The sequence below is a fragment of the Acomys russatus genome, chromosome 4, assembly GCF_903995435.1.
Source record: "Acomys russatus chromosome 4, mAcoRus1.1, whole genome shotgun sequence".
Lineage (NCBI taxonomy): Eukaryota > Metazoa > Chordata > Mammalia > Rodentia > Muridae > Acomys > Acomys russatus.
The window spans coordinates 18386349-18447611 of NC_067140.1; the positions used below are offsets into that span (position 1 = coordinate 18386349).

General features: G+C 48.7%; 2 protein-coding genes across 2 annotated transcripts in view; both read right to left on the bottom strand.

Moving 5' to 3' along the window:
* LOC127188366 (zinc finger protein 64-like) overlaps nt 1-2152 on the bottom strand; it is a 22303-nt gene extending 20151 nt beyond the window's left edge. Inside the window, exon 1 of the mRNA XM_051144848.1 lies at nt 1719-2152. Within this exon, the coding sequence (XP_051000805.1) occupies nt 1719-1824 (106 nt within the window). The 5' untranslated portion in view covers nt 1825-2152. The remainder of the gene's footprint in view (nt 1-1718) is intronic.
* An 11364-nt stretch (nt 2153-13516) lies between these two features.
* On the bottom strand, nt 13517-44233 carry LOC127187743 (zinc finger protein 64-like). The gene is made up of 6 exons (XM_051143867.1): nt 44040-44233; nt 40143-40382; nt 31043-31207; nt 30304-30366; nt 25884-26135; nt 13517-14802 (listed from the first exon to the last, which is right to left on the bottom strand). Exons 1-6 carry the CDS (start codon nt 44089-44091, stop codon nt 13526-13528), a joined length of 2049 nt encoding a protein of 682 aa, XP_050999824.1. The 5' UTR covers nt 44092-44233; the 3' UTR covers nt 13517-13525.
* Between the last annotated feature and the right edge of the window lie 17030 nt (nt 44234-61263).

Genomic DNA, 61263 nt, shown 5'->3' on the forward strand with positions numbered 1-61263 from the left:
GAGGTTGATGGGGGGGGGGGGGTTGGAAAGGGAATTTAAGACCAGGAAAGCAAAGAGTACCCCTACCCCCCCTTACTGGCAAGGTGCACGTGGACAAGGGCCTAAAGTCCATTTAAAAATCCTGCCCCCGCGGCCCCCCCCCCCGCAGCCCACCTCCCACCCCCGCGTGGTGGCCCGACACCTTTAATCCCAGCACTCGGCAGGTAGAGGCAGGTGGATTGCTGTGAGTTCGAGGCCAACCTGGTCTACAAAGTGAGTCTAGGACAGTAGGACAGCCAAGGCTACACAGAGAAACCCTGTCTTGAAAAACGAAAAGGAAAAAAAAGAAAGAAAGAAAAGAAAAAAGAAAAACAAACAAACAAACACCTCTTCCCGTCCTCTAGCTCCAGGAAGCATGGACAGGAGAAATCTACAAAGTCCTAAGCGAAAGAAAATCTAAGGGGAGGCACCTTAGAAATGCCAAGCTCCAACCTTGCCGGGGGCATGTTCCTGAGGGTGACTGAGGAATGGGTAGAGAGATAAAGGCTCTTCAGAAATGCGGGTTCCCCCAGGGAGAAGGGGACACACGACCTAAGGTACTTGGAGGGGAGGTGTCACTTCTTCGCTTCCAGCTTCGCTGCCACTTGGGTTGGGGGGGGGGGCGGAGGTGGGAGAGGGAAGCAGAGTTTCCTAGTTCCAACAGTGCGGTTCCACCCATCCCATCCCCTACGACTCCACACGCGTCCCAGAGGCATCCCAACCTCCTACTGGCTTCTACTTCACAACACTGTTCCCCCAGTCACTCACCCTTCACACATCCTTCAGGTCCCTGGAAGGTCCCCTCTCAGGGAGGTGCCTAACTCACTTGAAACCCACTCCACACCGGCCCTAAGGACTTCTCTTGCTCTCGGTTTGGGTGGAGAAGAGCTGGTTTATCTTGTCTTTGGCTCCTACTTCGTCCCTCCCTGACGTCACTCACAAAGGCGCAAGTGTGTTTCCAGGATGTCCACCTGGCCGACACGCGGGTGAAGCAAGAGCCCAGGTGCGAAACTCGGGGGTTCCGGCACCCCACAGACAGCCTCTGGGCCCTAAGCATCCCTCTGTCGAATGTGGGAGGCGAATTCCCGGCTCTCAGAGCTTTCCTGGAGCGTAGCGGCTGAGTCAGTTTTCCCGCGGAGGGTGAAATTGACACGCACGCGTAATTCACAAAGACCCGCTGACGCTCCCAGGTCTAGGTCCCCGGACTGGAGCTGAAAGCTTTGCACACCACCATACACATACCTCCCACCCAGGTACCAGATCTGACACCTACGGGGGTTCCGGGGACAGAGACATCAGAGGAACTGTCTCCAGGTCCCAGACTTGAGCTGGAAGCTTCGCGCACCGTTCCACGTACCCCTCCCTTCATCTGACACCTACCGGGGCACACGGACGGGGACATTAGAGCAGTTGTCCTCAGATCTTTGGGCCGGGGCAGAAAGCTGCTTACCATTGCACGCACTCCAACCTCCCCCTACCTAGATCTGACATCCATGGGAGGTCCAGGGACCGGGGAGTGTTAGGGGACATCTGAGAGGCAGTCTCCAAGTCCCAGGACTGTTGCTCGAAGCTTCGAGCAGGATTACATGCTCCCCTTCCCCCGTCCAGACCCAACACCTACACAGTTTCCGGGGTGGGGAGTATACTAGAGAAACTGGGGACAGTCGGAGCCACTGTCCCTGGAGTTCCCGGATACTCACCGGGCTCTGCTGTTACGCTGGGGGCTACTCCGCTTGGCTCATTGAGCTCCGGCTGCGGCTGCTGAGAGCGCAGGTGCTGGGGTTTGGCCTGCTTACGCCGCGACATGGCGCGAAGATGAGGCTCCCGACGAGTCCCCAAGAGTGGCCTCCTGAACAGCGCGCGTTTTCCGACTTTGGAGGCACCCCCACTACCCCGCCTCACCGGCCAAATCGCGCATGTCCCGGCCCCGCCGCCCGTCAGCCCAGTAGAACGATTTATCAAGTGTCCTGACAGCCGCTTGGGCGGCAGCCAGGACCTCAGGGGTCCCGGGAACCCCTCTCCCACGCACGAGCTCCGGCTCCACCCCGGCCCCGCCACACCAGAATCTGCATTTTAACAAGCTCCCCAGGTGATGCGCGCGCACGCTCAGGTCGGAGAAACCCTGTCTGCATTTTAACGAGATCCCAGGTGATTCGTTGGCTCATTAAAATTGCAGAAGCGCCAGCCCTCTTCCCACTTTAATGTGTTCCTAGAGTCGCTGGGGAGCTCGTTAAAATGCAGATTCTGACTCGGTGAGTCTGGGGTGGGGCCCGAACGGCTGTATTTCTAACGAGCTCCCACGTGAGGCCGTGGCCACTGCCACGCGGGCTGGAGAGCTTTTATAATCCCTCTTAATTGGTCCGGCCTGGGACCGTGGCACTGGGAGATTTCTCACAAAAACTCGTAGGGATTTTCTCACGCGCAGGCGAAGGTGGAGAAGGACCTGGGCTTGTGGCGCGTCTTCTCACCTGCACATCCGAGTATACAATTTAAGGAGAACGGGGTGTCTCCAGTTTGCAGGGTGCACTCTTTTTCCTGCAGCCAGTAAAAAAAAAGTATGTTTTGGTTGGCCATATAGCTCAGCAGGAGAGAACTCATCCTTGTAAGATGTCCTCTGGCGCGCGCGCGCGCGCGCACACACACACACACACACACACGCAATAACAAAATAAAAAGTAGATTCTGAGAGTCCTGGATTCAGGAGGGGAGGCCTGTAATTTATACTCTTTTTATCCCGCCCTCCGTTCCAGAGGGACGGAAATCTAGGACCACACAGAAGAGGCCTTTGGGGCCAGCCAGGGCGCAGGCCGCACCCACTGTGTGACTGAGGCGCGGTCCCATCCTGGGGGTTTTTTGGTTAATTGACTTTTCGTGCTCAGACTAGCTGGGACCTTGCGGAGACCCGAGAGGGACCTCTCCTTCTGAACGACGTCCAGCAATGATCGAGAAAGCTACCTACGTCCCCCCAAGGTGTTTACCTTTTCACTGGGAAGTTACTTAAAACAGGGCTGTGCCCCAAGCCTGCCCAAACCTGAGAGTCACGTGGTGGCCACAGTTCAGAACGACCCAGCAGTGCTCAGCGGCAAATTCTTGCGGTGGGGACCTGAGACTCTGTGTTTTTAAATCAAGGCAGGTGTGACATTTTAGAGAAAGATGGCTGTCTCTGAGGGCTTAGTAGCGGGGCGGACCAGAGCCAGATCCCTAAAGTGTGTGTGTGTGTGTGTGTGTGTGTGTGTGTGTGTGTGTGTGTGTGTGTGTGTGTGTGTGTGTGTGTGTTGGTCAGAGGAGTCAGTTCTCTCCTTCCACCATGTGAATCGTGGGAACCCAACTCTGGTCGTAGGTCGGTGACTAGTGAATGCTTTTTTTTTTTTAACCTGCCGAGCCATCTCATCTACCTGTCCTGTACACAGACAGATTTGGAAACACACACGTCTGCTTAGTGTCTCCCAGGACCATCTCAGGATCAAGGAGAAGCTGGGAACAGAAATCACCTCTGCGGCTGGGCATGGTGGTCCACGCCTTTAGTCCCAGCAGTTGGGAGGCAGAGACAGGCAGATCTTTGTGAGTTCGAGGCCAGCCTGGTCTACAAAGTAAGTTCCAGGACAGCCAAGGATACACAGAGAAAGGAATCCTGGTTTCATTCTTACTGCGTATTATAAGATTCTTTTTGTTTGTTTGGCTGTTATTTTAAGTTTTTAGAGACAGGATTATTTCTTGGTGTAGCCTAGAACTTTTGCTGTAGACCAGGCTGGCCTCAAACTCAGAGATCCATCTGTCTCTGCCTCTCGAGTGCTGGAACTAAAGGTGTTTACCATCGAGATGGGCTAGATCTCTCAAACTGCTGTTCATCCATTTTGACTGATGTAGGATAATCATGGTGTGAAAAATACCATAATTTGTTCTCTGCTCTCCTGGGCAGCTGTGCTTCTGCTAACCCTGTGCTACTGTGAGCTGGCGTGCCAGCATGCATGACCTTCTCCCCAAGAGTGTCCCCGTTTGTCCCAAGTAAATGCAAGTACCACATTAGGATGCCGGAAGAGAGGATGTGAAAATGAGCACACCATTCTCCCTCCATCCCAGCAAGGGAGAGGAGACTGCAACTTACCAGTATCTCCCACATACAGCGTTACCAACTGTCTTAAGTCTGGGGAACTGTACTGATGAAAATGGTCGCTCATTACCATGGTAATTTGTATTTTCCCTGCATATATGATTCCAACAAAGAATAAAATAAAGATTATATTTTATACCAATGTAAGGGCGAGAACTGATAAATATTCACCTATTGAGACAGGGTCTCACCAACTAGCTCTGGCTGACCTGGAACTTATAGTCTCGATGAGGCGTCCCTTGATTGTACTCCCTGAGATCTGCCTCACAAAATTAACGTTCCCTTTGGTTCCCTAGTAGCCTTTTCACTTAGGCTTGTATAGGTAATGCTGGATGACCAGGGCTGGAGAGACGGCTCAGCAGTTACGAGCACTGGCCGCTCTTCCGGAGGACCTGGGTTTAATACCCCAGTACCGGCTGATGGCTCACAACCACCTGTACCTCCAGTTCCAGGGGATCCAATGACATCTTCTGGCTTCCTTGGGTACCAGGAACGGGTGCACAGACACGTGAGGTTAAACACCCATATACATAAAATAAAAATAATAAATAAAACATTTAAAGGTGTGTGCCATCATAGCCAGTGTTTAGGTTATATTATTTTTCGAAGTACCTATTTAAAGTTCTAGCCAGTCTGTCTGTCTGCCTTCCCTCCCCGCCCCCCCCCCCCTTGGCCCTCTGCTTTCCTCTCCTCTCTTTTCTTTCTGACAGGGTCTCCCTATGTATCCCAGGCTGTCTTGGAACATGCAGCCTCAGTGTTCAGTGCTGGGATTCCAAGCCTGCTTGACACTTGTTCAAAGTTCTGCTCCCACGTTTATTACCAAGTTCATTACCAAGTTTTAATGATTTGGTTTTAAAGATCATTACTGAAAATTGTGGAGAGCAAACCACAGGGCCTGCGCTCGGGAGCCATGGCTGTTACCCTTACCCAGGCTCCACATCACTGTTTGTTTAAATCTAGCTGATGGTTTTTGAGTGTGTCGGTACGGTCTGCACATGTGTGTCCAGAGGCCGGAGGAGGACATCAGGTGTCCTGCTCTGCCACTCTGCCTTATTTACTCAACAGTGAGACTTCACTGGACCTAGAGCTAGGCCAGCAGCCAGCAAGCCCCAGTGATCTACCCCTGTCTCCCCTCTCCCCTCTCCCACAGGCTGCAGTTACAGGGTTGTGCATGGACCGAGCTCATTTTTACACACGTGGTTGCATCTGAACTCAGGTCCTCATGCTTGTGCAGGGAGTGCTCTTCCCCACTGAGCCCAGCTGGAGATGGATACATTTTGAGCCCTCCTGATAATCAGGGGCTTTTGCAAATTCAATGGAAGAAGAAGTCACTTCCAACCCCTGAGGTTTTGGGATGACACCTACACAGTTGAGAGAACTCAGCTGCTGAGTTCCAACACTCATTGGGAGGGGGTGTCCTTATGTACAGGTGACAACTCCCCTTCCCAGATCTGCATTTCTGTGCTCCTGACCATTGCTGGAGTTATTTCCTCATTCCTGACAGACCCACCACCTTTCTCTTCAAAGGCTGCTAGGCACCCCACTTCATTCAGAAAGTCACGCCATTTTCACTGGAACCGTTAGCTGGTCAAAGTGAAATGATGGGAGACTGTGGGTTTTCAAAATCCAAGTATTTTGTCAAGAGATAAACAGCACACCTCTGATTTATGAGAAGACTCTCCTGGTCCCTCTGTGGTGTGTGTGTGTGTTGCACACGTATTAGTGTGTGTGCACATGCCCTCTCAGGAACATGTGCAGCCAGAACAGGATGCCCAGGGTCTTTCTTTCTTTATCACCCATGACATTCTTGGCTTGAGACAGGATCTCTCAATAAAGCAATAACAAACAATAACCAAACAAGCCAATAACAAACAAAAAAACAAACAAGCCCTCTTCATTTGGCCAATCTGTCTCACCCCCAAGGTTGGGGTTACAGGTGCAGACTTCTTTTTGTGGGTGCTGGGGATTCAAACTTGGACCCTCAGGCTTGCAGAACAGGACGCTCCTATCCCTGAGCCATCTCTCCAGTCCCTGGGTGATCTTTCAAAAGTTGCCATTTGTTTCCCACTGTTCATCAATGAAATGACAAGGCTGCCACAGTGAGGGGACTGGAGGAACAAAGCATATATATAGAGCACAGACAACGCCTGCTACTGAGGCAGTGACTGACATGTCACTAATTTTTCTTCTTCTTCTTCTTCTTTTTTTTTTTTACGTTTTTCGAGACAGTGTTTCTCTGTGTAGCTTTGGCTGTCCTGGACTCACTTTGTAGACCAGACTGGCCTCAAACTCACAGAAATCTTCCTGCCTCTGCCTCCTGGAGTGCTGGGATTAAAGGCGTGCACCACTACTGCCCGGCTAACTCAGTCCATCTTAACTAGACAAGACAGTGCTCTCCATGGAAACAGTCTTGAAGCAAGCAAGCATGGGGTGATATTACTTTTCCGAGTTGCAGAATTCCCACGTATGTTCACGCCAGCTTCAACCCATATGCGTCTGTGAGAATACAAAAGCGATCGATTTCTGTGCTCACAGATATGAGAAAAATGCTTCAGGATGTAGCAAGTGGAAGATGCAAAGGATAGAAAACGTGTGCATGACACTGCTGTGCAACTGTACATATGCACGCCAACATACACACAACAGCGCAGGAGGCACAACAGGGGTTTTCACACACATTTAGAGACACTTTGAAATGCAGGAAAGACCTGAAAGGTGGCTTATGACTTGTCCCTGGAGATGAGGACAGGGGAAAAAAAAAAAAGCACAGTGGAACTGTGGTTGAGTGCCTGACATGTTGGTATAAATCTTTTCTTTTTTGAGACAGGGTTTCTCTGTGTAGCCTTGGCTGTCCTAGACTCCCTTTGTAGACCAGGCTGGCCTCGAACTCACAGCGATCCACCTGCCTCTGCCTCCCGAGTGCTGGGATTAAAGGCATGTGCCACTATGCCTGGCATAAATCTTTTCATAATCTTTCAAGTTTTTAAAAATATATTTTTTTAAAAGGTAAAAGTGGCCGAAGAGATGGCTCAGTGGTTAAGAGCATGGGCGTTTTTCTAAAGAACCCGTGTTCAATTCCCAGCAACCCCTGGCTACCCACACCATCTGTGACTCCAGTTGTAAGCGTGTCCTGTCCTCCATGGGCACTGAATGCATGTGGTGCACAAACACACATACAGGCAAAACATACACACACATAAGATATGTAAATTTTTTTTGAAAAATATTTATTTTAACTGTGGGTATATGTCTGCACGTCTGTGTAGGGTGTGTACACACAAATGCAGGTTCCCCTGGAGGCCAGGAGAAGGTGTCAGGCTCCCCTGGGCTGAGGTTACACACGGTAGAGAGAAGCACCACAGATGCCAGGAAATAACTCAGGTCCTCCATAAGTAAGAGCCATCTCTTCAGGCCCTAAATGCTTCAAAATTCAAACAATAGAACCTGGTTTACATGTGAAAATGATAACTGTCATTTCAGGGCAATCCCTACCCCGAAACAAACAGCAAAAACCAAACTGCCTCTGAGATCCCTTCCAGCTTCAGGAGTGGCACATTCTTGCAGTCAACAAATCCAGCTTCTCCCTCCTTGGCCAGCTTCTTCCACTACCTCTGTTTTTATTATTTTTTTTCGTAATAAGCTTTACTTACAAATTTCATACACAAACGATACGCTGCACAGTCTTGCCTCCTTCATTCAGTGTTTTTCCCTTCCCTGGAATCTGACATGTTGCCACAGGCAGCCTGTTTTCACTCCCTCCACAACCCAGTGTGAATTCACCACACTGTGAGCCCTTCCCTGCCTTGCCAAAGGCGCTCTCCAGTTTGGTAATTATGAGCAATGCATGTATGTACTATCCGGCACAGGTTTTCTGGTCTATGTATAAGCTTTTCCATACCCCGAATTTGGACTGGACCAGCTCCCCGAGTTACTCAAGTACGAGGTCACAAGCGGTTTTTTAAACAAGGTCCCCAGAGTGTCATGTTGGCACGTGACGGCTGGTCCTCCGATCCCGCGCAATCTTCCTAGGAAATATGTTACACTCTCTTCTAAAGTGTTTTGTTGTTTTTTTTCAAAAATCAGTTCATATTCTGTTCAACGAAAAAGAAAATAGTTGGGGGCGGGTGTGCGGGTGAGATAGTTAGGGGCTTTGTAAATAAGCTTTTGCCTCCCAAGCCACAGAAAAACTAACGCCACACAAGTGTCCCCTGCTCTCCACATTCATACTGTAGCACGCATGTACCCCACACTCCCACATGTCATAAATAAAATAAGGCCTTTAAAAAGTGGTCACTTGGGCTGGGGGTGTAGCTCACTGGGTAACGCACTTGTCCAGCACACAGAACCCTTGGGTGTCACCCCAGCTGTGCAGGGACTGGTGCTTTCCAGCTGTGACTTCAGCCCTCAGGAAGTGCAGTCCCTGGGGGAATCATGAGTCCCAGGGTTCTAACCGGCTACATAGAGAATTCAAAGCCAACCTGGGCTACCTGAGACCCTGCCTCAAAAGCAAAGAAACGCAAAAATCACCCCTTGCCCCATACGACACCGCCTCCAAGAGACTAGCAAGGAGCTTTCTTAGCTGAGGCATGGGACAAAGTGGGAGCAGGTAGGAGGGGCTTCGAGTGCTTGGCTCAACATCATTAAACTGCCCTCCCACCTCTGTCCCCTGTCCGTGGAGGTCCCAATGTTGGTGGTCCTTCAAACTCAGATGTCATGAGGGTGGGGCCCAACTGGATGGATTCATGTCCTTCTAAAGGAGAGTCCACGAGGTGGGGGTGGGGTGTGGTATGGGGTGGGGATGTTCAAGGCACATTTTAAATGTGCATGGAATTTTCAAGGAATAAATGTCAATTAGAGTTTATAAATAAGAGATAACCAGGTGAGGAGGAAGCTGGGAGATGGTGTCTGTGAGAAGACAATCCTTGCCCAGATGCTGACATCCGCTCCAGCGCTTCAGCCTCCATCCCAGTCGCTAGGATTGTAAGAGATGGTTTTCTGTGGTCTGTAAGCTACCTGGCTTCTGGCACTTTATTACTGCTCAGCCCTAGATGTATCTCGAGGCAGGCCTCTTGCCAGGTTTGGGAAGGTGACCTAATCACTCCTAGAGACGCAACATGACAGATAGCAATGGCAGAAGAACGGTCACAAGGACTAAAGAGTTAACACAGAGGCAGACCGAGGGCTTAGGCTGGTTTGAAAACTTAATTTAATTGTATGCTTGAGTGTGTGTGTGCGTGAGTATGTATGTGTGATGCTGGGAGGAATTGAATGCGGGACCTTGCACATTCTAGGGAAGGGCTTCACCACCGAGCCCGCAGCTGTAAAATGTTTCCCCCAAATATTAAGAGAAAAATGTGTCTGGCTGGAGAGGTGGCTCAGCAGTTAAGAGCACTGGCTGCTGTTTCAGAGGACCTGGGTGCAGTTCCCAGCGCCCACATGGCAGCTCACAATCATTTCTAACTCCCAGGGAATCTGATGCCCTCTTCTGGCCTCCATGGGCACTGCACACACATGGTGCTTAAACATACACATAGGCAAAACAAACACATAAAATAAAAAATTTTTAAAATAAAGAGAAAATGTATAGAAGGGACATTCTGGCTCTGGGTAATGAGCGCCTCCTCGCCTTACACTATAGAGCTTTCTGTGGCTATTTTAAAATAGAAAAATAATTGTGAACTGTACTGATTTTAGTGGCATATACATCGAGCCAGGAAATACTTTGGTAAAGAAGACAGATTTGAGCTGTCGTGGTGGTGTATACCAGTAATCCCAGCATTTAGGGAGGCAGAGGCAGGCAGAGCACTGTGAGTTCGAGGACAGCCTGGTCTACAAAGCAAGTCCAGGACAGCCCAAGGCTACACAGAGAAATGCTGTTTGGGGGACAAAAACACAGATTTTGGGGGCTGGAGAGATGGCTCAGTGGATGGGAGTGCTTACTGTTCTTGCAGAGGACCCCAGTTTAGTTCTCAACACCACCTTGTGGCTCAGAGTCATCAACATGCCAGTTTCAGGGGATCCAGCACCCTCTACTGGTTTCCACAGGCACTGCATCCACATGCTACTCAGATATGCATGCCGACAAAACACACATAAAATAAAAACGAGTAAAGTCAGCGATGGTGGCACATTCCTTTAATCCCAGCATTCAGGGGGCAGAGGCAGGTAGACCAGGAGTTTGAGGTTAGCCTGTCTACATAACAAGTTCTAGGACGGCCAAAGCTATACAGAGAAACCCTGTCTCTTGAAAAAAAAAAAAATCCAAAAACCAAAAAGCCCTCCTCAAACAAAACAAAGACAAACAAAAAAAGAGTACATATTTAAGAAAAACAATGAAAAAAATCCAAATAAAAACCAAACAAAAATGAAAGTTGGAGCTAACAAGATGGCTCAGTAGGTTAAAAGTACTTGCTCCCAAGCTTGAAAACTCGAGTTGCATTTCTCCCTAAATTGGAGAGAAAGAGCTGAGTCCTGAAAATTATGCTCTGACCACCACTGGATGCTATGGCATGTAGGAATCACCCCACTTACATGCACACAAAATAAATAATTCCAAACTCCACATATTTTTCCAGGTCACATTCCATCCTCAGACCCCAAGCTGTCAACATTAGGGCAGACCCAAAATATGCCTTCCCAAATTTGAACTACTTAAAAACTAGGGTACGTGGCTTTAGGCCCCAGATTGCAGTTCCTCCAAATAACTCCCTAAAACTGGAACAGCAAAGTAGCTGGCCGGTCAGGAGAAGGATGCACCATGTTCAGTTCACAGGCGTGGATGTGAGGGAGCACTGAAGAGTTTAAAGTAGGCGGATGCATTTCTAACTCGTCTGCTGTGACTTCCTTTTTTTTTTTTTTTTTAACCTAAATCAGAATGACGTCATTATTCTTGCCCATATGAAAAAAGAGAATTTCTAGCAAAGAGCTGAGACAGTGAAGAAATAAGAATTGTGGTCAGGCCGGGCAGTGGTGGTGGCACATCCCTTTAATCCCAGCACTCAGGAGGCAGAGGCAGGTGGATCACTGTGAGTTCAAGGCCAGCCTGGTCTACAAAGTGAGTCTAGGACAGCCAAGGCTACACAGAGAAACCCCGTCTCAGAAAAAAAAAAAAAAACAAAACCCAACAAAACAAAACAAAAAAAGAATTGTGCTCAGATATCAAGGATTCCGGAAAACAAAGGGAACAGACAGACCCAGCTCTAAGGCAAGGCTCTCCCAGGGACCTGAACTTCGCATTTACCCCAGTGTGACTCCCCTGTCCCATCTTATGCAGCCCGGCTTGGGCTTCAACTTGCTACAGAGTTGAGGTTACCCTTGAACTTCCGATCCTCTTGCCTTTAACTCAAGCCGGCTGGGATTATAAGTGAGCCCCTTGGGAGTGGGGAGGGGGACGGTAGAACCCAGGTCTTCCTGCATGTTAGGCCAGCTCTGTACTGAGCCAGCTTCAGGCTTTTAAACTACTATTCTGTATTCACCCAGCATATTACCCAAGGCAGACGCCACCTCTTCATGTAAAAGTGAGAGGATTACGCGGCCGCTTTTATTAAATAAATCATGTCACTGAAGAATGACACTGGAAACCAGAGACGCCCTAGGACTTGTCCCAAACTCAGGCTCATTCTAGGTTGCTCTTTGGTGCCACCTAATGACCAAATAGCATTTCAATTCACAGGAGAACAAGTCTGCATTTCTCTCCTTTGAGCTCTGCCCACGCTTTTCAACAAGGTCTCACGTCGACCCTGAACCTGTGCAGGGATGGACATTTAGGAACCAGCTCTAAGAAGACCCTGTCAAGTCTACGTCCTGTTTACATCTGAACAGAAATGTCAGAACCTTCTTCAAGTCTCTCGGGTTCCACATAGCTGGGTGGGGGCCAGGAGCGTCAAGGGGCACACAGGCTCGTAATCCTAGACGGCAGAAGGCTCATGCTCCTGGATCTTATTTGAGGTCACCCTGGGCTACAGAGTGAGACCTTGCCTCAAAAACAAAAATAAAGAGAAAGCATTTTGGTCACTTTAGGTATCTGGGAAGGAGGGAGTTTTTTGAGGCCAAGCCTCTGCTGTTTCAAGTACTGGCCAATTCAAGTACATAACAATTCACATCAGTTAACAGGGCCTGTACTGCTCTTGCAGAGAACCCAGGTTTGCTTCCCAGCACACAAGCCAGCTCATAACCAATGGTAACCCCAGCTCTGGGACAATCTGACACCCTCTCTGGCCTCTATGGGTACTTGCACTGACACACACACACACACACACACACACAAACACACACACACACACACCTTAAAAATAAAATAAATTAAGCTTCACAGCCTTTTCCCCTCTCTAATTACATCCTGAACCATAACAAAGCATCACTATTTAGTCCATTTTAACCAGGTGTTTGGTTTGGATCTTCATCTCCAACACTCATTAGAAAACGGTCTGTTGGGGCTGGAGAGATGACTCAGTGCTCAAGAGCACTGTCTGATCTTCCAAAGGACCTGGGTTCAATTCCCAGCACCCATAAGGCAGCTCACAACTGTCTATAACTACAGTTCCAGAGGATCTGGCATCCTCAGAGGCAAAACACCATAGAGAAAGTGTTAGAAAGAAAGAAAGAAAGAAAGAAAGAAAGAAAGAAAGAAAGAAAGAAAGGTCTGTCGCCAGGCGCAGTTGCACATGCATATAATCCCAGCACTCAGGGAGGCAGGAAGAGGCAGGTGGATCTTTCTGAGCTTGAGGTCAGCCTGGTCTACAAAGCTATTCTAGGACAGCCAGGTCTACACAGAGAAATCCTGTCTCAAAAACCAACCAACCAAACACATCTGTTGGCATGGTGGCACACTCAGGAGGCAGAGGCAGGTGGATCTTTTGAGTTCAAGGCCAGCTGGTTTACAGAGTGACTTTCAGGATAGCCAAGGCTACACAGAGAAACCCTGCCTTAAAAAACATAACATAACAAAGAAACAAGCCATCATAGACTCCCCTACACACACACACACCACACACAGTCTCTCCTCTCTCCCCCCCTCTCTCTCTGTAAATCTGGAAAGGGGCGCCAGAGAAGTTAAGTATACACAAACTATACTATACAAACTGAATACGATGGAAAACCCAAACCCAAACACCTTTATTCCAGTTGGAAAATCAAATCCGAAACATGAAAAAATCAAACTGGAAATAAACGAATATGTTCACGTCCCCGATGCAGTGAACTCCCGATCCTCCCTGGGATCCGCGTTGGCAACCATTAAGACAGAGTAACAGCTTGAAGGAGGATGGTCTCCACCTTGTTACCCTGTTTTTAAAAAATTACATAAACTGTATAAAATACAATTTATTACCAGGGTCCAGAGGCCTCTGACAGCACTCTTCCTGTAGTTTCTCTTGGCTACCGCCCCTCCCCGCCACCCTAATCTGGTATGGAGTCAGCCGGACAGAGAAGGGCTGGGTGTGCAGCCCCGTGGATGATAGAGTAAGTCTGCTTGGGCAGGTCCTGCTGGGAAGAGAATATGGATGGTGCCGTGGTGGCCACTGCGATGCTCTGGCCCACATCGCTCACCACAGTCACTTCTGCAGTTCCCTCGTGAATCAGAGCGTTAAGGCCTTCGAAGTCTGAGCACGTGATCCCAGAACTCGCAATGAACGTCTGGTTTCCTGCGCCATCCTGGGCGCCGGCTAGGGTGGTAGGTATCAGTGTCTGCTGCAGGGTAGCCTCCACTGTCTGGTCATGGGTGGTCAGCAGGACCGTTGGTTGACTCAGGCCACCTGCTTCGCCGGGACACTCGGAGGACTGAGGAGGGGCGATCAGACTGACCTGGCGAAGGATCTGCAGCCGGCCGTTTCCTGGGATCTCCTCTGGGGTCTGGGCTACGAGGGCGGGGGGTACAATGTTGACGGCAGCTGCAGCCGCTTGGACGATAGTGTTGGTCTGAGGCACCTGATGCCCCACGATGATCTTGACCCTCCCCTCACTGAACTGGGACACCTGGCTGGACTGGAGGGGGACCTGGAGATGCTCCACGGTGAGGGGCTCAGCCGGCGGCTTACCGGTGTCAAGATGAAGCTGCACTACAGTTACGTCAGAGTTCTTACTGTTGTGGAACTCACTGTGCTGCCTCTTGTGGCTGCGGAGCGAGTCCTCGCGCATGAACGAGGCATCACAGATGTCGCAGTGGAACGTCTTCTTGGCATCCAGCCTGGTCACCTGGCGGCTGCTCTGCCTGCCCGTGTCCTTCCTCTCCGGGACCTCACACTTGAGCATGTCCGCGTGGAACTTCTTCATGTGCTTGCTCAGGTTGCTGGGTTGCTTGGTATCGAAGCTGCAGTAGCGGCACTTGAACGGGCGCTCGGTGCAGTGGATGCGCTCGTGCACCCGTAGCGCCGCCTTGCTGGAACAGGAGTAGCTGCACTCCCGGCACTTCTCCGGGTGCTCCGACTGGTGCAGGCGGCTGTGCTTCCGCAGTGTGGATTTGCTGTCACCGAGGAAGTCGCAATGCGGACACTTGAAGTTATTCCCGCTGTGCTTGATGCGGATGTGAGACTTGAGGTTCCCCTTCATGGTACAGCGGACATTGCAGAACTCGCACTTGAAAGGCTTCTCCCCCGAGTGCACACGCATGTGCCTTTTCAAGTCCGAGCTGATTTTGAACTTGGCACTACAGAGCCAGCACTGGAAGGGGGCGTCCCCTGTCAACACAAGGTGAGTTTCCATAAGAACAGGCAGGTTAACAACTACGGAGGATTCCACCCCCTCCCCCCACGCGCACACCAGAAAATGGCTTATATCAAAGGCAGGAGGGTGGACCCTTCCTCACCGCGGCTCCCAGCAGCCCTTGGGATTCTCTTTGGTCCCCAAACCTGAGCCATCGCGGAGAGTGCCAGCAACCCCCCTTTTGCCCCCCCTGCCGCCACCACACCTAGGAACCCAAAGGGAAGAAAAAAAAGGGGGGAGGGCGGCGGTGGATTTTGAAAAGGGCCTTTTAAATTTAAATGTCCTGGATAGGATGTGGAAATCTAAATCTACTTCTCTCTCTCTCTCTCTCTCTCTCTCTCTACATATATATATATATATATATATATATATATTTTTTTTTTTAAATTTTTTTTTGAGACAGGGTCTATGTAGTCACTGCTGTCCTGGAACTCACCATGTAGACCAGGCTGGCTCCTAATTCACAGAGATCTCCCCTCTGCTGCTAGGATTTAAAGGCGTGCACCACCATGGCTAGCTTCCTTGTAATTTTTTTTTTAATGAGTTCATTTCTAACTTTACATACGTGTGTGGTTATGTGTATGATGATGCAGGTGTCAATGGGGCCAGAAGAGAGCGCTGGGTCTCCTGTGAGCTGCCTGGTGTGGGTGCTGGGAATCAAACCCAGGTCCTCTAGAAGAGCAGCCAGTGCTCTTAATTGCGGAGTCATCTCTCCAGCCCCTTCTCATAGTCTAGTTAAGAAAGCCAGTTTCGGGCTGGAAAGATAGATGGTTCAGAGGTTAAGGGCACTGACTGTTCCTCCGGAGGTCCTGAGTTCAATTCCCAGCAACCACAAGTTGGCTCACAGCCATCTACATGTGATCTGATGCCCTCTTCTGGTATGCAGGTGTATGTGCAGCCAGAGCACTGCATACATAATTAAAAAAAAAAAAAAAAAAAAAAAGACAGTTGCTTGTTAGAGGCTGACAATTGGGCAGCTTTGCATCTTTCTGAATTTTGACTGAACTGAGTGTCCAACATAGGCCTAATGCACTTCCAACAGATCAGTGCCAGGCTGCATTCATGAAGTCCCCCCCCACCCCACCCCCCACGCCACATGATGACTACACCCAATGATAGTTTTTGCCAGTTGTGTTCTCTACTTGGGAAGAAGTTATAGAATCCAGTTGCTTTTTATTTTTTTTAAAGTTGTACTTGCTGAAAGATTAATGGGGAAGGTAAAATTGCAAACATCCGAGTGGATGTGATATCCTAAATTTATTCACTCAATGGATGCCAGGTCCAAGCTAGTAGAGGCAGTGATCATCAAGCAAAGGGCTTGCTTTCCAGCTCAGTGTATTTTCATGTGCACTTCTATGTATATGCAGTGAATGCGTGTGTGTGTGTGTGTGTGTGTGTGTGTGTGTGTGTGTCTGTCTGTCTGTCTGTCTGTCTGTCATGAATCTGTGTGTATGTTTAAGGAAAACCTCAGAGGTAAGCCTCAGGAATGCTGTCCACCTCCTTTGTGACATTAGCCTTTGAGCCCCAGGGCTCTGAGCCTGTCTCTGCCTCTCTAGTGCTTGGGACCACGATGGGATCACGGCGATGCACCTTGGCTAACAGTTTTATGTAGAATCTAGGAGCAGAGCTCTTATCAGCTGAGGCATTCCCTCAGCACTTTGTGATTACTTAAGCATGTGAGTTAAAGCGGCCCCACAGTCTTAGGCTGGTTCTGGGTCTTATGAGCGGTGCCAAGCACACTACAGGGTGTGGTCTTGTCACTGCTGGCAACACCCCTACAACATAGGAGTTATTACCAATACAGTGCTGAGTGCTATTCTACAAATGAGTGGGGTCCCGAGATGACAGAACCCTGGCCCGGCCACTGAGCAGCACATAGCGGGGCTTGGTTCCAAGCCACGGTGACTCAAGCCAGGCAATGAGTTGTCCATGTAACCCACACTCGCTCTCTCAGGCGTCTCTCTCAGACCGTGGTCACGCTTCACTTTGGTAGAAGGCCAACATCACCCCGACCTGCCTAATGCAGCCAACCAGAGGCTGCAGGGGTCAATTTAACTCAGTTCCAGAAAACCAAGATCCTGGAAGTAATCAATTCTTCCCCGTAGTTGATTGCCACTGACACAGGAACTCCTGAGGCCAAAGCGGAAAGATCCAGCCTGTGGCCCAAACCTTGGCTGCTGGTGGTTTCATACATAAAGTGTATTGGGGTCAGGGCCATTTCCTCCTGAGCTGAAGACTGAACCTAGGCCCCCACCCCACCCTCATGTCAGGACAGCACAGCTATTTAGACCTGCCTACTTCTACATGGCATTTTTTCCTGGTGAACTCTCTATTGTCAACTTGACATACCCTAGAGCCACCTGGGACCCTCACCTGGAGGACTGCCTCCATCAGATTGGCCTGTGGCCATGCCTGTGAGGAATTGTCTTGACTAAGGACTGATGAGGGAGGGCCCAGCCCTCTCCTGGCATCACTATGCCCAGGCAGGGGATCCTGAGCTATGTAAGAAAGCCAGCTGATTTAGATACAATGGTATGGAATTCAAATGTAAGATTAGTGTTCACACACAGTATATCTATTTCTACTCTAATATGAGGCATTGTACCCATATAACTCAATTATAATACAAGGTTTACTTCCAATACTTTGGAAGCGCTATTGCAGGCTGTATAGGATAAATAAAATATATGTTAATTGTTAGTTTATCAAATCATGGCCATATCAACTGCTAGTCTATTTTTATCACAAGAATATACATCTTAGGTGCAACAGATAGGTATAATTCTATAGAAAGATAAGGTAAAATAGTTAGGTAAGGTCTTAAAAAACCTCAAAGACATACAGAATATGGCATTTAAAATGTTTTTTTTTTTTTTTAATTATTTTAAAGATTCACTGACAATGAGACAGGTTAACTCCTGGCAATACCCAGCCTACCTTAGAGAGAAAGATGAGCATCAAAGAACCTCCTTATGGAGATGGATTCAAATGTGGCAAACAAGCCACTGGGCAAAATGTCCCCATTTTTACCACAGACAGAATTCTGCCTAAAAAAGGGCAAGTTTGGATACAGGTAGAGTCGATGGCCAAACTTAATAGTTCCTGCCTCACAAATATGTCTGTCAGATATATTGGGCCAGAAGGCTGAAGATGATGCTCCAACGTTATAGAGAGTTTTGGGTGACTGTTCAGGTAGCAAATTGTCTCTGTCATCTTTTCATTTGGAAAGCGACTAAGCTGCACTCCTGGTATACTCAGATAATCAATTTTATTCCTTCTCAAGTCTCTGATGGGGTTGAAGACCAGATAGTTTAGTTCTACAATTAAACTTAGTTGTTTAGGGCTTAAGATGTTTTTAGGTCTAGATAGGTGTTCTAAGTTGATAATGACAAGATGTGATAGAGATTGATTTACATTCAGAATTTCAGCCGCACCAAGATAGGAAAGATGTTTTCTTCAAGGCTGCCAAATACAAATAGCTAAAACACTAAGAATGTAACATTTATATAATTCTTGATTGTGTCATGGTTCTTCTTGTTATAGGTAGTCTACTGTACACGTGTAATAATATAAATGTTTATGTAAAAACCAGAAAATATTAAAAAAAAAAAAAAAAAAAAAGAAAAAAGAAAGAAAGAAAGAAAGAAAGCCAGCTGAGAACAAGCCGGAGATGGAGCAGTCAGCAGCATCCTGTGGTTTCTGCTTCAGTTCTTGCCCTGACTTTCCTTGGTGACCTGGGACCCCTAAGCCTTATGTCTCTCTCAAACTGCCTTATGTCACAATGTTAACACAGCAACAAAGGGAACATGAAAACAACAATGAGTAGACGAATTGTTGTGTCCATGGCTATCGTCCCTTATAGCCCAATGTATTTTCTAAGTAGCCTTTTAATTCATAAAAATGTGGTCTGTACAGGTATATGTGGAGACCAGAGGCCTGCCATGGTACCTCAGGAGCTGCCAAACCGTGTGTGTGTGTGTGTGTGTGTGTGTGTGTGTGTGTGTTTCTTTTAGAGGTATGGTTTTTCTGTGTAGACCTAGCTGTTCTGGAACTAGCTCTACAGACCAGGCCAGCCTTGAACTTGGAGATCTACCTTCCTCTGCCTCCCACGTGCTGGGATGAAAGGCGTGAACCACCACAAGCAGGCTCTACTTGGTGTTTTTTTGAGGCTGGGCCTCTCATTGGTCCAGGGCCCAGCAAGTCGGCTCGGCTGGCCAACAGTGAGCCTTTGGGATCTTTGTGACTCTGCCCGCACAGCCAGGATTACAAACGTCTGTCTGTATTCCCAGCTCTTTATGTGAGTTCTGGGACTTGAACTCAGGTCCTTGTGCTTGAGTAGCAAGCATGGACTGCACCGTCTCCCCGACCCTTAACTGATGTTTTCAGTAAACATTAGTTTTCCCCCTGACGTCATACACTGTCACTCCCTTACAGAAATTTGGCAAAGCTCACAGAACCCTTCTATACGAAGCTAAAAAAAAAAGTACAAACAAACTCAAATAAAAACAATGGGAATGCAGAGGGAACCAATTACACCTAGCCAGCTATTGAAATCACTGAAAGAATCATAGAGAGCTACACGGTCCGTAGCACGTTCAATAGGCCCCCTAGCGGCGGGTCACAGAACTACCATACCTTCTAGACATGTTTTCATAAAATGTATTTTCACCCAGCTGCAATTATTGCTTTGAGATCCTGTAAGTTCCCTGGGCAGCAAATTCATAGCATTTGCTCAATGACAGACATTTCCTTTTTTTTTCTCTTCTTCTTTTTAGTCAGTTCCATTAGTGACAAAATCCAGGAGGATAAAAAGATAACCAAATCTCACAGCTATGCTGTAGATATATCATTTTTCTAGAGACTGAGTTTTTTGAGACAGGGTCTCTTGTAGCCCAGGCTAGCCTCCAACTCCACATGTAGTCGAAGGCGAACTTAAACTCCTGTTTTCACTCCCCCAGCTGTGACTATAGGCATACACCAGTGTCCTGCCTCTCCTTTTTTTTTTTTTAAAATCACAGATATTTCTTTTCTTTTCTTTTTTTTTTAATTACTCTACCTGATTATTTTGTGTGTACAGGTGTTTTGCCTGCGTGTATGTCTGCGCACCACATGTGTGTAGTGGCCACACCATCCCAGGCCTGGAGGAGCTACACGGGGTCAGGTATCATATGCACGCTGGGGATTAAACACCAGGGCTTCTTCAAGGGCAGCCAGCGCTCTTAACCTCTTAACAGCTCCCCCCTTTATTTTTTATTACATCTGGGTGCTTAAAATATATCAATTGCTTAACTGACTTAGTGTGTGGAGCTCAGAGGACAACCTGTGAGAGTCAGTCTCTCCTTCCCTCACGTGGGTCCTGAGGACTGAGGGCATCGGGCAGCAAGCACTTCCACCCACCGAGCCCTCTCGCTTCCCCTAAATGTACTGTTTTTGCTATTCTTCCTTTCTGTTGGTCTTTTTTGAGTCACAGTTTCTCTGTGTAGCCCTGGCTGTCCTGAAACTAGCTCTGTAGACCAGGCTGGCCTCAGACTCAGAGATCTCCCTGCCTCTGCCTCCCAAGTACTGGATTACAGGTTTTTGCCACTCCCCGAGCGCCTGGCTCTAAGTGTATTTCTTAAATGAAGTATACTGGTCAAAAGGCCTATTGTAAGCTCTTCAGTAGCCAATTGACTGTATCCTCCGCCCCTAGCAACCCAGAGCAGAGTTTAAGGAATGTTGCCGAGTGAATGAGCAACAGGTATATGCTGGTTCCTTAACTTTCAGTTAAGGAAAAAAACCAAAGGGGGGGTGGGCAGGGGGGCAGGGGGATGAGCGGCGGCATGAAGCATCAGACGGGCGAGTAGTCTTAGCTTAAGTTGTGTCAGGAGCCATAGGACCTTGCCTGACCTGCTCCAATGGCTGAGAGGCCCTGCTGGCTGAAAGCCACAGCTGTCTGCATATTTGAGATAATTATTCTGCCTGGCAACCACAAAGATCCAGCCTGACCTTGAGAAAGAGAACATTCGGTGTATCAAGACTTCTGTATAGTCGCCCCACTCCACACCTGCTGTCCTTGGGCCTGGCCCAGAAGATTTTGTAACTTTCCACTGCGTTCCTTCCCACCCCCCGCCCTTTCAGAAGCTTACTATAAATTTGAATACCCCCTTACAATAAACGGCCCTCGATAAACAAAGTTTTCCTGGGCTCGTGCCTTTCTTTCGTCCATTCTTTATTCACAGGTCGCGACCCTCCTCGCCACTCTACGAATAACTGAACCCGCGGGTCGGGGACAAAGTTGTACACATGTCACAAGCAGAATGAAAACAAAATGAAACATTCCACGGGGGCGGCACATAGCTGGCGCACGTTTAAACCGTTAGGAGACACCTTTCTACAGGAACCTAAGGATGCCACCAATAGGACTGAGTTTAACAACGCAAGCCAAAACGGGCCTTTGATGGTGTTGTGTGAGATTACACACTGCTAGGTAGCCATGGCTGGCTCTCATCTCTCCATTTTCGCCTTATTTATTGCGTATATTTTATTTTATTTTTCTTGTATGTGTTCATGTGTGTGAGAGTGCATGTGGAAGCCAGAGGCTGATGTCTTTCTTCCTCCATTGTTCTACACTTTAGTTACTGAGGCAGGGTCTCTTGCTGAACTCCCAGCTTATCTATTTGGTTAGTCTGGCTAGTCGGCTTGCTCCAGGGGTCTTTTAGGCAAGGCACTATCCTTGCCTACCTGGTGTTATGTCCACAGCACAGCAAGTACTTTATCTACTGAGCCATCTCCTTAGCTCTTCCCAGTAGCCTATGACTCCTATATAATCACACAGGCTTTCAACAAGGGCGGGGTGTGTGTGTGTGTGTGTGTGTGTGTGTGTGTGTGTGTCCCACATTGGACTCAAAGGTCAATAGATTTGGCTTATACTGTTTAGCAGGATCAAGTCGATGTGACACAAAGGTCAATTTGTTGTTGTCTTTCGTTTGTTTAGTTGGTTGGTAGCGGGTTGTCGAGACAGGGTCTCATGTAGTCCAGGATGGCCTCAAACGGTTTCCATAGCGGATGATGACCCTGAACTGCTGGTCTTCCTGCTCTGCCCTGGAGTGCTGGGATGATGGGAAACCAGTCCCAACAGGAGCTTTGAAATGGCTCTGTGTCGCTTACACCTCATGAGAAGGTTGCACCTGGCTAGCCTACTGCTCCCAGAAGAATGAGGACAGATATGTGGGGCACAGGTAGATTACTCCAGCCCAGGGGACAGGGACTTCCAGTCACAGCCAGAAGCTTCTCAGTTAGAGCCCCGCTGTGGGTAGAGAGTTACCTACGGGACCTCAGCACGTGACTGGAGGAAGCTGCTGCATTAAGACAGGTTTTGGGGAGGGGAGGTTATTAGGTACCTGGAAAAGAGAGACTGTCAAAGCAGAGGGCCAACATCTTCAGCATGGGTTTGGGAATCAAGCTGTAAAAATGGTAATTCACACTTAACTGCAAACATCTCTCAGTTAAACTTAATTCAGCCTACTGGGCATGGTGTCCTGAAATCCCAGCACTTGGGAGGCAGAGGCAGGCTGGTCTCTGTGAGTTAAAGGACAGCTTGGTCTACAGAGTGAGTTCCAGGACAGCCAGGGCTGCAGAGAGAAACTCTGTCTCAAAACAAAAACAAAACAAAACAAAAAACAAACAAAACACCAAAAAAGAAAGAAAAAGAAAAAAGCCCCCCCCCCAAACGAAACACTAAATTAAATCAAACCCCCTTTAATTCTGCATATCAGTAAATACACCCAGGCAGCTTGGGCGTGGCCAGTGCTCATGACTGGTATCAGAAGAAAAGTTCACGAAGGAGCCAGTCTTCCCCAAGCAGTTATCTAGGCAGAATCTGTTGTTTCCAGACAGCATCCGGGAGAGTCATTTCCTACTAGCATACTAGCAGCTTTTTGAAAAGTTTACTTTAGTCAGGCACAGCGGCACGTACCTTCAATCCCCGCACATGGGATGGGAAGGCAGGCGGGTCTACATGGAGAGACCTTGCTTCCAAACAAAACAAAACATGCAAGGTTTTAAAAAAAATTATTTATTTATTTATAATATATGATGCCCTATTTGCATATACACCAGCACTCCAGAAGAGGGCATTAGATCACATTACAGATGACTATAAGTCACCATGTGGCTGCCTGGAATTGAACTCAGGACCTCTGGAAGAGCAGACAGTGCTCTTAACCTCTGAGCCATCTCTCCGGCCCAACACTTATGTGCATGTGCCTGTGGCGCTGCCGCCACCCCTGTTGGCTCCTGCTGCTGGTTGGAGATCCTGACAATGATGTAGATCAAACTCCCCCAAGAAACTAGATGCCCCTAATCATCAGGAAACAGTCTAATGAGACTGACACCCCTCTCCCCTCTATCCTCCTACCTAGTATCTGTCGGGTGGGGAGGGCACAGCTGGAGGGATAGGGGCTGTCTAGGGAGGTGGGAAAAAGAACCCAATAAAGTAGCCAAAAGCCGGCTACAGCCATGGGGTCCAGATGAGGGCTGCACATCCCCTGAAGCCGGAGTTATAGGCGCTGGTTGTAAGCTGCCTGAAGTGGTGCTGGACTTTGGTCCTCTGAAGAGAAGTCAGCGCCCTTAACGACTGAGCCATCTCTTTGGCTCCTCCAACTAGCTCTTTAAAGTAAGACAAAAACATAGGGGCCAAGGAAAATGACCTCTGAATGAAGACCAAATGAGAAAAGGGGAATCCTAATGTCAGGTGCTGTCCAAACTGCCAGAGCAATTAAGCTGGTGCCAGGAGACGCTCCACTGCCGCCCCCCCCCCCATGTCAGAGGAAGAAACTCCCACAACCGAGTCTAGGAAGAGGCAGGATGCCCCCTCACCCCAAACTAATTTTAAATTTGTTTGATTTACGCATACAGGAAACTTAAAGTTTTTTTTGTCTTTTTTTTTAATTTAACTTTGAGACAGAGTTTTTCGATGTAGCCCAGGCTCGCCTTGAACTCAGAGATCCACCTGCCTCTGCCTCCTGAGTGCTGGGATTCAAGGCCTATGCCACCATTCTCAGCGCAGAGAACTCAAAAGCTTAAAGACAGCTTTAGTAGCAAATGGCATAGCAGTCTACACTGAAACGAAACAGAAAAGATTCTTCTGGCCTTTGCGTGCAGGTGCATGCACATGCGCCCCCTTCTGCAGGCAGCAAGCAGGCAGGAGATAATGCCTCCCAAGACTTTTTAGAAGTGGTTGAGGAGTGTAACCAGAAAGGACGTCCCAAGTGGAGGTGTTATGAGCCAGCGCTAGGCTACCCCCCAGAACCAAGAGTGTCCCTTGTTCCCTGAACAAAAGGACCTGGGGGGGATATGCCAAGAGAGATTTCCGACGTGCTTAGAATCAGTCACAGGCCCAAGAACAGGATCACTACCAGTGTTGGGGCTCCACTGTGTCACGGCATGCCAGAACCAGGTTTCTTAGCTTTACTTGACCTGCGGGGGCTCACTCAACCTCCATCTCTTGGCCTGATCATATGGCTGGCTGAGATTTATGGGGGTCCTGGAGATGGTGTAAATGTCAGAGAGATGAGCCTGCTAGTGGGGGAAAAGGTGGACTGTGACCGTTTGCATGGATGGGTTCAAATCCTCACCCAACTGATGCCCCAAGCCTTTGCCATGTAACTTGGTGGTGGCCGGTCCCATGAGCTCACTCAATTCCATCCCTGACACCGGATCCAACCTGTGACTTGCGTTAGGTGCCAACATGTTGTTGGTGGACACACGCGATCACAGGCTTCGGTGAGCTTCCACATTGGGCTTGCTTGCCGGTTCCTCTGTGGTGATCATGATGCTGCCAAGCCTTGGCCAACCACAGGCATGAGAGGAGGATCAGAGACAGACGGAGCACAGCCTGGTCACCCTAGCTGAGTGCACTCCAGCTGAGCAGTGCCCCCTGAGCGCACAGCTCACAAACCCACACTCAGCTGCTCCCCAGCAGAGGTAGGCAGACGCCCAGCCTTCTCATATGTGCAGCAAAGTTGAGCCAACACCGATAGCAACTCCTGCTGACCTGAAGCACGTGAGCGATATCTTCAGTAATACAGCGTTGAGACATGGTTGTTAGGAAGCACCACTGTATCATTAGCTGGCTGATACACATGCCGAAAAAAACACTACTAATTTGAGCCACCGGCTCTGCTGGCATCGCTATGTGTGTGGATGTTCTGCAGCGCTGAGGACACACCCCAGGGCCTCTCACATGCCAGGCACGTGTCACCAAAGAGCCACTTCCTCAGCCCTCGATGTGTGCTGCTTTGTGATCAAAGGCACACTATTCTAAGTGCGCAGCATTTAAACACTACTGACCTGACTGACTGCAACTCAAAATGATTATTAAATATGCAGTTTGTATCTATTTCATGGAATATATTTCCTCAATCCCACACTTACACGGTTACATAAAACCACACAGAAAAATGATCAACCTTGACAGCTGCTGCAGGGTTACTGGGACAGGCTCTTTCACCCAGATGCAAAGAGAAAGGCAAGCAAAAGGACGAACGACCACCCTGCCCCTTTAAAATTGTTCCTTTGAGACAGGGTCTTAGGTAGCCCAGGCTAGCCTTGTGCTCTGTAGTCAGCCAAGGATGACCTTGAACTTCTGATCCTCCTGCCTCTATCTCTTGAGGGCTGAGGTAACAAATTCTTGTCACTGGCCCTGGTTTATATGCTGCTGGGGACCAAACCTGGGGTTTCACACTTGCTAGGTTAAGTATTCTACCAGTAAAGCCATATCGCCAGCCCCTGAATTAAAAATAACAATAACAACAGATTAAAAAAAAAAAATTAGTTTTTAGAAACAGGGTTCCTACAGTCCAGGTTGGCCTTGAACCAGAGATGTGACCGAGGATGACCCAAACTCCTGAGTCTCTTGCCTACACTCCTCCAGTGTTGGGATTACATGCCTGTAAAGCCCTGTGCATGCTGGTTGAGTGCTCTACCCACCAGGCCACACCCCCAGCTGCTCTCCTTCTCCTCGGGCTGGCCAGTGCCCGCTCAGCTCAGGGATTAGAGGCGGCGCAGCTCCGCTTACCTGTGTGCGAGCGCAGGTGCACGGTGAGCTGGCTCGAGTTGCGGCTGGCGTAGGGGCAGATCTGGCACTTGAAGGGCCGCTCGTCCGAGTGGATGCGCAGGTGTTTGTTGAGGCTGCTGCTGTCGGCTGCTGCGTAGTCGCACGTCTTGCACTTGTAGGGCTTGACGCCCGTGTGGCAGCGCATGTGCGTCTTCAGCTTGTCTTTCCGGCTGAAGCACTTCCCGCATACCTCACACTTGTGGGGTTTGTCACCTTTGGGTGCACACACATGACGCAGCGGGGCAGAGGGAAGATTGAAGAGTTAACATTTAACTTCTCAACCCCTTAGGAGAGCAGCAACCTGCACGCCTCAGGGCTTGTTTAGAAACCTCAGAGGCGTGGGGGTGGGGTGGTGGCTCTGCTGCATTGCTTATTAGAATTTTCAAACGGTTTCCTAAAATGAATACTAGTTTCTTCTTAGTTTAAAGTATACAGCAACTAAAATAAATACAATATTGTGTTGTTTCCAGACAGGGATCTTGTAGCTCAGGCTGGCCTTGAACTTCTGAGCCTCAACTCCTGAGAGCGGTATTAGATACATGCCTCCCTACGGCATGGTTTAAAATGAACGTTGCAGCCTTTCTGTTCACTTCTGGCTTGGACATTATTTCTGTCCCCTTTACTCAATGCTCCCCAAGCCTTAGAGGGTCTGGTATAAATGTTCTGTCCACTTAACTACCCCATTTCTATCGTCTTATGAATTTTGATTATCATATTTCTTTCCTTTCCAGACAGGGTCTCACTATGTAGGCCTGGCTGTCCTGGAACTTGCTATGTAGACCAGGCCGGCCTCGAACTCAGAGACCCAACTCTTGCTTCCCAAGTGCTGGGATTAAAGGTGTGTAGCACCATACCTGACATACCTTTTTAATTGCATATTTTGTTAAGCCTTTCTGATATTGAAATATTATTTTATACTATAGGTGTACACACACACACACACACACACACACACACACTGATGTAATATGAAACAACCACCTCTTCTATCCATTCCCTTTTCACAGCCTGGGCCAGAGTGGCCTGCTTTCCTCCAGGCAGTTATGTGAGGGACACATGGCCATCTTGCCTAGGTGCTGTTTAGGTTCCTCAGTTAAAGCAGCTTAGTCTAATCCCTGATGACACATGCCAATTGGTGAGCAATAGCTCACTTTGACCTTTATTGTCCCCACTTATTAAGTGTGTGTGTGTGTGTGTGTGTGTGTGTGTGTGTGTGTGTGTGTGTGCGTGTGTGTCCCCGCATGTCTGGCCATGTGCATGCCAGGGCATGTGTGGAGGTCAGAGGGCAACTTGCAGATGTTGGTTCCTTCCCTCTACCATGTGGGCTTGGAAGTGAACCCATGTCTTCAGGCTTGTCAGCAAGCACCACTGAACCATCTCACCAGCCCAATGGAGTTTGTGCGTGCGTGCGTGCGTGCATGCGTGGGTGAGTGTGTGTGTTGTTGGGGAGTAAAGTAGGGTCTTGGGACTGCTAGGGAAGTGTTCCACAGCTGGGATACAGACCCACCTCTTTTTACTTAACTAATTTTTGTATATGGGCTTACTTTTCGTTAGTACAAAAAATCTTTGCCAGCTGGTGCCTTTTTGTTTTTTTGAAACAGAGTCTCATGCATCCCACATTAGCTTTGATTTGCTAAGAAGCCAAACATGACCCTGAATTTCTGACAGTTCCACTTCTACCTCCAGGACAGCGGGTGTGCACCACCCCCACCTCCCATCTGACGCTGCTCAGTGGCCCCAAGCCACGCCCCCAGAGCCACGCCCCCAGCTCCTCCCATCTATTCAGACACTTTACAAAGCTGGGACTAGAATCCGAGACTCTCCTGCTTTCCCAGCAGATTTGACACCACTCCCTGTCGACTTCATTTTGCTCATACAGTTGTCTCTGTCTTTCCCACATCATTAAACGGCTAAGGTTGAGCGATTTTGCTTTATGGATTCAGCCATAAATTACTGAATCAGTTCCCCAGTTGACCAATGAAAAAGAATGAAGCAGAGAGAGACACAACAGCACAGACTCTGCAATGTTAAGATGAGGTGGCTCCAAGGGTTATAGGTGCCTGGCATCAAGTCTGAGTTCAATTCCTGGGACCACATGTGGCAGGAGAGAACAGGCTATGATAGTTGACCTCCGACCTTCACAAGGATACAGTGGTGTGCATGCACATACACATGCACAAAATAAAATTTAAAAGTAATAAAGGCATACTGTATTGAATGGGAAGATGAATACCACAACTGCTTAGTAAGAGATGATGACATTGTATGTCTGGAGCTGGGTGTAGTGGCGCACGCTTTTAGCCCCAGCACTTCAAGAGGCAGACCCTACCTTTCCTCTTTTGAGGTAGGGTCTCATGTAAACTCAGGCTGGTCTTGAACTTACTATGTAACCAGGGTTGGCCTTGAACTCCTGATCCTCCTGCCTCTGCCACCTAAGTGTTTAGATAACAGTTGTGGGTCACCTCTCCAGTGAGATTTTTACTTTATACTCTTTAGGTCAAGTATGCACAGGGCCTTGTGCGAACACATTGCCAGAGCTGATCACCATCATGTCAGAGTAAGGTTTGGCATTTAAGAATGTATCGGCATGGTGGTACACGCCTTTAATCTTAGCACTCAGGGAAGCAGAGGCAGGCAGAATGAGGTGAGTTCAATGCCAGCCTGCTCTACAAAGTAAGTCCAGGACAGCCAAAACTAAACAGAGAAACCCTGTCTCAAAAACTAAGGAAAAAAAAAAAAATCAGAGGCTGGGCAGTGGAGGTGCATGCCTTTAATTCCAGCACTGGGGAAGCAGTGGCAGAACTCTTTGAGTTCGAGGCCAGTCTGGTCTACAGAGTAAGTTCTAGGACAGCCAAGGCTACACTGAAAAATCCTGTCTCAAAAACAAATAAACAAACCAAAAAGCAAAACAGAAGAAAACCACCTGAGAATTTCTTAAAGGGATAATTTTGTTGAGGCATAGAGCGCTTGCCTTGCAGGCACACAGTCCAGGCTTTGACCCTCAGCATTGCAAAAGCAGAATCACTTTACTGAAACTGTTAGCAGTCAAATTACAAAGTCCTGGATGGGTCACCACTGCAGGCCATCAGCTGCCTGCTGTTGCCTGTGCCCACTGAATAGCCAGTTTGCACCAGCCGCGCTTCCTGTCAGTCATGCAGCGGCTGGTTTTCAGTGGCTCTGCTAGGCTGGAGCCACACGTGTTCCTCAGTGCCATCAACTCCTGGACTATTATCCATCCTCCTTAAAGAGGCCAGTAAGGGCACCCTCAGGTCAACAGTCCCGCAGCAAAGTGTTCAGAAGATGAACAGGATGGAACTGAGGTTGCTGCACCATGCGAGGGTTCACCGTCACTGTCAACTTAGAGAGACCTAGGGGACACGCCTATGAGCCTGTTGTGAGGGTGTGTGCAGAGAAGTTCAACTGAGAAGCGGCACAGCACCACTGTGGGTCTTGAGCTAAACAAAAAGGAGCCAGTGAGCTGAGCACCAGCATTCACCTCTCTGCTTTCTGACTGTGGTTGCCATGTGACCAGCCGCCATGCCCCAGCTGCCAGGGACTGTACCCTAACGTCGTGAGCCAAAACCACCAAACCCACTTTTTTTCCCTTCCTTCCTTCCTTCCTTCCTTCCTTCTTTCTTTCCGCAGCACTGGTTGGACATCTTCTCAGAACATCAATACAATAATTTATATGTCTTCCTTTATACTCTCACCTAATTTTCCCAGTTGTCACGGATAACATTCACTTGACGGAACCTTAACCCACGGAGCCCATACAAGAGAGTCCCTGCTTGCTTATGAAAGTTAACATTTGAGTAATTAGAATAAACCATGTCTCGGCAGTATGAGGTTTAATGGCAAACCCGCTGCCACTCATGGGTCACAGCCGGTAACTGTTAGCTATCTGAGTTGCCAACGGCTGAGGCTACACAGCAGATGAACTAGGAGAGGACTTGCCACTCCCTCGACTTTACACACCTTTGACGGTGACTAGGAACCTCTCAGACTTCCTCTAAAGTCACCTGGCAGCCATTCTTTTCTCTATACAAAACATCTGAAATCCATTAATAACATGCAAGCTGGCCTCTGTATCTACAGGTCGCCGGCATTCCCCCTCCGCCCTTCTCTTTACTGACGTGATGTGTGTATCTGAATCACTCCCTCTCTACCAGGCTAATGAATTATGGCCGACCAGCTCCCGGCCCTCTGGCTTACTTACCCCACTGCAGGGTTTTTAATTGCTTTAGATGTTTCTACCAAAATCACATGTATAAATAGTATCTTTATTTACTTTGTGCCCATGTCCCTGTGGCCTCCACGAGGCTTGGGCCTTGGCCATGCGTCTGACATCTCTGGGTGTCCGAGCTAATGACATGTCACTTACCTGTGTGGATCTTCAGGTGTCGCTCCATGTCCTTCATGCCGTAGGCAGTCTTGAACTGGCAACCTGAAAAGGCCAAGAGAAGATGAGGTCCGGAGGGAACCGGAGGGGCAGAGACTTTCTCTTACCACGTGGAGACGGTCAGGAAAGACACCGATGTCACATGCGTGACATGGCACAGCGATGCTCTGGCATAACGTAAAAACCACGGGCTCAAACTTTACAACACGGGCCATAGGCTAGAAAGACGCTGTCATGAAAGGAAGAGACACACAGAGGCTTGCCTCTTCCGGTCAGAGGAGACTAAGAGCCATGAGTACCAGGGTAATGAGGGCTGGAGATGGCTCAGCGGTCAGGAGCACTGGCTGCTCTTCCAGAGGGCCCGGGTTCAGATCCCAGCACCCACATGGAGGCTCTCGGCCACTTGGAACTCTAGTTCCAGGGGGTTCTGTTGCGCTCCTCTGACTCGGCGGGCATCAGACACACGCGAGGTATACATACGTGCAGAAGCCGGCTGGGTATGGTTGCAGAGACCTCGAATTCTAACACCTGAAGGCTGAGGCTGAAGAGTCGTGAGTTCGAGGCCCACCAAAAATTATAGCGTGACTTCCAGGTCTGTGTCATTTACAGTGGCAGGCCCCGGTCTCCCACCATTAAAATGAACCTCCGCGCCCGCCCCCGCCCAACCCCCGCCCCAGAAGAACCCTTTCTGCAAGGCAGCGATTACTTATGCGCCCTTTACCTGGATAGCAGCAGCCCAGCTTCTTCTGAGCAGGGGGCATGGTGGGCTTTTTGGTGCGTGACTTCGTGGGGAGGGAGATCACGGTGGCTGTCCGGTTCTCATTGCTCTCCGTGGGCAGGAACGTCGTTTGATAGCCATGTTCGAAGACAAACTCTGGAGCCGAAACTAAAGTGAGCACGGTGCTTATTAATTTCCACAGGGTGATGCGGAGCAGCGACATAAACTCACTCCAGCTAATGAAGCACGCATGAGGGGCAGCATCTGTGGTAAGAGTTTCCTTTCTCATTCAGAAATCAAGGGTGCGAGTTGGAGAGATGGCTCAATGGTTAAGAGCACTGGCTGTTGTTTCAGAGGACCTGGGTTCAGTTCCCGGCAACCACATGGTGAGTCACAGGCACCTGTAACTTCAGCTTTAGGGGGGATCTGAGGCCCTCTTCTGGTCTCCTCTGATACCAGGCATTATGTGGAATTCAGACACACACAGGGAAAATACTCATATACATTAAAAAAAAAAAACAACCCAAAAAACTAGCCTGGTGTGGTAGCGCACACTCTTAATCCCCAGTACTCAGGAGGCAGAAGCAGGTGGATCGCTGTGAGATTGAGGCCAGCCTAGTCTACAGAGTGAGTCCAGGACAGCCAAGGCTACACAGAGAAATCCTGTCTTGAAAAACAAAAACAAACAAACAAAAACCCCTAAAAACTGGAAAATTTTGGTATGAGATATTTTTTATTTGCAATTATTATTATTATTATTTACTAGTAAAGTTAATAAGGAAAAAAGTGGCCAGGTGTGAAGGTGCACAACTTTATTCCCAACACTTAGGGGGCCGAGGCAGGTGGATCTCGGCGAGTTCCAGGCCATGCTGGAGCTACACGGTAGAGAGACTCTGTCTCAACCCTCACGCTGGAGTTTCCTCGGGACTCACGACCATGGCAGATTCTCAGCCTGAACCCCAGACCTACTGAATAAGACATTTTGGGGTGTCTCTAGGGATCTGGCATCTAAAATGCAAAATGAGACTTGCTGGGTGTGAGAGCCACTGCTTAGGATAGCCTCTTCCATCCCTCTGGGAATAAACCGTAGCCTCTGCATCAGCTCCTGCCTCCAGGTTCCTGCCCTATTTGAGTTCCAGTCCTGACTTCCTTTGATGATGAACAGCGACGTGGCTTTGGTCAAAGTGTTTCATCACAACAACAGAAACAATAAGACAAGTTGGTACTCGGATAGTGGGGTACCGATGTGACAGAGCTGACCATGTTTGGGGGAGGATTGTGGGAAGAAGTTTGGGGCCTAGAAAAGCCATTGAGTGTTGAGAGCTCTGGGAGCTGTTCTGTGGGAGCTTGGAAGACAAGAGTGTTGAGAACAGTGCAGACGACGGAGGCCCAGCTTGTGACGTTTCAGAGGGAAGCAAAGGCTCTACTGGGCCTTTTGTGTGTAGGATCTGTGGTTCCGGTTAGTGGGGCTGAACAATCAGCTGTGATGAACAGACGAGAGACCAGAACCACTGAAGTAAAACCTTTGCTTTGCAGGGACACGCAGTGCCGGTCAGTTGGAGCTGAGAAATTAGCGGCGATTAAGAAGAGACCAGCATCACTGAAGTGAATGAAGTCTTCTGGGAAGTGTTTCCGGAGAGTCAGAGCACAGAAGCCGTGTTCCAGAGACGGCTGAGGTTGTACCCTGTGCTGGTACCTGGACTTGGTAGGGTAAAGAGTCACCCAGGTGGTGCTGGTTTTGAAAGTATAAAAGGGTCATGGAGAGCAGCTGAGGCTTGGCACTGTGTGGTGGGGTTGGAGGCCCTGAAGAGAGCCCAGGAGAGGCCACTGGCAGCCCTGTCGCAGCATGGGAGTCCAGCAGTTTTGGAGCTGCCAGTACTATGGGGTGACCATCAGGAACAGCAGCAGCAGTGGGACGGGACCAGCCAAAGCCTAGAAGACAAGCTGTGTGTGCAGCAGAGGGCAGAGCTGGAGAAGTGACCTAGGCCCCTTGGAGGAGCCTCGAAGATCGTGAGTGAATCTCAGATATTGGAGATTGAATTATTTACACTGTTAGCATTTGGTTTCCCTTTGTTCAGATTGTGACTGTGCTCTGGTTCTTTCCTCTTAAAGAGTGTGTTTAACTTAGTTTGGATTTTTAAAGGAGCTCACAGCTGAAAGACTGATTTATTTTTATTTTTATTTTCTTTTGGTTTTCTGAGACAGGATTTCTCTGTGTGGCCTTGGCTGGCATCACTTTGTAGACCAGGCTGGCCTTGAACTCACAGCGATCCGCCTGCCTCTGGCTCCCGAGCGCTGGGATTAAAGGCGCACGCCACCACAGCCCAGCTGACTTTAAATTTTTAAAAGAGATTTGGGATTTTAAAAGAAATTGGATAGTTTAGCCAGCTGTAGTGGCCAGCATGATCTACAAAGTGAGTCCAGGACAGCCAAGGATAAACAGAGAAACCCTGTCTTGAAAAACCAGAAAGGAAGAAAGAAAGAAAGAGGAAAGAAATTGGATATTTTAAGAGACTAAACATTTATTGTGTTTGAATTGATAAGGACTATGTGTGTTTTATATTGTGATATTAATAATGTGTCATCTTGGAGATAAATGATAAATGAAAGGTTTTAACTGAAAAGTGATGTGTGTGTTTGCCAAGCTGACAAGGGGTCAGTGGTAGTGGCAATTTTATGTCAACTTGACACAAGCTAAAGTACTCAAGAGACGAGGGAGCCTCAAATAAGAAGATGTTTCCGCAAGATCAGGCTGTAGGCAAGCCTGTTGGGGCATTTTCTTAATTAATGATTGACGTCAGAGGGACCGGCCCATCCTTGGTTCTGTAACAGAGGTTCTCAACCTTCCTAAATGCTGCGTCCCTTTACTACAGCGCCTCATGCTGTGGTGACCCCCAACCATAAAATTATTTGTGTTGCAACTTCATAACTGTAATTGTTACTGTTATGAATCGTTAAGTAATTATCTGTATTTTATGATGGTCTTAGGTGACCCCTGTAAAAGGGTTGGGTTGTTCAGTCCCCAAACGGGTAATCACCCACAGGCTGACAATCATTGTTCTAAATGAAAGCAGGCTGAGCAAGCCATGGGGAGCAAGCCAGTAAGCAGCACCCTTCCATGGCCTCTGCGGCAGCTCCTGTCTGTTAGCTTCCTGGCCTGCTTGAGTTCCTGTCCTGACTTCCTTAGATGAAGAGCTGTGACGTGGAAGTGTAAAGCCAAATACACCCTTTCCCCTGCAAGTTGCTTTGGTCTTGGCGTTCCATCACAGCAATAGTGACCCTGACTGAGACACAACCTCAGTCCACCCCCGCCCCCCTGTCAATGGGATCGTCTCCATACCTACTTCATAAAGTTGTTACAAAGCTGAAGGAGGGAACGGGGCGGCTCTGGGTGTGAATGGCAGCTGCAGCCACTAAAGCTGGACTGATCTGGACTCGAAAGCCAGTATAGTGAACTCTCAGCTGTCATGCTCAGGATCTAAGGGGGTCTTGATCCCCATTTGTGGGGGTTTCCCAGGGACATGGAACTACAATGACAGGTTGGTGGGGCTTGCTAAAGTGACCCCACTTTTCTGGCCCCGCCACAGGCTGTCACAACAGGCAGGCCCTTGTGGTGGAAAAGCTCCCAGAGTGTGGTGAGGAGGGCAGTGTTCAAGTGACCTTTACAGGTCGGCTCGTGTGATGCTTACAACTCACTTGAAAGGCGAGCATGGGCCTCCTATCCCTGCCCACAGCCCTTTCAGCAACATCCCAGTGGGAGACATGGGGATCTCCTACCTATGGCTTCTTTCTGGAGTCATGATTTAAGTATCTTCTTTCTCATTCCAGAGGCCGCTCTTTCGTTCTCTTGTGGCCATCGCTGCTCTGAACATCATGGTTGGAGTCAGATGGAAGAATAGGGGGCTTAGGCAGGAGAAACCCAGCAGGGACAGCCAGGCCCCAGCTGGGGCTCATTCTGGGGATGGCACTAACTATATGGGATCCGTGAGTCACCCTGAGGCAAGAGTCACACATGGGCTGAGAGAGGCTTCACCTCTCTGAGTCTCACTTCCCTTACTTCTTTATTTTGTTTCTTATTTACGTGTGCTTGTGTGTGCCACAGCACACACGGAGAGAGCAGAGGGCAACCTGTGGGAACTCGTTTTCTCCTTGCACCATGGGGGGGGGGGGGGCGGGGTGTCCTCCACAGGATTAAATTCAGATTAAATTACCTACCTAGCCATTTTGTTGGCTCTGGCCTCAGTTTCTCCATGTGGGAAATGGGGCTTTTTTCTTTCCTATCTCTTGGCGTGGCCGGGAGGGGTAGAGATGAGGTACGGAAAGCAGCTAACGCTCTTGTCACTTTTCATGTTGTACCACGGTTTCTCTGGCAGCAGGGCCTGCCTGAGAAAAGGCCTGGTTTCACCGAGCAAGGGCAATATCAGGACGAGGGCTCGGGAGCCATCAGGAGCTATCGCCTTGAAGCCTTGGGCCCAGTGAGTGACTTTCCACACTGCCAGAGAAGTGGGTCCCCTGGGAGCTTATTACATTGATTCTGGAATCTCTACCCTAAAAATCCTGATTCTGTCAGGGATGCAGGGATGGAGCCTGGGTGCTGGTGTCTAATAAGTTCCCCAAGGACCCCGACCTACAAGTTGGGTCTCGGAATTGACAGCAAATGGAGCAACTGTGTCCTAACTGGTGATGTGGGTGGGAGCGGAGTCCAGAAATTGTGATGGAGAAAGGCAAGCAGGACTCTGCCTGTTTGGTTGTCTGGAGAGGGGCAGCTAAGTCAGGCAGAGGCCAGACACTAGAGGTTAGACTGCACTGCGAACAAAGGCTCAAGGACCCCAGCGACCAGTCGTGCCCTCTAGCGGCCTATGAAAGAATTCCTGTGGCAGGAGGAAGGAGAGAGCCATCAAACTGGGTAGGATATGAGACTTGGGATCTGGCTTAAGGCTCAGATTGTAGCTCCAACATTTGAGAGATGACTCCCTGAGCTGGGTTACCAAGAAGACCCCCAGGCCTGGCCTGGCGTGCAAAACCACAGGACACTGCAGACTGCAGGGCTGGGCTATCCTGAGAGGCAGTACAGACCTTTGAACAGAGAGATAGAGGGACAGGAGAGGAGGCTGCTGTTTGGTTGTGGGGTCAGCTTCCCAGGACTGGACACTTAGGAAGCTGTTTACACTGAACAAGTAACAAATTCTTCTGTCAAGAGCCCCATAGTAAGCGCTGGGTATACAGTGTCTAGGAGCACCACAGCCTTGACCTCATGGAGTGGAGGTAGACAGACAAAATGACCTGACGTGAGGAGTACTCTGTGTGTGTGTGTGTGTATGTGTGTGTGTCTGTGTGTGTGTCTGTGTGTGTCTGTGTAAGTAGGAAAGGCCTCTTTGAGAAAATGCCTCCAAGCCAAGCTCAGAAACCTCAGATATGGACATAAGAATTAAGCCAGTTCCAGGCAGAGGAACATTGCCTGCCAGTGATTTAAGGTGCTAAGAAATGCGGTTCACTAGTAAAACTTCAAGGGGTTTACACCACTGCATATGTAGAGGCAAAGTGTGTGCTAGGGAAGCCAGAGTCTGTGGTGTGGACTGTCACCTGTCACTAGGTGGTATCAGCCAGGCAAAGCTGGGAAAGGCATTTCCAGCAGAGGGAATGGATTTAAAAAAAAAAAAAAAAAAAGACGCAGAAGTCCGAGTGATGCAGAGGCTGCAGGCAAAGTGCAGCTCAGGCCCTTCCGGCAGCAGAGACGCTCGCAGTTTCTTCTCAACTTTCTGGGGCTTTGTGTTTTGAGGTCAGAAGGTCAAACTTTCTTCAGGGAAATGCCCATGAGGAAAAGGGACAGAAAACACTCCTCCAGGACAGCCCTGATCTGTGGGCTCCTCCTGGATAGGTCTCTCCCCACAGGCGTTTCTCCTTGTCTATCTGAGATAGAAGTAGGTCACAGCAGGCCACAGAGGCCACCTCCAAGGTGACTTCTTGTCTCTCTATTTTCTTGATCACTTCCTTGAAGGTTTAGTTTATTTTCAAGTTCTAAAACCTCTCCAGACACATATGCTGGGAGCACTAAATACACACAAATTGTTTTATGTGCTTGTATGTGGGCCTGAGTATAGTATGTATGCGTGTTTATACATGTGTGTGGGCCTGAGGGTAGTATGTGTGCCATGTTCATGCAATGCCTTCAGAAAGCCAGAGGGAGGGCACTGGATCCCCTGGAACTAGTTTCAGTCGGCGGGAGCCACAATGTGGGTGCTGGAAACTGAACCCAGGTCCTCTGCAAGAGTAGCCAGTGCACGCCGGGCATGGTGGTGCACGCCTTTAATCCCAGCACTCGGGAGGCAGAGGCAGGCAGATCGCTGTGAGTTCGAGGCCAGCTGGTCTAAAAAGTGAGTCCAGGATGGCCAAGGCTACACAGAGAAACCCTGTCTCAAAAAACAAAACAAAAACAACAACAAAAAAAAGAGTAGCCAGTGCTTTTAACCACCAAGCCGTCTCTCCAGCCCTCATGCCCCAGTGCCAGTGGATCTAGTTGGTAAACATTCTCTGAGAAGAAGCCTGTAGGCTTGGCCAGGCTTATTGGTGTATTTTGCTTGGTGAATGAAGTCTCAAAAACTAAGAACATGTGGGCTGCTGAGATGGTTCAGCTGGTAAAGGGGCTTGCTGCCAAGCCCAATGAACCGAGTTCAATCCCCAGGACTCACATGGCGGAAAGACCTGACACTAAAGTTATCCTCTCGATTCTACATATATGATATGGCATGCACACTGGGGCATATACATAAATAATCATAATTAAAAAACTTTTAAATTGGGAAAATTCATATTCTTTGGCAGCTAAAAACCCAAAACAAAACAAAACACAGAACTGGCCGGACCCAGAGATCAGCTGCTTTGTGCATGATTTTTCTCTGCTTTCCCACTATGCCCTAACACACCCTATGGGACTCTCATTGATTCTGCTTCCTGCTCTAGAGGCTTGCACTGGGTGTGACACTGTTGCACGTGCACATGCCTGCCGTGCTCCTCCCATGGACCTGGTCCCCGTTTCTGAGGCTCAGGTACGTTCCACTGTACGCATGCCTGACATGGTTTCTCCATGACAGCTACATAGGAAACCTTGCCTTTCTCCACATACAGACAGTATAAACAGCCTTCATTTACCATCAGGTTTTACAGGATAAATACTTAGAAATAGAGCCACTAAGGAATTTAAGTATATTTTGTTATTTTTTTTTCACATTCATTTATTTAATTTGTGTGTGCAAGTATGTGCATGTACACACATGTACATGTGTGTGGAGGTCAGAAGATAAGCCTTGGGAAAAATCAAACTCAGGTTTGCCAAGATCAAACTCAGATCATCAGGCTTGTTGGCAGGTACTGTTACCCTCTTCCTAGCATTCCAATAAAATTTAAAACAGGGATTTCAAGTTTAAGAATTAACATTTGAAAGATGTCACAAAATTGTCTAGGGTCTAGGAATGTACATATACAGGGCACATGTGCCCTGTTTTATTCTGCCTTGCTCCCATTCTGTGGGGACACCCCCCTGATGTGCTCAGCACACTCTTGTATGTATCTGTTATCCTTTACTGACTCTCCCACTTGCTTCTTTCCCTCTGCTTTTGTTTGTTTTAAGATGCTCTTTATATAGGAAGAAGCCTCTACTTGTGAGCTGAAAACTTTTTCTCAACACACTTAATTTTAGACTTTGTTTTTCTGGGAAGAAAATAAGTAACCTTGTTGCAGTCACATTCATGACTCTCTTCCCCTGCGGAGGATAGCCCAATCCTGAAAGAATGCATTATCAAATAATTCCTACAGCATCCAGCATATCGGAGATCAGTCCTGTGCATTTGAAAGTTGCCATCTGTTCCTTTAAGGTGGATGATGTACGTGTTAGGTGTATGTAACTGTCACTATGTTGATACTATGCACTTTAGAATGCAAAAGACTTATTTTTTATTTATGTGCACCTGTCTCAATGCGTGTGTATGCACATGTGTGTGCTGGGGGCCCCAGAGGTCAGAAGAGGGCATTGGAGCCTCAGGAGCTGGAGTTACAGGCATGTGCGAGACGCCAACAGTGGATACTTTGCAAGAACAGCTAGCACTCTTTTTTTTTTTTTTTTTAAAGATAGGGTTTCCCTGTGTAATAGCCCTGGCTATCCTGGACTCAATTTGTAGACCAGGCTGGCCTCGAACTCACATTGATCCACCTGCCTCTGCCTTCCGAGTGCTGGGATTAAAAGCCTGTGTGCCACCACGCCCAGCAGCTAGCACTCTTAACCACCAAAGCAGCTCTCTAGCTACAGACCCCAGAACTTTTTATGGTTTCATTCGGTATAATACATTTGTTTCTTAATTAATTAATTTCTCCCTAGGCTGGCCTTGACCTCACTAGATAGCCAGAGATGACCTTGACCTCTCGGTCTTCCTGCCTCCACCTCTGAGTGCTGAGATTAGTGCCCATATCCTCCACACACCCCTCCCCCCCCACCCCGTGTGGCTATATTCAACTTTTTGAAGCCTCTGTAATTTATTTTGACAAACTTCATGGAGAGGGGAGGGTGTATAAGGAGGAGAGACAACTGTCATTTACAGATTAAAAAAACAAAAAACAAAAAAACCAAGATAAAACCTGAGATGTTCCCGTTTTGTCACACAATGATGCCAACACATCCCTCATGCGTACCCTACCCCCAAACATCCACTTCTCAGCATCCAGAGGTCGGGCTTAAAGACCTGGCCTTTGTTTTGCTTAAACATGTGACATTTCTTGCTACTTGCACTCAATGATCCGAACCCAGCAGCTTCCAGACCTGGCTGGGCAGCTGCTTCCCAGTGGTGTTGGTTAAAAATAATGAATCCCATCACTCGGGAGGCAGAGGCAGGCAGATCTCTGAGTTCAAGGCCAGCCTGGTCTACAGAAAGAGAGTTCCAGGACAGCCAGGGTTCCACGGAGAAATACTGTGTCAACATCCCCGATGATGATGATGATGATGATGGTGAATTGGCGATTTGAGGGGCTAGCCTGGACAGGCCTTCTTAACAGGCCCTGCCAAGGTGAGGGATGCAGGCTCTATCCATCCCTCCCCATCCCCGCCTAGCTGTACCTGTGATAGTCTGCGTCTCTGAACTGATGGTCGTTGCGGCGGTCTGGGTCTGGGTGGCAGGCACTGTCTCCTCCGACACAAACTGGACTGTGCTTGGGGCTGTCACAGGAGTGCTGGTTAGCTGGCAGCCGCTCTGCTTGTGGACTACGAAGGCGTCCAAATTGCTGAAGTGCTGCTTGCAAATGCCACAGATGTGAATGTCCGCTGTCAGCTCTACCAGCACGGTGGTGCCCTCAGGGACTTCATGGGACAAAAGAAAAGTCACAGATTAATTCTAAACAAGCCAGCTTCATGGCAGGAGGCATACACAGCTAGTGGATCGCCTATGTCCTAGCCTACTACCTATTTGGAGTAGCAAACCTACTCCAAATTCCATCCCAACAGCTGCAACCTCAGATGGGAGCCATGGCCCATGATGCAGTGCTGCTCATGGGTACCACTAAGGGCTTGGGGTTTATGTTTTTATAGGAAAGTTCTTTGGGGCTTGCAAAGCCCTTGCAAGCATGAGGCTATAAGTTCAATTCCTAGAAAACATGCAAAAAGCCGGGTATGGGGCTGTATTGTAATTTCAGCATAGGGGAGGAAGAGGCAGGGTGATCCCCAGGGCTTGCTGGCTGGCCAGGTGGCCTAGCCTACTTGGCAAGCGTCAAGTCAGGGAGAGACCCTGTCTCAAAACAGAAGGTGGATGGTGCCTGAGGAGCAACACCAAGGCTGTCCTCTGGCCTCCATTTGCATGTACACAGGATGCGGGTACTGGTGCATACACACACACACACACACACACACACACACACACACACACACACACACACACACACAATCAATCAATAAAAAAGACTTCTTTTGAAGTGTAGGATGCCCAGCCCTTCCCAGGTCCTGAGGCTGTCTCCTGTCCCAACAGAAAGGTCATTATGAAAACCACCTTCATCCCAACACAACATTTCCAAACACCTCATCCCCTTGCGACCCACTAGTTCACAGTGGTGGTTTGCATGCGTGACCTCCTCCAGCACACACACACACACATTGCCAAAGCAGCAGAAAAGGCCAGCTATGGCTGCCTCTGCCTTTGCATATGTGGATGCAGACGCAATGTGGCACTTCTGCAGACATTTGCTAACAATGAGGAACATGCTAAAATCCCTGATTCTTGTTCTCATGTCCCCGGTCCCTGGATGCAACCTCAGAACTGATCTATTAGGATAGTATAGTTCAGGTTTCTGACCTCTGTCGGCTAAATTCATCCTTAACTGTCAGGGACACCATTTTTCTACAGCAGCGAGACAGAGTTAACGCTGTATTGAGATGGTCAAAGCATCTACAGCACCTGACCCTATGCTGGAAAGTGATACGGCTTCAGATGCAGCTCAGCAGGTAGAGTGCTTGCCTTGCATACCTGAGGCTCTGAGATCGATGCCCAACACCTCCTAAAAACGGGGTGCTGGAAGCACACAGGCCAGTAGTGCAATCCCTGCCACTCCAGAGGTGGAGGCTGGAAAACTGCATCTTAAGACTCCTCCTGGGCCTTGGCCTGTTCAAAGCACCTAGACCCTATCTCAGAATAACAGCAAAAGAAAGTACGGTATGAATGTTTGTTAAAGAGCAGGGCACAGAGGTGCACGCCTGTAACCCCAGCACTTGGAGAGGCAGAGGCAGGCAGATCTCTGAGTTCAAGGCCAGCCTGGTCTACAAAGTGAGTCTAGGACAGCCAGGGCTACACAAAGAAACCCTGTCTTGAAAAACAGAAAGAAAGAAAGAAAGAAAGAAAGAAAGAAAGAAAGAAAGAAAGAAAGAGAGAAAGAGAAAGAGCCACCACTAAAAACAAAACAAAATAGCATGTGTTAAATAAGATAATAACTAACTAGTAAGTCTCAACACGAGAGATTTAATTTTTATTTCTTGAAATTTTCTTTTGTGGGGTTACGGGGCTGGCTCAGTAGTGAGGAACATGAACTGCTCTTGCAGATGACCTGAGTTCAGGTCCCAGAACCCACGCTGGGCAGCTCCAACTCCAGGGGACCTGATGCCATCTTCTGGCACCCATAAGCATATGCCCACCCCTATCTACACATCATTAAAGATAAAACGCTAAAGTTTTTCTCTTGCGTTATAATAAAACTTACTCTTACAAAAGAAAATCTGGAAGAAACACTAAGAATTGGCAATGGTGGCGCACACCTTTAATCTCAGCTCTCAGGAGCAAGAGGCAGGAGGATCACTGTACCTTTCATTCTGCACCTTTCACAGATATTACGAACACACTTTCTACTATTTATGCTTATAATTTGATTTTTTCACTGTATAGTGAAGCTAATCTTTTTGCTACATAGAAACATATAACATGTGCCCATCATAAAAAACTTGATACATGTAATCGTTTAGTGGGAAACATGTCAGTCCGTGGTATCCACATACCATATAATAATGTCTGAAATCTGTGAAGTTAAACACTACATGACCACATTTTTTTTTTCCAAGACAGGTCTTCTCTGTGTAGCCTTGGCTGTCCTGGACTTGCTTTGTAGACCAGGCTGGCCTCGAACTCACAGGGATCCGCCTGTCTCTGTCTGGGATTTAAAGGCGTGCACCACCACACCTGGCCCACAAGACCACATTTGTATAACACAATCCGGGGACTGTACAGTGCAATTTCCTACAAATTCTGTCCAGTTTCCTTCAGGACTAAAACAAGGCGTTTATTTGTGTGTTGTGGTGTCCTGTGGTGGTAGGCTTACCAAGGAAAGTGAGGCTGAAGGGCACACTTGAACAAGGCCTTCCTACTCTGCGCTTCTGCAGCCTGGCGGCTACAGGAACAGCCCTGGTACTAGAGAAACACCGTGACTGAAACCATATTTGCACAACTAAGAGTGTCTTAACGGTGGTGCAGGCTTGGTGTCCAGGACGAAGGAGTTTCGGTACCAAGTTATGCTTCTGGTACCCACAAAGGGAATGTGCCATAAAGGGGACTTTTCTTAGCATCTTGAAATTGTCATTATCAACAGTGACTTTACCCCTGGGTTTCCAGTCTGCACTGGAAGACACTAGAGTTGGGTGGGGTTCAGAGTAACATCCACTTTTCATTAAGTCATACGTGGAACACTCAGGTGAGTTTGGGAGCCAGTGGCTCCAGCAGCAGCTCCCGGTTAGAACCAGGTGTCTGCAAATCTTGTCCAGGGCTTTTCAAACTTCCAGTGCTCAGAGCAGCAGGAGAAGACTTGAGAGCCCGCCGCACCCCCCCACCCCATTCTCCCTCCAGACCTGAGGGGCGGACCCAAAAGCACCAATATCAGTCAAGCTTTTAAACACTCGCTCCAGGTGGTTCCCTCAGGGTACAACCTGGCTCCATGTGGCTTTCACTGTTCAGTCCCTGCCTATACTTTCGGAAACAAAGGTACATGGAGATACCGAGAACTTGGAAAGGATAAACTAAAAGCTGGTGTTACGTCAAGAAAATAACAGAGAACTCCCAAAGTCAGTGCAAGCCACCCACCCCGACCTGGTCTTCCTTGCCCACATTTTTCCTTCTACTCTTGAGCGAGGGGAAGGCCGTGCAAACCCGCCCTCAAGCCCTTCTGGGGTGCTCCAACCCGAACTGGACCTGGATCATCCCACTTTCCTCTTCCATTCGCTGTGCCCTAAACTCTGCCCGACACGGGCAGGGGAGGCGGTGACGGGTACCGCGTGGCCTCCCATGGCCCTGCCTCTCCGGGCCGGCACGCGCGGGCGGGGGGTGTTTTGCAGGAGTTCAAGGCAGCTCCGTCCCGGCACGCCACTGGGGCTGGAGGGGGTGGGTGGGTATGGGTGCAAGGTTCACCACCGATCCCAGGGCCCCCCGGCCTGCTAGCTGTGCAGGCCAGCCCTGATTCCTGGTCCCAGCTGCGTCCGCCCAGCACTTACTTTGCACTGATCCTGAGAAGCTGTCCCCCTCCCCGGTCGCGTTCATGGCCATAGACCTTGGGGCGCCGTTCCTGGGGCCCCACGGCTCGCTCTACATGATGTAAAGGCTATGCTATTGCATTTTCCCTGCACACTCCTCCAACCTAGCCAGTTTGCTCCCAACTCTTGTGAGGCGGGGACGGATGTACAACCAGCCCCACTTCCGCTATCTAGAGGGCGCTGGACCGGAGCTGAGCTCTCCTGGGAACGAGTGGGAGGGACCTGGACACCAAGGCACCCCCCCCCCCCCCAATCCTGCCAGGCACCGCGGAGACTCTGAGGCTGTCCTGTGCCTTTGCACTTTGCCCTCCGGGGGGGACCCCCATTCGGGCACAGATGCCAGGAGGATGAGCTGCTGGACTAGGAGATCTGCCCTTTGGGCAGGCACAGCACAACACCGGGGCGGGGCTTCTGCTATGGCGGGTGAGATGGCTCAGGGGAGTGAGTCAAAAGGCAGAGCGGGAATTGAGTATAGTCCTTGGTCGCGGGGGTCAGCCCTTGGCTTCGTGAACGGACTAGGGAAGGGCGCTAAGATCAGAGGGAGGCGACCCCAGAGTAACACTGTTTGTTGTGGGGAGGCTTTAGTGAGGTTCTGCAGGGTTGCCCTCTGCTGGATGAGGCCCAACCAGGAGTAAGATTCATTTTCTTTACTTTTTTACCTGAGATTGGGAGGAGTCTCCCAGGTGCAATTGGAGGACAAAATCCTGTTGTTGTATGGTCTTGGGGAGGTTTGCCAGGTTCTGGGAGGCAGAGGGCAGAGGGCAGAGAGCAGAGGGCAGAGGGCAGAGGGCAGAGGGCAGAGGGCAGAGGGCAGGGTCTGGATGTAGGCTCACCAGATTCTGTTCATATAGGCATGAAGATACTTCACTCTGATTGACCTTGCCTATTACCCCTGAGTCCACTGGTCATTCCAACGATCTAGGGTTTTTTTTTTTTTTTTTTAGCCCCCTCCATCCTCTTCTCCCCCATCCCACATTCCCTCCCTCTCTTCCTCAGAAAAGGGGAGGCCCACCTACCCACCCCACAACAGCTCATCAAGTCATATCAGGACTGAACAGCCCTCCTCCCCTGTGGCCTGCCTCGAGTGATTAAAAAAAAAAATCAGACAACAATTCACATACCCAAAGACGATAAGTAACAAGGAGGACTCAACGGAGGATGTTTGAATCTCACTGAGAAGGGGAAATAGACTAGACAGGGAAGTGGTTGAAGGGAGGGAACAGGGTAGGAAAGGGGGTGCAGAGAGAAATGAGGGTGGAGATCAGACCTGGGGATGGCAGGAGGACGGAGGGCAGAGAAAAGAGAAGCCGTGGCCAGGGGCATCTCTGTGACAATCTGGAGATCTAAGACAGGTTAGGCGTCTGGGAGGATATGGGGGTGTCTGGGAGGATATGGGGGTGACTCTAGCTGAGACTACTAGTAACAGGGTCATGGAGACTGAAGAGGACTCACCAACCCACCCACTTCAACCCCAAATTTACCCTGCCTACAAGATTGGCAGGGAAAGAGATCGAGCAGAGATTGAAGGAATGTCTGACCAATGTCTGGCCCAACCTGGGACCCACCCCACGGGAGACAGCCAACCCCTGACATTAATGACGTTCTGCCATGCTTGCAGACGGGAGGCTAGCGTAGCTGTCCTCTGCGAGGCTCCACCCAGCAGCAGATCAAAAAAAGATGCTGAGACTCACAGCCGAACACTGGGTGAAGCATAGGGAATTTTGTGGAAAGGTTGGGGGAGGGGGGAAGGATAGAAGGATCCGGGGGTGACCAGAGCTCCACAGGAAGACCAACAGAGCCAACTAACCAGGGCCAAGAGGAGCTTGCGGAGACTGAAACACCAACCCAAGGACCACACATAGAACATGGGGCTGTCTCTGACATGGACTCTGTTGCTGGCTTTTTAGATATAGGATATTAATGTACTGTTGTATTTTAGTGGGGGAATAATCAGCCAGAGGTTTGACCTGTCAAGGTGGTTGTAACTAGGACACAGCCTCTTGTAATCTGTTAAGAACAGACTGCTGGATTCTCGTTCCTTTGTTGGGTAATCTCTCCGAGTCTTATCAACTAGCTTGTTAGGAATTTGTCTCCATGACTTCCGGGAGGCAGCGAATTTCCTGTCCCTGCTGGTATTCTCAGCCAGGGTCCTGGAGTGCACCATCACCCGCTGGCGTCGTCGCAGGGTCTGCCAGGTGGCAGGCGGCTGCATGGCCACCACCTGGACTCTCTTGAGCTCTTTACGCCAAAGAGTGGAGGGCTGAGTGACACAGAGAGCATGTCAAGTTAAGTCATAGTGGCAGAGTTCTTTTATGCAGGCCAATGGACTGGTAGAGGAAGAGCCCAAGCCTTGGTCTATGTTAGCAAGATTGTGGAGGGAGAAAGGAACAGCAACTCGCCTGACACCTTTGACTTAAGCCACTTCCAGGAAGGGGCAGAGGCAAGCAGGGTCCTGTTGGGACCCAGTGGGTAGTCAGAAGGGAGCTCCCTGGAGGGGTAAGCTACTGTGTTGCAGGGGGCCAGGAAGACGGAAATCCAGAGGGAGGAGTCTGAGTGACAGTAGGGAAGGAGGGCGGGCACATAGGTCAGAGGGCGGAGCCCTTGTGGTGTGGAGGAAGAGGAGGAGAAGGGGAGGAGTCGGGATGAGGAGGCGGTAAGGCCTTAGATTCCAGTGTAGAAGCAGGAAATGGTGGCTAACGGACAAGGGTGGGTGGGATAGATGGAGCAGAAGGAAGATTGGAAGGCACAGGTCAGGGAAGGGAAGTCCGAGCTGCAGGAGGCTCAGAGCCAACCTGCTATGCCTTCCCCGTCGCGGTGGACTAAACCTTCTGGAAACTGGAGCCAGAAGCAATCTTCTCCCTCAGGTTGCTTCTGTCAGGCAGTTTGTCACAGCAATGAGAAAATCCACTGCCATAGTAACTAATTCAGCACAAGCCTTTGTTCCGGGAAAGGATGTTTCCCTTTGCAGTAAAGAGCAAAACGGCAACAGGGCCAACATAGGAACATTAGAGATTCCATTTAAAGTTCATAGCAGCGGTTGCTTTGTTTTTTATTTTTATTTTTTTTTCAAAGATTTATCTATTATGTATACAGCATTCTGCCTTCAGGCCAGAAGAGGGCACCAGATCCCACCACATATGGCCGGGAGCCACCGTGTGGTCGCTGGTAACTGAACTAAGGACCCCTGGAAGAGCAGCCAGTGCTCTCAACCTCTGAGCTATCTCTCCAGCCCCTGCTTTTATTTTTAAGTAATTAATCAAAGAGTCCAGAAGAGAGCTTTGGCGTCAGAGCTCATGGCTAAGATGACTCAGCAGTTAAAAATAGCTGTTGTTTTAAAAACACCTTCCCTTTTTTTTTTTTTTTCTTTCTTCCAGGTAAAGGCTTTAAGCGTACAGGCAATTCTGCTGGCCCTGGCCTGCCCTCTGGGCGCTAGCAAAGCCTTACATCATCCTCAGGGTGGTGCTGTTGCTGCGCTGGCTACTACTGCTGCAGCTCAGCTGTGCTGGGTGTCTGTAGGAGAAAAGGACTGCCTACCTGCCACCCCAGCTCACTCGTGCTCCCCCCTTTCTCTCTCTCCTCTTTCTTTCCCCTCCCCCCTCTCTCTTCTCTCTATCCCTCTTTCTTTTCCCTCCCTCCCTTTCTCCTCTCTCTCCCCTCTCTCTCTGTCTCTCTCCCTCTCTCTCCCCCTCCTCTCTCTCTCCCCCCCCCCTCTCTCCCCTCTCTCTTTTCTCTCCCTCCCTTCCCCCCTCCCCCTCCCTCCCTCTCTGCCTCTCTCTCTTTCCCCCCACCTCTGTTCCCGCTGTTTCTCTCTTGTGTGTCCTTACTATTCCCTTTATCTGCCTCCCTCTCTCTGCCCTCATGGTTCACTCACTGTCTTTACCTCTTCTTCAGGCCCCCACTCCTCACTTCCCCCAACAAACTTCCTTATATCAGTTCTGTTGCATGGCATAATTCCTCAGGGGGTACACCTTCGCATCGACCCCCCCATGGTGCACCCTCACTGCTAGCAAACCTTAGCAGTGACTCTGGTGTGGCCTAAGGCTTGATTGCTCAGTTGACCACAGCTGGTGAGCCAGCGGTGTCCTTGGCCTCCCTCTGTTCTGCTCTGCATCTTGGGGAAACCTATGCTTGTCCTTACTGCTTAGGCTTCCAGCTTCCTGCTGGGTCTGTCTAAAGGGGGGGGGATGGGGAAGTCATCTCTGGTCTGGTCTCCATGGCCGCGTCTCCTCCTGAAGTCCAGGCTGGGCTCCCCGGGACTTCACTTCCGCCAGGTGAATTTGGCCAGTGCTCTCTGAAACATAAACATCTTCCTTTATCTCCCCTTTCCTCCCTTTCTAGGGGAGAGAGGGCAGTGGCTTCCAGGCGTCATGTCTGTCACATCACTGTTGGCTTTTCAGTTCCTTTTGTCACTAGATATCAGTTTTCGGCTCCTGAGGACTCTCATTCTCTGCGTGGCTTCTTTTCTTCCTGTCAGACCCTGAGGGACACAGCTGGAGGAGGGCATGACACACCGAACCTTTTGTTTTTGTGCCTAGACCGTGCCACAGGTGGTCTTACCTGGGTGGGTGTCTCACACTCTCCCAGGGGACTTGCTGAGGCCACACGTGTTCGGGTGCCACCTAGATGTTCTGAACAGAATGCCAAGGATGGGGGCAGGCGTCGGTCCAGGCGTGCACACCTCAGAGACATGCCCCAGGTGAGTCTAGCTGGAATCTTGGACGGGGACCGAGGGGGAATTCCCATTCTAAAGTGGGTTCCCTAATGTTTAGCAATGGCTCGTCACATTTTACATAAACATGAATGTCAGCAAAGACACACTTGAACCTTAATGCCACTGCTAAGCCCTTAATGGGAACAATCAAGACTGAACCTGCTGGGCACTGGGTGGTGGGCACACAACCACTTATTTTCCTGAGAGTTCACCTGGCATCTAACTCGAAATGACAGACCTGTGGTTTTCAGTGTGTGCCCATCAGATAATGTCTCACAAAGCAAGCACACACAAGCCTGCTTCTCTCTTCTGTGTGTGCAGCTAAAGGAACATGAAGATAGCCAAACCTCACTATGGGGCACACAATGAAAAGCAAGTTCCAACCCCTCCCCCCACTACCACCCAGATTCCCTATATTATACTGGTTGGGACCTCAGATTAATTCCCTTTTCCAGGAATTAATCCTTGATACCAGTTTCTTTTTCTTTCTTTCTTTCTTTTTCATTTTCTTTTCTTTTTTTTTTTTTTTTGAGACAGGGTTTCTCTGTGTAGCCTTGGCTGTCCTGGACTCGCTTTGTAGACCAGGCTGGTTTAGAACTCACAGCGATCCAACTACCTCTGCCTCCTGAGTGCTGGGATTAAAGGTGTGCCATACCGCCACCACCACCACCACTGGCTCTGATACCGGTTTCTTAAGGGTGCCTTAAAAACTTACAGATACACAAAAGGGCACATGCATATTCAAGATTTTTTAAAAGACCAAATGACTACAATGGGGAGAGAATCCCCTCTGTGCTTTCTTTTGAATAACAGTAACACTAAGGAGACAGAAGCAGGTGGATCTCTGTGAGTTCGAGGCCAGTCTGGTCTACAAAGCCAAGGCTACACAGAGAAACCCTATCTCAAAAAAACAAAAAACAACCAACCAAACAAGCAAACAAAAAACACCCCACAACAACAACAAAAAGCAAAAACAAAAAATCCAATGAGATCAGGGAAACACACTTCTTGGTGAATCTAGGTTTGCTTCAAGGATTTAAGGGGAGTTTAGATTTCTTTCCACAGTCTTTCACCTGTGGAGTTCAGTGGATGTCTTGCAGGTTGCTTTGGGGGGGAATTTTTATAATAATGCTAAGGAACTGCACACCACGCAACAGGTTTTGATACAAAGAGGTTTATCTGAAGTGGGAAGGGAGGAGAGTTAGAGGCCCAGTTAACTTGAGGGTGGAGAGAGACAGGAAGAGAGAGACAGTGGGTGAGCATCAGGGGGCTGGGAGGGAGGTGGGGAGGAGTGAGAAGTGAGAGAAGGGGGAAGGAGCCCCAGAGAGAGATGGAGGGAGAGAAACTGAAGGAGGGAGGGAGGGAGGGAGGGAAGGGGAGAGGGGGGGGAGAGAGAGAGAGAGAGAAATATCTCCAGAGGAGGCAGGCGGGTTCTTACATTTATTTTTATAAAACTGTGTTTGTCTCTTAGTTTCTCTCTTAACCCGGCTATCACACAATAATTGAGACTCTTTAATATTTGTTTATATGGCTTCCCAACACAATCTTGAGCAGTTTAAGTCTGTTCTTAACCCTCCATGTTATTTTGTCTTACTCTCAGCAAGCACCCGGGCAATACTTGCATTTTACAGCTCTCCTTGGCTACAAAGCCCCTTTCTCCTGATCTTTCTTGGACCTCTCTCGGCCTGTACTCAGTCCCCTACTTCCTCCTCTAACTCCTCCTCCCCTGGCTGGCAGGAAGTCCGGCCCTATTCTCTCCCCATCAGCCATTGCCTGTAAGCTGCTTTATTGGCACAATAGGGGAGCAGTGTTTATACAATGGGTTCTTATCTCCTTATCTCCCTCACACCTGAGAAGGAGAAATTATAATCGAAATGAATCTGCGGATCAGTCAAAATGACGGAGATGACTACTCAGCCCATAATCCACTACCTAGAAAGTTGTCCCAGGCTCTGGTGGTTTCCATGGAGAAGAGGGGAGAGACAGTCTAGCCATCAGGCACAGAGGATGCGAGCCTTTTTCTGTGGAAGAACATTAGAGAGTCTGATCTCACTTTGTTTTCAGCAATATGAGACAATAACTGTGCTGGTGTCCCCAGTTTGTCCCCAATTTAGGCTGGGCCCTAGCATTAGCCTAGGCATTGGGAGCAGTCTTTTCCAGTGGTTAGTGTACAATAATCCAGGGTTGAAGTCATCAGTGTTGTGCACAAATCTTGGAGACTTCAGTAGTCGTTTTGCCAAAGCTGCTTGCTTCCGAATAGTCATTGGTGGGAATGGATGTGTGTTGCTGCTGGCTGTGACCCTCTGCATGGAGAGAGCGTAGGAGAGCAACCAGGTGGCGCAAAACAGGATTTGGATCAAGGAAAGAGGCATAAAGAAAGGAAAGATTTTCATGGTCCCCTGATTGCTTGGGCAGTGTGATGAGGCAATTTAAAAGGTAGGTGTCCCCAAAAGCTTGGAGGTCTGGCTGGGGACAGCCTTCCCATGGGTAAAGAGAGAAGTAAGCCACAGCTCTGAACCTAGGGCGTCCCTGAGGGCACAGAGGGGCTAGAGACGAGTCGTGGGTCACCACACACTTGCCAGGACTGAGGGTAGATGCCCGAGTGGCGCGGTTTCACTTGGCACCAGGATTTTTGAGTGTGAGAAAGGGAGGGGAAACCTGCCAGTAGAAAGGAAAAGATCACCTAGGGAAGGGATCTGGATCAAGGTCAGCGAAAACAGCTGGCTGTTGCCGCTTAGTGATGAGCAGGAAGGGAAAACCCACCACTCAGTGTTGGGTGAGGCACCTAGTGATTGGTGGAACAGAAAGCGAATCTGTTGCGGGCAGCATTGTGGGTAGAAGGGGTCCTGGCATGCCCAGACAGACACTACTGGCAGAACCCCATCTGGTCACGGCACCAGTGTTATAATATATAATAAAGGCTGCCATGCAAGGGGTGGAGGGAGCAAGAACATCAAAATGCACTGATTATATGGTGAAGGGGGAAGCCCTTCCCCTGGAAAGTTCTGGGTAGAGGGTGGGGTATGCCAGCCATGCCTTGCAGCAGCAGCTAGGGATGCTGGGGGAACCTGGAGCTGCTTGTCCTGGATCTGGAGTACAACATCCCAGCCTTCTGTTGATAACAAATGGATAAAGGAGGTGTCTTTGGTTACTATCTGCTGACATGGGGACATTGATGTGGGGGGGGTGCCCCAGAAGGCTGGAATGTTGGCCGAGTCCAGGAAGAGCAAGCAGCCGTCTTGCTTGGTGTCCAGGATCTGAAAACATCTGTGCCTAGGAGGGAAAATGCAGGTTCTGCTGACCACAAATAGAGCACCACCCCCATCCAAGCTTTCACAGCAAGCCCTTAACCACTGAGCAATTTCTCCAGATTTTAAAAGTGTTGCCTTCGCTTCTTAACATATACCCTACTGCTGTGAGCCACTACACTTGTTGTCTCTTGTTCTCTTGAATAGAAAATGCAAAAGAGAAAATTTTAGACGTGAATCAATAATGCCATATCATAAAACTTCTACTTGCAAAATGTGTGAGTCCGAGTTAGCCTCAAGGGTGCACTCCTTCTGCTTCAGTATCCCCAGGGCTGGGCTTACAGGTGTGTACCATTACACCCCACCAGAGGCTAGCGTGAGAACTCAGTCTTGAGTCCATGGACGCAGTTACAGTGTTGAAAGCCAGGGGCTAACACACAAGGTAAACATGGCCAGCCAGACTTACATTCTCCTTTGGCAGGAACATGAAGTGGCCCAGACCAGAAACAGAAAGGCCTTTTTATGGCGAATGTTCAAGTGATTTAAAAAAAAAAAAAAGAAAGGCAGAAATTTGCAGTTATTTTTATGATCATGGAAAAGGTACATGTTAATGATCATACAGTTACACAACATGAAACATTTTATGGACAAGTCAATTCTCAGAGCAATGGCAACAATTTGCAGTGTGTATTTCACAAGATTATTGAGGAAGAACAAACAAACAAAAAAAAATCAGTTGACTTTAGCTAAGGACATGATCCAAGTCTAACATTGTTTCCCTAAAAAGAAAAATGGAGTCAGCTGCCCCTTAACAGGCACATCTTTCCCTGTTAAATTCTATTTATTTATTTTTATTTTAGGTTTTTAAAAAAATATATTTTATTAATTTATTCATATTACATCTCAATTGTTATCCCATCCCTTGTATGCTCTCATTCTTCCCTTCCTCCCATTTTCCCCTTACTCCCTTCCCTATGACTGTGACTGAGGGGGACCTCCTCCCCCTGTATATGCTCATAGGGTATCAAGTCTCTTCTTGGTAGCCTGCCATCCTTCCTCTGAGTGCCACCAGGTCTCCCCATCCAGGGGACGTGGTCAAATATGGGGCACCAGAGTTTGTGTGAAAGTCAGTCCCCACTCTCCACTCAACTATGAAGCATGTCCTGTCCATTGGGTGGATCTGGGTAGGGGTTTGAAGTTTACTGCATGTATTGTCCTTGGCTGGTGCCATAGTTGGAGGAGGACTCCTGGGCCTAGTTCTGCCTGTCATAATGTTCTTCTTGTAGGTTTCTAGGACCCTCTAGATCTTTCTATTTCCCCATTCTCCCATGCTTCTCTCACCTAGAGTCCCTATAGGATGTGCTCACACCTATCCCAATCTCCTGATAAGTGAAGACTTTCGTGGGACATGCCCCTTGGGCTAGTGTCCAGATATAAGTGAGTATATACCATTTGCCTCTTTCTGTTTCTGGGTTAACTCACTCATTATGATCATTTCTAGTTTCGGGAATTCCTTGTTTTTAATAGCTGAGTAGTATTCCATCGTGTAAATGTACCACAATTTCTTTATCCATTCTTCTACTGATGGACACTTAGGCTGTTTCCGTGTTCTGGCTATTATGAATAAGGCCGCTATGAACATGGTTGAGCAAATGATCTTGTTGTGTGCTGGAGCATCTTCTGGGTAGATTCCAAGTATTTTAGGTTTTTCGAGACAGGGTTTCTCTGTGTAACAGCCCTGGGTTTGTAGACCAGGGTGGCCTCGAACTCACAGAGATCCACTTGCTTCCACCTCCTGAGTGCTGGGATTAAAGGCCTCCACGTCTGGCTTCCCTGTCAGGTTTGATGCTTGCAACGACTCCGGGCTAGCTCAGGAAAGCTGTGTAAAACAACAACCAACTTTTGAAACTCTAGTCCATAAGTGTCCAGTATGAACGTTTCATTAAGAGGATCTAGAGGCAAACATGTGGTGGTGTGAATGTAAGACGCCGCCCCCACAATAGACTCAAGTGTTTGAAAGCTTGGCTCATGGAGAGTGGCACTATTAGGAGGTGTGGCCTTGTTGGAGGAAGTGCGTCATCTCAGCGGTGGGCTCTGAGGTCTCCTACGCTCAAGCTACACCCAGTACAGAACGCAGTTTCCTCCTTGCTGCCTGCAGATCAAGATGTAGAACTTTTGGCTCCTCCGGCACCATGTCTACCTGTATGCTACCATGTGTCCCACCCACCTTGATGATAATGGTCGAAACTTCTGAAACCGTAAGCCAGCCCCAATGAAATGTTGTCTTTTAAAAGAGTTGCCTTGGTCATGATGCCTCTTTAAAGCAATGGAAACCATAACTAAGACACACATGTCCTGTGCTTTCACTGACAAATGTTGGAATTTCTTGTGATCATTGATGTGGCAAACCCAGTCAGACCTACAGGTAGAATGTCATGTATTTGCCATAATAATGATCCTGGTGCTGGTTGTCATGACAGTATGATTATCCTGATGCTCTGTGGCTAACTCCCATGTCCTGAAAGGGCACAGGTACGAGCATACAGAAGTAACTAGGTGACGTCAAGCCAAACATTGGGACATCTATCACCAGTTCCAAGGAGGCTCCCAACCAGGGCCTCCTTGGCGTGGGCATTATTTTTATTGGCAGCTGGAACACAAATGCCTCCAAAAGCTCCATTGACCTTGGCCACTGTACCCAGCAGAAAGCCCTGTACTAGCTCTCTGTGGGCTTCTCCTGAAGGTGGGGCCACTTTTTGTCCACACTCAATGCAGGGAGCACTGTCAGTCCTGTTCAGGGGAGGGCCCACCTTAAGACTGATACCGATGTTTGGATGGAGTGCCGGTAACTAGTATAGTCTATTAGCCAGGACATGCGCGCGCGCGCGCGCACACACACACACACACACACACACACACACACACACACACTTGTTGTTGCTGGATGGTGGTGGCACATGCCCTTAATCCTGATGTTTAGGAAGCAGAGGCAGGCAGGCAGGCAGATCTCTGTGAGGTTGAGGCCAACCTGGTCTACAGAGTAGGCTCTAGGACAGCCAGGGCTACACAGAGACACCCTGTCTCAAATAACAACAGGACACAGTAGCATGCACCTTTAATTCCATACTGGGAGACAGAGGAAGGCAGATCGCTGGTCTGCATTGTGAGTTCAAGGCTAGCCAGGGCTGCACAGCGAGGCCCTATCTCAAAAAAAAAAAAAAAAAAAAAGTTAAAATGTTTTAGTTAATGCATATTGACTATACATTATAGTGGATTTCATAGTGACAGGTTCATGCATGTGTATATTATAGTTTGGCTATTCCATCTTTTGTCCTCCCACACTGCTGACCCCCTCCTCCTCAATTACCTCTCTTCTACACTTACGTTTTTTGAGGGGAGCATCGGTGACCTTCGCTAGTGTCGCTTACAGCGGGTAGGTGAGAAGTCATTCACAGGAGCGAGTACACCTTACCAGTGGTTACAACCCTGGATAAAATATTTCTCCCTACCCTCAGCAGCTTCACTGCCTGAAGATCTTCAGGAAGGGGTGGGGCCTCAAGAGCTCCTCCCATATCCATGTAGAGGGGACCAATCCTGTGCAGGTAACCACAGGTGCTGCACATTTAAGAGTGTAAGGCCTGGGGCTGGAAAGATGGCTCAGAGGTTAAGAGCACTGACTGCTCTTCTAGAGGTCATGAGTTCAATTCCCAGCAACCACATGGTGGCTCACAACCATTTATAATGGGATCTGATCCCTTCTTCAGCACTGTATATATAATAATAAATAAATATTTAAAAAAGAAAAAGAGTGTAAGGCCCGCATCATGGCCAGAAGACTGCATCCACCACACTGCAGGCCATCTTCCCTCTCTCAGTCTTTCTGCCCCTTGTCTGCTAAGTTTTCCAGGCCTCCGATGCATTTGCCAGGATTCTTTTGATCTCTGGAGACAGAAGCTCAAATTTAAACTGGTTTTGTACACTGGAGGGAACTTATAGTTCTATTAATAGTGTTAGAGATGGTTCCAGATGTGACATCATAGGAATGGTTCTTTCTGAGTTCTGATTTAGGAAAACTAAGAGACTCTATCATGTTCTACACTTGGAATTTAGTTCCAGTCTTTACCTGGGTTCGAAGGGCACCCGGTCTAAAGAGTTGCTGTAAATGTTATGAAAAAGAGGTCTCTCACTCCTTTCTCAGACCTCAAAGGAACTACAGGGTGTTTTTAGACAAACATTCAGTGTCTGCGTTGTGCGAACAATGTTCCCAGCTGAGCCACAGTGTATTCTGGTCACTGCCTGTTGTGCAATGCGTTCTTTTTGTTTTCATTGGCATTAACTGCTTCTTGTGCTTGCTTACTTTTCTGTGTGGTCATTAATCTGAATTACTCACCACTGGCTATGCAGGCCTCTCTCGGTGTATCAAACACAAGCCAGGATCTGTTGATTTTATTCTTAAAGACAGTTCCTTGGTACCCTAGGATACTGTTTTGAGCGTCACCCTGAAATTCCTCTCTCTCTGTGTGTGTGTGTGTGTGTTTATATGCCTGATGTGGATGCAGGTGTTCACAGAGGCCACAAGAGGGAGCTGGATTCCCTAGAGCTGGAGTTACAGTGAGCCAGCAAACATGGGAACTGGGAATTGAACTCAGGCCCTCTGGAAGAGCAGCCAACGCTCTTTAACTATTGAGCCATCTCTCCAGCTCATGGTATTTGTATTTTAAGAGTTAGCATCTTTCTTCTATTTCTTGGGTGTGGAGTTTAATCTGTCTGAGGTTGCTAATACCCTAGGTAAGGGGCCTCACCCTTTTGCTGTGCTCTGGCTTTCTCCCTGACGTCTTGTTACTGTGCAGTTCTTTGGTCTTTGCCTTTGAGGCCCCCTCAAGGGTCCTGTGCACCTGTTTATTCTATAAAGCAGCTGCAGGGAGCTGATTGACAGCTCCAAGAACACGTGTGTGTGTGTGTGTGTGTGTGTGTGTGTGTGTGTGTCAGGGACTGATTGACAGCTCTGAGAGCATAAGTGTGTGTCCAAAGCTGACTGACAGCTCTGAGTATTGATTTATTAGCATGTGTAGGTGTATGCTTGTGTGCCATAGAACACATATGGAGGTCAGAGGGCAACTTTTTAGCAGTTGCTGCTCTCCCTCTACCATGTACATCCCAGGGATTGAACTCAGATTCTAAGTCTTGATGGCAAGGGCCTTTACCTGCTGTGCCATCTCTCCTGCCCTAGTTTTGCATTTTCTGTATTAGGCAGATTTTCCAAAAGAGAGACATATACTCTCTACACGGAGGATTCCTGGGGGGTTCTCTCAGAATATGGTAGGGGAGGAAAGTTGTGGCACCCTAGGTGTCCTATGTAAACTTTACCCACCACTTGTTTAGGTCTAGGTTCCCGACGCTAGTACAGGCAGGAGGAGCCATGATGGATCCACGACTGTATAGTCAACAGTTCATAGCTGGAAAAGATAGAATTCTTATAGACCTCCAGGAGGAATTCTGCCATGCCATCTGCCTAACACCTTGCTCTGGCCTTCTGACCTCGGCACCTATGAGGTAATGCGTCACCAAGTGCTCTACAGATATGAGTGCAAGCCTGTTTGGAACACACATTTTAGTAGTTCTGATCTATGAATGTCTGTTATTTGGATTCGATGTTGAATTGAGGCCAGCACCTGCTGGAGGAGTGAACCCCACTGACACTCTGAGTTTAGGGGATGAGTCTGACTTTAGACTTCTGACCTCTGGGGCGACAGTGCAATAGGGAGTGTGTGTTACTCCAAGCTTCTGTGTCCAGGGTCCTTTGGTATGGTAGTCAACAAGACAGAAAAACAAAAACCGAACCAAACCAAACCCCAAATCCTCTGGGGCTGGAGAGACAGTTCTGCAGTTAAGAGCGTCTGCCACACTTCTAGTAGATCAGGGTTTTGCTTGGGTCTCTAACTCCAGCCCCAAGGAGTCTAACAGCTTCTTCTGGCCTCCAGGGGCACTAATACTCACGCGGACATTCCTACACAAACACACATGTCCAACAATGAAAATTCAAGCCAATTGTGGTGGCCCACACTGCCAGGATATGCTGGAGAGGAGGACAGAAGTGGACCATGAGTTTGAGGGTAGCCTGGAACACCCTTTAAAGCACTGGAGAGATGCCTCAGTACTTAAGAGCCCTTTCTTCAAGGGACATCGTGGTGCACGCCTTTGATCCCAGCACTTGGGAGGCAGAGGCCGGTGGATCTCTGAGTCTGAAGTCACCCAGGTCTACAAACCCATTTCCAGGATAGGCAGTGCTACACAGGAAAACCCTGTTTCAAAAAAACCAAACAACAACAATAATGCGCCCCCCAAAGCTCTTGTTGCTCTTCTAGAAGACCTAGGTTACATTCCCAGCACCCATGTGGCAATTCACAGTAGTCTGTAGAACCACTCAATAATGTGCACACATACACACACATGCAGGCAAACAGCCATACAATCAATCAATCAATCAATTAATAAAAAGTACATCAATAAGTCTTTCAGGATGGTAGTAGTGGCATATGCCTTTAATCCCAGCACTCAGGTGGAAGAGGCAGGAAGATTTTTGTGAATTCAAGGCCACTTTGGTCTACATTGAGAGTCCAGGCTAGCCAAGGCTAGCTACATAGCGAGACCCTGTTTCAATAGAAAAATCAAAAACAAAACAAAAAACCCCCCAAAACTCTTAAATGTCAATCCTAATACTTCTGCTTGGGGATACAAAGGAAATTTTAGTAGGAGGTCTGAAATGAAAGGTTGTTGTAGAGACGCTCTTGAATAACTACCCATAAAAACTCAAGATGGCTGGGCATGGTGGCACATGCCTGTAATCCCAGCACTGGGGAGGCAAAGACAGGTGGATCTCTGTGAGTTTGAGGCCAGCTTGGTCTACAAAATGAGTCTAGGACAGCCAAAGCTACACAGAGAAACCCTGTCTTGAAAAACAAAAACAAAAACAAAAACAAAGACAAAACAACCCCCTGCCCCCACCTGAAACCAAAAACCAAAAACCTCAGAGTGAGACATCCACCTGAACTGAAGCAGGCTTTTATTGTACCAGGGCCTCTTATGTAGTTAAAAAAAAATCTGTTGAGGTCCTTGAATTCCTATTAATTCAATAGAAATTGTCCCGAAAAGAAGACATAAAGATCCAGTTGGGTCAGCATTCCTGCCTGGCTGTGGGACACTGAAGGTTGTCCTCGCCTCCTGCAGTCCTGGCGGAGAATGTTGGTGCTAAGGAGGCCACAGACAGCAGGCGCCAAAGGCCTAACAGACCAGCCAGGGAGAGGGGCTTCTCTGTGTTTTGCAAAGATGACTTCCTAGCTGAATACCAGTGGACCCTGGTTCTGAGTTCGTCTAAGTTTTTTTTTTTTTTGTGTGTGTGTGTGTGTATGTTTTATTAGCACATTTGCCATACTCTCCCTGCCCCTATTTTATTCCCTCAAAAATTCTGGAAAGCATTAAGTGAGGTAGCCCAAACTCAGACGACAGAACCACGCATGCTCCCACATGGACAGGTCTTAGCCTATACACAAAACCACATATACAGGTCTCAGCCTATAACACACACATGTACACATGTAAACAACGCGGGTGAAGTCTTAAAACCCCAGGAAAAAAAAATGTTTTAGTTAGGGTTCTTATTGCTGTGAAGCAACATCAGGACCACAGCAACTCTTGTAACTTAGTTGGGGCTGGCTTACATTTTCAGAGATTTAGCCATTCTCATGACGGTAGGAGGTGGCCATGTGCAGGCAGACACGGTGCTGGATCTTGATCCTCAGGCAGCAGAGGGAGACTGTGTGTCACAATGGGTGTAGCTTGGACATAAATACCCTCAAAGCCCGCCCCCACAGGGACGCACGTCCTCTAACAAGGCCATGCCTACTCCAACAAGGCCACACCTCCTAACGGTGCCACTTCCTCCGACTGGCCAAGCATTCAAATACATGAGTGTATGGGGGCCATACCTATTCAAACCACCAAAAATAGAGGCCAAGGTGGATAATATTAAGTAAAGAGGAAGATATAGAGTGGGCAAAAAAAAAGACACAGGACATGAAAAGAAGAGTGCAGTGGAGGAGGCTACAGGAGAACAGTGGGAGGACTGAAAGCAGACATGAGAGATAGAAAGCAGGATAGAGGGTCAGGCCTGTGAGACGGCCCCGTGGGTGAAAGCACTTCCTGCCGAGACTCACCACCTGAATCCTTGGGACCCAAAGGAGAGAAACAACCCCTGCAGGTTATCCCCTGACCTCTACGCCATGCCATGATACATGTGTGCCCCCCTAACACACACACACACACACACACACACACACACACACACGGAAAGCAAGACAGGCTCATGTGGAGCACCCCCCCAGGACCAAGTCCACTATGCTGATGAAAGGCTGGCTGGCCAGAGTAGAGAGGTTGGGTTACTTTTTGTCACCGTGTCCACATTTGGGGAAACTAAGAAAGGAAAGTGTTGGAGGTTGACCTGATGTATTTTGATGCTAATTAATAAAAAGCCATCCCACCTGGGCGGGGCAGATGAGATAGGTGTAGCTAAGGTTCCCAGGTAGAGAGAGACAGAGAAAGGAATCCTGGGAAGAAGAAGAAGAGCGAGACTGAGGAAGGGAGAAGAGGAAGAGAGGAAGGCCACCATGGCCCAGATGAAGAACATTAGCAAGTATTTGGGATTATGGATGGGAAGGTAGCTTAATAGAAGTTACTAGAAGCATATGGGATACCTGCCCCACTATGAGAACTAGTTTAGAGGATTAATATCTGTCCTGCCCCAGGTTAACTAAGGCTATTTTAAAATAGAATAGGTGTCTGTGTCTTGATTGATTGCTAGAGGGTTTACTCAAGTAATACTAATTATAGGCCTGATAATAAACATTATTGATAATTTTAAAACAACAGGAAAGTTTACTTTGGCTCATGGGTTCAGAGATTTGGTTCCTGGTCAGCTGGCTCCAGACTAACGCAGAACAACATGCCAGGCAGGGCAGTGAGGATGCAGGGAAACAGGCCTGTTCACTTCCTCATGATGGGAAGGCAAAAAGAAACTGGGAGGGAGAGGCCAAGAACCAGATGCAGTCACATGCGCACGGCAGAGAACCTCTTCCCACCCAGGCCCCACTTTACACCGTTTCTACTTCCTCCTAGCAATCCATTTGCTCACAAAGCTATTAGTGACCATCTATTGATTAGGTCATGCTCC

Coding starts and splice junctions, on each gene's coding strand:
- LOC127187743 (XM_051143867.1), bottom strand. CDS start 44,091: ATGGCCATGAACGCGACCGGGGAGGGGGACAGCTTCTCAGGATCAGTG. Junction 40,383..44,039: donor CTTCTCAGGATCAGTGCAAA/GTAAGTGCTGGG, acceptor TGTCCCATGAAG/TCCCTGAGGGCACCACCGTG. Junction 31,208..40,142: donor AGAGACGCAGACTATCACAG/GTACAGCTAGGC, acceptor TGCTCACTTTAG/TTTCGGCTCCAGAGTTTGTC.